The following is a 71,382-nucleotide window of genomic DNA, read 5'->3' as shown; positions in this document are numbered from 1 at the left end:
TGTTTAGAGCGTTGAGCTCAAGGTTGTTCTGGCTGCACCAGTCCAACAGATGGTCCACCTCCCATCTGTACGCGGACTCGTCACCATCCGAGATGAGTCCGATCAGGGTGGTGTCGTCCGCAAACTTCAGAAGCTTGACAGACTGGTGACTGGAGGTGCAGCTGTTGGTGTACAGGGAGAAGAGCAGAGGAGAGAGAACACAGCCTTGGGGGGAACCGGTGCTGATGGTCAGGGAGTCAGAGACGTGCTTCCCCAGCCTCACGCGCTGCTTCCTGTCAGACAGGAAGTCAGTGATCCACCTACAGGTGGAGTCGGGCACACTCAGCTGGGAGTGTGCCCGACTCCACCTGGGACGATGGTGTTGAAGGCAGAGCTGAAATCCACAAACAGGATCCTGGCGTAGGTTCCTGTGGAGTCCAGGTGCCGGAGGATGAAGTGAAGGGCTAGGTTGACTGCATCATCTACAGACCTGTTGGCTCTGTAGGCAAACTGCAGGGGGTCCAGGAGGGGGTCAGTGATGTCTTTTAGGTGTGAGAGCACAAGGCGCTCAAAGGACTTCATCACCACAGAGGTCAGGGCGACGGGTCTGAAGTCATTAAGCCCTGTGGTCCTTGGCTTCTTGGGAACAGGGACGATGGTGGAGGACTTGAAGCAGGCTGGCACATGACATGTCTCCAGTGAGGTGTTAAAAATGTCTGTGAAGACTGGAGACAGCTGATCAGCGCAGTGCTTCAGGCTGGCTGGTGAGACAGAATCCGGACCAGCAGCTTTCCGGGGGTTCTGCCTCCTGAAGAGTTTGTTGACGTCCCTCTCCTGGATGGAAAGAGCCGTCCTCGGCGTGGGTAGGGGGCTGGTGGGGGGGAACTTCAGGGTGGGGGTTGGAGGTGCCAAGGCCCCTCTTGAGGTTGGGGAGGTGGGGGTGGTGGATTGTGGCTGTAGCTGTTGGGGGGCGTCGTGGGGGATGGTTACAGGACTGTCCCTTTGTCTTTCAAAGCGGCAGTAGAACTCGTTCAGGTCGTTGGCGAGGCGTCAGTCGTTGATGGAGTGGGGGGCTTTCGGCTTGTAGTTGGTGATTTGCTTGAGTCCTTTCCAGACAGATGCAGAGTCGTTGGCTGAGAACTGGTTTTGGAACTTCTCAGAGTACAGTCGTTTGGCCTCTTTCACTGCCTTGCCAAACTTGTACTTAGCCTCTCTGTATATGTCTTTGTCCCCACTCCTGAAGGCCTCTTCCTTATCCAGTCTTAACCTTCTGAGTTTAGCTGTGAACCAGGGTTTGTCGTTGTTGTAACTCACCCTGGTGCATGATGGTACACAGCTGTCCTCACAGAAGCTGATGTAGGAAGTCACAGCCTCTGTGTACTCGTCCAGACTGTTGGTAGTAGTCCTGAACACATCCCAGTCTGTACAGCCTAAACACGCCTGGAGATTCTCCACAGCCTCCCTGCTCCACTTCCTTGTCGTCCTCACAACAGGTTTGCAGAGCTTTAGTTTCTGCCTGTATGCAGGAATCAGGTGGACCATGATGTGGTCGGATTGGCCCAGTGCAGCACGTGGGACGGCGTGATAAGCGTCTCTGATGGTGGTGTAACAGTGATCCAGAATGTTGTCCTTTCTGGTCGGACATTTTATAAACTGTCTATATTTGGGGAGTTCGTGGGTCAGATTACCTTTGTTAAAGTCACCAGCGACGATAACTAAGGAGTCCGGGTTGGTCCGCTCCACACTCAGTATCTGGTCGGCGAGCATGCGCTGTGCGACCTGCACGTTAGCTTGCAGCGGGATGTAAACACCGACCAGGATGAACGAAGCGAACTCACGGGGGGAATAGAGAGGCTTACAGTTTATGATGAAGGCTTCCAGGTCTGGAGAACAGTGCTGCTGAATCACTGTCACGTCGTTGCACCAACCACTGTTGAGGTAAAAACAGATTCCTCCACCTTTCGCTTTGCCGGAGAGTTCCGTGTCTCTGTCCGCTCTGTAGAGCTGGAATCCTGCCAGCTGCAGCACAGAGTCCGGTATTAATCCACACAGCCACGTCTCCGTGAAGCACAAAACTGCCGATGAATAAAAGTCCCTGTTTTTCCCCAACAACAGTTGTAGTTCCTCCATTTTGTTGGGAAGTGAGCGCACGTTAGAGAGAAATATTCCAGGTAACGGTGTTCGTAGTCCAGTCTTCCGAGTGGTTCAGGTTCTGGTTCCAGTGCCACCTGTTGGTTCTCATATCTCTTCACAGCACTGGAGCTCCATCCAGCTTCATTTGCTCATGTTCACAGTGACATTGCAGGATGGTGACGTCAGAGCTTCACGCTACCTCCTGCTGGGTCCGTTTGAAACTGATTTTTAACGGAGAGCAGCAAACAGTCAGGACTGGACCTCAGGGATCCAAGATGGACCTTCTGCCGTTTATAGTATGAAACTTCTGCCATCAGAAACTGAATGGCAGAAGTTGCTCAGTATGAGGGATTGCTGCAAACTTCAGAAGCTTGACAGACTGGTGACTGGAGGTGCAGCTGTTGGTGTACAGGGTGAAGAGCAGAGGAGAGAGAACACAGCCTTGGGGGGAACCGGTGCATTATGGAAAATAATGAACTTTATCACAATATGCTAATATTTTGAGAAGGACCTGTATACCCACCAGAGCCCACTGCAACAAACCTCCGAAAGCCATACACCACCAGACGGGTCCCACCTTTCTGGGACGTGGATCGATCACCCACACAGACAACACCCCACCTAGGCCGGCAGCCCCCTGCTGCGCAGTCCTATGATGCTATCAGAGCACCCATGGCCATCCCCACACCCCCCTTTCCCACTGAATTGGCACAAGCTCTGTGGTGTTTGTGTGTGTGTCTCCGGTAATGTGAAGGGTTGTGATGAATACAGATGTGTATGTCTAAAGTGCATTAGAATTGGGGTTGCGGCTGGGGTGTACAAGACCCCACTGCTTTTCTTTTTTTTTTTTTGCTTGTTGAAAGCATAGTCTCTTCCAGCTCAAACCCAGCATCCTAAGTGTCTGTAGTGCATTACATTTGAAGTGCAGGATGGGGCCAAATATAGCAGAGGGAGGCTCTGCTCCCTTCATACCCACAAGGTCCATCGTCCCACACCCCAAGATCCTACTGCTGTGTGGTGTTACATATGTGAGGGAAGAGGTGGTGGGCACCAAGGCTTCCCAATTGGCCCCCTCTTGTCCCGCCAGCAACCACACCAGCCCACCGCCGACCGAGGCCAGGGACCCCCTCCCAGAGATCCCTAAAGAGGTGCAACAGAAATTAACTTTACTTATTTAACCAAGTATTTTACTTTTAAGCTGGTTCTTAACTGGGAGAAAATTTACAAACAGATCCCCAGAAACAGTAGCCTTAACATCATCTGTTTTGAACTACAGGTGGTGCTGGTGAACACTGTTTACAATCCTTGGCAGCTGACCTCCGCTCACTGTTTAGAAACAGGAGGTCCAATCAGGATTCATAAACACTGAAACTCCATGGCAGCATAAATACAAGGATATTTAAAATAAAACTCCCATGTCCTCGGCCATAAAACTGAAAATGGATCCACATTGGGTCATTCAGCAGAATAATGATCCAAAACAAACTGTATGTGCACATAAACACAGACAGACATAGGAATGGTTCAGCAGACACCTAATCAACCTTCTTCCAAGACTGGATGTGCCGGCCTAATGGTTGTGTAAAATGTGTTAGTTTCTTATTTTTAGTGTGAGGTTATGCTGCTACAGTAAAAAAACATCATTTACCATCGGGTCCAAAAAGCACTCAGGATGCTGTATGTGATCTGAGTTTGGGGCAGAACTGTTCCACATCCATCTGTTAGGCATTGACACTTTCAGTGTGTGACTCATTTCAAGAGCAAAAACCTGCTGCCAGTTAATCATGAATGAGGAAGCAAGAGTTCCTCTGGCTCACATGCACACAAAAAAAACCAGATCTGAAGACTCACCTTCAGAAAGTGGGAACCTTAGGAACAAAGGGAACCAATCCTGCTCCTGTCTCACCAATTAAAACAAACCAGCTCCCTGGAGGTTGCCTATGCTCTAAACCATTATAGGTTACAGGGAGTAAAACAAATGCCACATAGTGGAACAGTGTTAAAATAGAAACTGCTGTGGTTAAGTTTCACAAGTGCTTTCTTTAAACGTTAGTTCAACTCCATAAAGACCCACTTGAACCAAACATCAATTTCTCAATGATAGAACAGAATTATTACATGCCAGAATATTCTCCTTGAAATTTAGCTCCATCACAGACTCTACGGCACTCAGTTGGGATCAGGTCCCTGGGGCAACAGTTTTTCAGGATTAGGGTCCATGCTTTTATTAAGTGAACCATGAATTTTTCTGCATTCTATCTACAGCTGAAGCTTGGTCCAAACTGGGTCATCAACAGTGATCCTAAACGCAGCACCAGATCTACAGCAGAAGATGGCCCAGTCAAAGTTCACACCTCAATCTGTAGGACATGCTGTAGAGGACCTTAAGAAAGCTATAGACAAACTAATATCTGTAAAACTCAATCATCTGTAGCAACATTTAAAAGACAATTGGACCAAAGTCTCTCTAGAAAATGTGAATGACTGATAAAGTCAAATAAAAATCATTGCTATCAGCTGGTTCTGCAGGAATGGTCTACATCTCATGGTCCTTAGGGGCTTGCGTTTTCTTCTGTTTTCTTCTTTCCCTGTTGTTTATGTTCTCATAGGTTTTGCCTTCTTCTGTTCATTTCCATGTGATCATTATTGTTAGGCGTTTTCATATTAGTTCATTCTTTTGTGTTTACCTTTCTAGTGTTCCTTGAACATTTAGACTTACTTCCTGTTAGATACTTCCCTGGGTTTCTTTCCTGTGTTTCTGTTCAGCTCTGTTCTGGTTTGTCTTCCCCCCTCAGCTCCCTGCTTTCCCTCTGCCTCAGGTGTTCAACATTGTCCCCTGATTACTCACACCTGCAGTCTAGTCTTTCTCCACTTTTCTTCAGTATTTAAGCTCTCTGGTTCACATTGTTGCCTTGCCTGTTTGCTTCCCCACCTGGTTTTACATTCATACGCCATGTTCTGTTCCTCTGGTGCTGTGCGGTAAATTTTCTTTTTATTGTTAAATATTTTTCACGTCATCCCTCTGCCTCAGTTATGTTCTGTAATTGGGTCCTACTAGGAACCAGACACGACACTACATTTTACTGAGACTAATCAATTACAGATAGAAATGTTAATTGATGGTAATTTGCATGGTTTGCTACTTTATATTCAGATGTGACAAACAGAGGTGAGAGCAGAAGGATGGATATGTTAGTGAAACTTAAGAGACGTTGTTCTCAGTGTTGTTAAAACCACTACGTGTTTGTCGTGGTGCCATCTGCCTCTGTTAACGACTATCTAACCAATCTACAAGGTAAAGAAGTAAGAGTTTTCTTCCTCTGATTAGAGGATGTGGTGTCAGCAAATCATTTTGAAACCAAAAGCTACATTTGTCTAAAGATAGGAGACTAAAAGGTACTCAGCGCCGCTATTTCAGAATCTGTTGTCTATCTTTAGATGTTGTTTGACTTTAGCAGGCCGGTGGTTAAGACCTGAGAAGCAGTTACTGCCCCATGCCTCTCTGAAAGGCTTTACTGTTGTGCTCAAACATAAAACTCTCACTATTCACTAATTTAAAGTGATAACAGTAGCTCCGATAACCACTGGTTCCAGCCAAGTTCTGCAGAACAGCATCTCTGAAAGAACATGCAGAACCTTGAAACAGATGTTCTAAAGCAGCAGAAGACCACAACAGGAGCCAATTCTGAAAGCTAGGAACAGGAAACTGAGGCTGCAGTTCCCAAAGACTCACCAGAACTGGACCAGAACAGGTTGGACAACTGTTACCTTGTCTAGTGAATGTGGACTTTAGCTGCAACATTTAGATGGTCAGGTCAGAAATTGGTGGAAACAACGTGAAAGCCTGGATCCATCCTGCCTTGTATCAGTGGTCCAAGCTGCTGGTGGTGGTATCATGGTATGGGGGATATTTTCTTGGTACACTTTGGTTGTACTTTGAACTCCCAAAGGAGATGACAGAGCTCCTCACCTTAAGTTTAAGACAGAACCTGGCCGCCCTACAGAGAAAACTAATTTTAGCTCTTTGTAGCCTGGATTTCGTCCTTTCAGTTGTTGACCACATCTCAGGACCATAGGTGTAAGTTGGAACGCAGATGATGTAGTAAAACCAGAGCTTCACCTGTCAGCTCAGCTTCACCACCACAGACTGGAGCAAGCCTCTCATTACTGAGCTCCTTCTCTTGAGGCAGAGATTCACCACTGACCTTTGTTCGTCTATCAAATGTATGTGTTGTGTTTCTGCATTATGGCTGGACAGCTGTTAGTACTGTTGTCAGTAGAAAGAAGGTCTATGGTCCGAATCCTGGCTGAGACCTTTCTGTGTGGAGTATCTCCCTGTGCATGGGTTCTCTACAGGTTCTGATTTCTTCCACAGTCCACAAACATGCATGTTGGGTTAAAGGGTCCTTCTGAATGATCAATAGGTGTGAGCGTGAGCGCATGGTTGTCTGTCCTGTACATCTGTGATGGACTAGTGACCTGTCCAGGGTGTACTCTCCCTCTCACCCTCTGATCCTGTCCCTGCAGGGATTACTGTACAGAAAACGAGTAGAGAAATGTTTCTGCATCACATTCTAGATCTTTTCTTGACAATGAGGTTGGTCAGTTTTCAAACTGACCAACCTCATTCAGGCTCAAATAAATTATTACATTTTATCTCAGGTGCTTTTGTCCTTTAAAAAACATCCATGTGTTTCTGTAAATGTTGCTGGTAGACCAAAAATCCCAGGGAACCTAGAACAGTGCCTTGTGGAACCCCTAACCTGAAAGACTTCATTTGGAAACACTAAACAATTTATGAATATTCATTTGAAAATTGGATATAATTGATAAAAGGAAACATTGGTAAACAAAAATTTGCGTAAAGAAAAGGTCAAACTGAGTTTTTACATGTAAAAGTTGTGTTTAAGGTTTTCCTTTATTATGTCAGTGTTCCAGCTTTGAGTGACTCCTGCACTTTGGACAGAACAGAGATCAAACTCAGACACTGACTGGACGTTTGCATAGTTTACCCAAATGAACCTGACATCAGCTGCTTCGGAAGGTTTATGGTATTATTTACTCTTTTGAATAAACGACTCAGAGACTAAACCACAGACGGAAACACTGGCCGCTCCCCACAGAGGCCAACAGGATGGGAATAAAATGGGACTATAGCACCAGAAAACGTCTCTCTTGACATATACACATGAATTTTTTCCTTCCTATACAGATTTTGTTCGTTGAATGCTGTCGTGTTCAGTGAACAGTAAGAATGTTGTTTAAAAACAGTTGTAATGCTAAAATGGAAAAACGTTTCTAAATGAATCCGCGGGAATACCAGTGAAACATCCTGACAGCTATGGAGTTTTTCCCTTCATACTGAGAAATGAAAAGAGGCACTCACACTGTACTCCTGATCCACAGTACCAGGATCCATGGACTTCAGGGTGGACAGCAACGAGGGCAGCAGCTCCATGTTCAAGGAACCAAACACCTGAGCCGAGCTTCTGTCTGCAGCAGAGACGATGAAAACCTCTCCAGGCGTTTTAGTTCTGTTTACTTTCAAAGTGAGAGCGTCTCAGTTCTGCCACTAAATTTAACTGGGTTAGTTAATAATTCAATACTGAGCCTCTCTCACTCTGAACACAGAACAAGGAAGTGAGGGAAAACTGAATGACATTAAAGCGCAGGTCTGATTACCTCACTGAGTTTTATTGTGTCAGAGCATCACAGGAAGGCGCCCTTCCTCAAACACACCAACTACACTAACTGTGGTTCACAATCAAACTGTGGACCCACAAGTTCACTCGCAGAGGACCGAGGTCAGCAGGTCAGAACCAAGACCAACTTTTAGAATGGTAACCCTCCTTTTTAACTGCCAAGTGATAAAAAACTAATTCAAGCAGACAAAAAAACTACTGTAAATTAGTCAGATGGCAAGAAAAAGAAGAAGCTCAAAGCTGAACTGAGGTGGTGAAAGACCGGACTCCAGATTCACTGACATCTATATAGAGAGATTCCACAGATACAACTTAACACTGAACAACGTGAGGGAATCTTTATCTGAGACTATCAACAAAAACTGTAAAAATGCTTGTCTTGTTTGTTACGGTCAAAAGTTAACAAACCCTCCTGTGTAACAATTCACACAAAGGGGCCAGAAATTCAGCCACAACACAGGAATGAGCGTCATAATAAAATTAGCTTATTGAAATTGTATCAATAAAGCAGCTCCTCACTCAAACCTCTGTGGGAGTAGAGAACAGGCTGGTGGCTGTAACTCCTTGGTGATCTTGTGACATCAGAGAAGGAGGGAGATTGGGAGCACAGAGACAGTCCAGCCAAGTGCAGCATGAGTGTTACACTGGCAAATCAAATCAAACAGATTCTCCTATTCTGTTTGTGGGACTTGATGCTAAAGGCTAAGGCCTTTATCCAGCATCCAAAAACGAGGTCAGTAATCAGCCAAAGGTCATTCACAGAGAGACAGATAATGCAGTACTAATCAGAGGGTCCAACCGAGAATCGGAGGTCGAGAGGCAGAGAGAGGCTGGGGTCCAGATATCTGACTGACAGCGGTGGGCACAGTCTAATCTGCTAACAGCTAAACAGCTCTCATTTAACTGATTAGCATGTTTGTTAATTTTGGAAACTGGACGCAACTTCCGTTACATTGGGTTTTGCTAACTTTAAAAGGGACATATCATGGACATATTATTTTTAAATCCTTCCTTTCCCCCTTAAATCATCCAGCTGTGGTCTATATAAAGTGGAACCTCAACGCTTTGGTCTCAACTCCTTGTTCTTGTAGCTCCTCAGGCTCCTCTTTTACCTGTTCTGAGGAACGTCTGAGAGCAACTCGTTTTGGTGCCCTCTGCTGGTGAGTCACTACACAACCCGACCCCCTCCAGGTCAAAGAGTGCTGCACTTAGCCATTTCTGTAGTTTAACAATCATCTAGTGGCACAGAAACAAGAGAAAAACGTCAAAACTATGCAAAACTGTTAATGTAATAATAATATTAAAACCTGCAGAACGGTTCTGTCTTCAAGGAGCTAAAAGCAGCACACAGCACTAACATCAGCAGAAGGTGCAATGCTACTGCTATCAGAACAATGGCCAGGACGTCACATCAACACAATAAATTCATGTCTGAAATAAAGTTTGTTGTCATTTTAGCGTATTTGCAGCTTACTGCTTTGCTGCATCTGTCGTTTCCATAAACAGAAGGAACTGATTCCTTAATCATACCTCTCTATCTTTCTGAGCTTCTGTCTGGCCACATTCCAGTTCAATCAACAAGATCAGCAAATCAAGTAAGTTTGATTGTGCCGAGATCACAGCGGAAAACTAGAGGGGACCGAGCATTTGCTGTGGCTACTCCAAGACTCTGGAATAGTCTTCCCTTGAATATTAACAGCTCAGTCTCTGTGCATTTTTAGGTCGGGGTCAAAAACTCGCCTGTTTGCACTGGCCTTTAACTCAAGCTAAGCAGTCTGTTTTATTATCTTTTTATTATTTTGGTTATTATTTTTGTGTATTTGATATTTCTTATATTTATGTTGTATGCTGTGTACAGCACATTGGACAGAGGGTTAGGGTCTTCAATGACATCCTCATGAATGCATACTGGAAGAACCACAGTGCTGGTATTATTGGACCTCAGCTCATCATTCGACATTATTGACCACGGTTTATTACTGGAGCGCCTGGGGAACTGGGTCGGGCTTTCTGGTACAGCACTTTGCTAGTTTGAGGCTCACCTGAAGGACAGGGACTTTTTGTGTCAGCAGGTAATTTTACATCACAGTAGATAAAGGTCATATGTGGGGTTCCCCAAGGTTCCATCCTGGAACCCCTTCCTATTCAATGTGGACATGCTCCCCCCTAGTTCAGGTCCAGATAAGTTACTCTGACTATGCAGATGATACGCAGCTCTACAATAAATGTCTCCAGGTGACTATGGACCTATTCAGACATCGGGTCGAACCATAGAACAAATCAATGCGTGGATAAATTATAATTTTCTTTAGTTAAATAAAAACAAAACTAAAGTCATTATTTCTGGACCAAAGGAGGAGCAATCAAGAGTCAGAACACAGCTTCAGTTTCTACAGCTAGAAACTACTGATCAGGCCTGAAATGTGGTGTAGTGATGGACCTGAACCTCCAGAACCACATAAAGACAGTCAGTTAGTCAGCCTTCTATCACCTGAAGAACATCTCCAGGATTAAAGGACTAATGTCCAGCAGGACCTGGAGAAACTCCTCCATGTGTTTATCTTTAGTGGAATTGATCACTGCAACGGTGTCTTCACGGGTCTGTCTAAAAGGTCCATCAGACAGCTGCAGTTGATCCAGAACGCTGCTGCCTGGTCATCACTAGAACCTAGAAGGAAGAGAACATCAGCCCAGTTCTAAAGTCCTTCCACTGGCTTCCTGGAACTCAGAGAATAGACTCTAAAATACTTCAGTTAGTTTATAAGACACTGAATGGCTTAGCACTAAAATAGATTAAAGATCTATTGCTGTTGTATCAACCTTCCAGACCACTCAGGTCTTCTGGTTTTAGTCTACTCTGCATCCACAGAACCAGAACCAACGTGGAGAAGCAGCATTCAGTTCTTTTAAATTAAGGTTAAAACTCAGTTTAGAGTAGCTTTGATTCTTCTATTTCTACTATGAACTGAAATATTAATCTCAGTCTGTAGTCCTGGTTTACTTTACCTGCCTTTATTCTACCACTGCTGTGGACCTTTTTTAGGTGTTTAGATGTTTTCATCATGCAAAGCAGCTTGAATGTCTTGTTGCTGAAATGCCTAAACCGGCTCAGTTATGGTTGAGGTGCAAACACACCCTCCATTTCTGCTACCTGTATGACCTCTTCTCTTTTCCAATGGTTATAATCAGTCTGACAGAGAGAGGTATCCCAATCATTGTGGTTTTTAGTAGAACAATGACCATCAGTGGGACCCTTTGTGAGGTTCCTTGAGACGACATTGTTGTAAATAAGCGCAGTTTAACTAAATAATCTGAACTGAAACTATCTCTGTAGTTATGCTGCTATAGGCTTAGGCTGCTGGAGGACATAATGACCACTTTCACCCTCTTCGCTACATTCTCATACTACTCTCCAATTCTGCATTATTTGCTGTTATTTCAGCTTTTAACTTTATGTTCTCTCTCTTTTCTCTTCCTAGAAGCTACACCTGGCCTGGCTCTCTGTCTACCTGTGACACCTTTCTGGAGAGGGGCATCGTCTGAGCTTCTGCTGGCAACAACTTAATGCTCACCTTCTACCGATGACCCACATGGCCCTGTCTTTCAGTGTTTAACCCTTTCTCTCTCCTAGACATGGTGATTGACTGAGCTTCTACTGTGACTAATGTTGAAGTATCCCTTTAAAGGGGTCTTCTGCGCGTTCGTTTATTCACCGTAACCTAGAGGAATTCACAACACATTAGAATAAATCACACTCAGACACCGTTGTATTCAATTTAAATACCTGGGCCCAGGGGAAGAGAGAACTCACTTGGTCAGGACACACCGAGATGTCTTCTGGCTCTCTCTCACTGGGCTCATTTCTTTTATTAAAACACACACGAAACTGGGCAGCGCCCTTGTTTACAATATTTTCTACACATAGTCACGTACACACTTTTCCGGCTGACCATATTTAGACAGGTATTGTCCCACAGCTGCATCCCGTATCTACTGATATAAGCAGGGAGTAACTCAGTCTGTTGTACTATCTCTAATTTTCACACACATGCAGTTCTCAGTAATTTTCCACTTCACCATACCCCTGAGAGAAATACTTCTGCAGGCCACACAATGTCTTATACTAACACATGTTACACATTTTATTTCCCACACTGGTTATAAACATAGTAATAATGCACACACATAATATATCTCCACAATTTCCCCCTTTTGAAGTCACCTATGTGACTTCACCACTACTTGGAGATGCTAAAGAAAAGATTTTAACAATCATTACAACTTGTGGAGCAGAAGGAAATGTTTGTCATCATGCTTTTTGACCCTGCCTCCAATGCCACGCCATGTGCCCAGGGACTATTGCCTGTCGGGTCTTTGTAGTCCCAAGGATGCTTACAACCTTCTAAGTCTTGACAGGGAGTATTGACCCCTCTAACTGGAGGGTGTCTATCCGTGCTTTATTCCATAGTCTGTCCAAATATGCCAATATAATATTCTACCATCCTTCTGTTCCCTAGACAGTAATACATATCAGACGCCCTGTCAATTTCAAAGGTACCTGCAAAGGAAGATAAGGATTAACAATATGGTGAAACACAAAAGACCTTCTTTTTTTAAAGTTCAGAGTGTTCAGTTCAGTTCTTCGGTGGGAGAGCAGCTATGACCACCAGTGAAAGAGAGGAAAGCTCAATCACATCCGCCTCTTCTGTGTGATGTCCTGGTCTTCACTCACAGGTGTAGACTGACCTGGAGCTAAGTGGTCTCACCAGGAGATTATTCTGCCCCTGTTGGTGGGACCACTGATCTGATAGTGCACCTAAGGTGTAGACTAACCTTTAGGTGTAAATGAACGTTTTCTCACCCCAGGGGATTATTCTGCCCCTTGAATTGGGTGAGAAAGGTCTTCTGGTGTGCTGGTGTTGTCCCTCAGGTTCTGCTGGACCTCTGGCAGCGATCTCTGTGGTGCCTCTGCTGCTGCACACTGGCTCCAATGATACCACGTGTCTCCTTTGCCCTTGACCCTCACCGCATGTGACCTGGTGCCATGAGGGTGCCACTAGGTGCCACGAAGGTGCCACAGGTTGCCTTTAATCCAAGATGGCGCCGCAGATGGCCGCCTCGGCGTGTTGGTGCGCATTGTTTTATTTTGTTTTTTGCTTTAAAACGGTCTTCTGTGATGGTACCCGGAGCTCTCTCACCAGAGAAGAACTCATGAACATCAGGGCTGCTACACCAGAGGAGTTATTTCCAACTTTTCTGCCTACTGCTCTGGAAGAGAGGGAAACGGGCTGGGGTGCTGGTACGTCTTCGCCAGCGTGGACTACGAACACCGTTACCTGGAATATTTCTCTCTAACGTGCGCTCACTTCCCAACAAAATGGAGGAACTACAACTGTTGTTGGGGAAAAACAGGGACTTTTATTCATCGGCAGTTTTGTGCTTCACGGAGACGTGGCTGTGTGGATTAATACCGGACTCTGCGCTGCAGCTGGCAGGATTCCAGCTCTACAGAGCAGACAGAGGTGTGGAATGAGGGTGCTGCTAGGTGCCATAAGGGTGCCACAGGGTGCCATGAGGGTGCCACAGGGTGTTGTGAGGATGCCGGCCACTAGGTGCCATGAAGGTGCCCCAGGGTGCCATGAGGATGCCATGAAGGTGCCACAGGGTGCCATGAGGATGCCACTAAGTGCCATGAAGGTGCCACAGGGTGCCATGAGGATGCCACGACGGTGTCACAGGGTACCATGAAGGTGCCACAGGGTGTCATAAGGATGCCACTAGGTTCCATGAAGGTTTCACAGGGTACCATGAGGGTGCCACAGGGTGTTATGAGGATGCCTGCCACAGGGTGCCATGAAGGTGCTACAGGGTGCCATAAAGGTGCTACAGGGTGCCATGAGGGTGCCACTAGGTGCCATGGAGGTGCTACAGGGTGCCATAAAGGTGGTAAAGGGTGCCATGCGGATGCCACTAGGTGCCGAGAGCGTGCCAGACCAGCTGTTAGGGCTTCTAAGAAACTGCCATGGCAGCGGCCGCTGTTTTACTGCGGTCAAATAAACCCTCATCTGGTTTTGCTGTGCGCGAAAACATTATTTAACATTATGTTTAATATGAACTGACTCCAGGTAGTTGATGTCATTCTTGTTGTTATTTATATTAGATATTTGAAAGTCCACCCTGTGATTATGTCACTGTTTTATGTGGTCATTTGTGTGTTCGTTATTTAAAAATGTCCATTTACATTCCCTAAGCATGGCTGCATGGTGGTGCAGTTGGTAGCACTGTTGCCTTGCAGCAAGAAGGTCCTGGGTTCAACTCCTGGCCAGGGGTCTTTCTGAATGGAGTTTGCATGTTCTCCCCGTGCATGCGTGGGTTCTTATCAGGTACTCCAGCTTCCTCCCACAGCCCAAAGACATACCTGTTAGGTTAATTGGTCTCTCTAAATTGCCCTTAGGTGTGTGCTTGGTTGGTTGTTTGTGTGTTGCCCTGTGATGGCTTGGCGACCTTGGTAAACCCTGGACAGGTCGCCAGGCCATCACAGCCATCAGAAGCCATCCAGGTCACCTGTCCAGGATCGACAGGGTCCAGGGTCGCCTGTGATGGCTAGGCGACCTGTCCAGGGTGTACCCTGCCTCCTGCTTGTAGACTGACTGACATTCCCTAAGCCTCCACACTTAAAAATAGTTTCCAGAGACCAGTCGAAGAAAACCTCCAGATGTCACTCCTCAAATTTCATCTTCTGATGTGGAATTTAAGATTAATCCCATCAATGTTAGGCTGTTTGCATTTATATTTTACTAAGTTGCTGAATATAATCATATATAGTAATACCCTGTTTTATAGTGCGATCATTTGTGATCTATTAGCAGTAAATTTGTCCCAAGCTTTGTATAAGTCTTTCAGATGTTGAAATGTCGGTTTGCACCTCCCAGCCAATGTAGGTAATGTTCATTACACCAATTTTAAACACAACCCAGGTTTCATTAGGTTGACCTAACAGAATAATTTTAAAAGTACTGTTAAAGTTTGAACCATATATTTATATACTTAAAAAAGATGATGATTTGAATGAATAGAGTTCAGTGGTCTAACTACTGGGGACTAATAACACCACAGTTCAATAAAAGTAAAAAGAAAATGGCAAAAAGTAAATGAATATTTATTAATGTGACAATTTAAATAATACTGCAAAATATTACAAATTTATCTAAAATTAATGAAATATTTAAAGAATTTCCACAATTAATCTATTGAACTTTAAATGTTATTGTAATTTGAATTCATTACCTTTTATATAATAATTAATTGAATTAGTATTATTTTAATTATAGCACACTGAATTTCTTTCTTCTGTCAGAGTATCCGTTAAAGTAGTAGGCGGGGCTAACACTGATCAGAGGCGAGGTGATTGGTCGGCAGTTAGGCAGCTTTTAATGTTTCTTGAGTTTCATCATGAACTGTTGCACTTGGAAATTTAAATATTTCAATAAAAACTGAAAAAAAAATTAGATGATTTATAGATAAAATTAATTGCAGTTTGTGATTTACACATTTAATAATGTAATTGTGTGTTTGGCACATTTATATAAATAGACTAAATGTTTTTATTTATTGAAACGTATCCATCTATGAATGGATGACTGGATTATGGCTGGTTTTGGCTTTCTTACAAACAGAAGGATTGCTCTGATGATAGTCAGAAAGAAAGAAAACTGAAACTGGGAGGAAAAAACTCTGAAAGACCTCCAGAAAACGCGTTGATTCAACTTGAACAGACTACAGAAAGCCTGGCTGCTTGGAAGGAGCTCAGAAACAGATCCAGAACTTTGAACGGTTCTGGCTCTGTGCTCGGTCATGGATTCAGTGTCAGAGTGAGACCTCTGTCTTTCCTGACTGTCCTCGCAGCTCTCCTCCCTGTTAGACGCTTGTAGCCTGCTAGCTGGCAGCACTCCGGGAACATGGCCATGTCGCAGGCTCTGTCTGAGGAGGAGTTCCACCGGATGCAGGTGAGAAGGACCAGCTGGACGGGTTGGTTTTAGTCCACAGGGTGGCTTTTAGGTAGAGCGAACACCTGAGGGCAGAGGCAGCCAGGTCGAGCATCACTGCTGGAGTCGTTAGCGCTCCGTGCTAACCGTTAGCCGCTCAGGTGGAGCTGGTGAAGGGAGCTAGCTGATTGGGGATGGAGCTGCGGGGCTGGAGATGTTTATCTGAAGCTGCCAGGACCGGAGGATTCCGTGTGAGCCTTTACATCTGTCAGAATGATGAACACTCTGTTTTCATTAGCTGTCAGCTAGTTAGCCTCTGCTGCTAACCGTTATTTTGCTGCCGGGCATGCGGCTAAAGTGCCAGTCTGCTGAGAGTCACGGGGTCTGAGTGAGGCAGCTATCCGTGTTTTGGTTCAGCTGCGGCGGTCACTGGTTGAGCACAGGCCCCTGGTGTTAGCAGGAATATGACCGAGAAAACAAATAGTGATTAGCTTATTTAGTTCCAGGATAAAACTGACTCATCAGTCAGGTGATGCTGGAGGAAGGAAGCTGGAATAACACACCAGGACATCCGTGTACAAACACTGCCGTTGTTCTAATGTAAGTCAGGAGATAAGGAGCGTTGTTCACTTTCAGACGTTTTCATAAGTTCTCCACATGTTGGACGTCTGAAGACAAGGGAGATAAAAGGCAGTAGAAGCTGCTGCTCCTGTCTGTCTCACTGTGAGACAGACAGGAGCAGCAGCAGCAACGCTCCAAGAGCAGAGCTACTGAAGGTGATGAGTTCAAGTACCTGGAGTCCAAAGCAACACCAAGAGCACAAGAGACCTGGCAGAGTGGAGGGGATGGACACCATGAGGGGTCATCAGTTACAGAACAAGATCTGCTGGTGAGAAAGGAAAAGTAGAGTCCTGCTGTGGTTGATGGTCTGGAGACATGGCTTCTAACACAAAGATGGCAGCTGTAGATGTTCAGGTTTTCTTTGTTGGACGCAAAATGGACAAAATTGGACATGTGTTTATCAGAGGGACAGCTCAAGTTGGAGACCAAATTAAGACCGGTGGGACTGAGGTGATTTAGACGTGCAGGGGTGGGAGAGTGGACATATTACCAAGGAGGAGGGACAGAGGAAGACTACAGAGAAGTTTCATGGAGACACAAAGACAACATGAACTCAACAATATTTGAAATATTGTCAAGAAAATTTCAGCAAACCTAATATGAAGTTCAATCAACCTCGAGTTTGTTAACCTTGAGTTACGCTCGTTCACAGGCGCAGTGAAAAGACATCATCAGTAGAGCACTGATCCACTAATTCACCATGGCAACCAGTGAGGAGAAGCCCTCATGATGATGCTGCTGCAGCAGGAAATCCTTTAAGCTTTCAAACCACAGGTTTCTGAAAAAAACACCTGCTAGCTCCCAGGTCATTTTCACATAGTCCGTTACCATGGTGATAGACTCAGACTCAGCTCTCCATCTGGAACGGAGGATAATACTTTGTTAAAAGTGTCTTACAGTAACGTCCTGACCTTCCTAACATGGTCAAGATGGACACGGTGGACTAAAAGTTACACAAAACGTTTTTCAGTAAAAATGGAAAATTCACATCATCAATATATTCAGAAATAAAATCCTTAACTGCTGTTCAATCTCCCAAGTTGTTACTTGAGTAGTGAGAGTAGGACAGCCTGAAGCACCTTCCTGAAGTTGATAAGAGGCGTTCCTCAGGCAGAACATTAGAAAAGTCTGTTGCAGAAAACCCAGACTTTCCCTCAATCCAGGGTTAACTTACTCTGAGTTTTCACATAACCCACTTCCTGGAATACCCCCCAGGTCTGGAAAAGTGTAGAAACAGACGATGGGGTTTTAGAACAAATCTGTGTTTCCAGATGTTTTTAAGATAAAAAGCTAAAATGAAACCAGAGCAATTTTGGCCTCTGATAATAATTTCACCTTCTGTCTCCTGAGTCATCTGGTTTACAAACTGACGCTCCTACAACTTCAGATGTTCGATGTGTCTCAGCTGATGAGAAGCTGATAAGGACGGTGAACCCGGTCACTTTTTACACCATAAACTTGTTACGACGGTTCTCTGCCGTCAGTCTTCTCTCGGTCCTCAGATTCTGTCCGTTGTCTCTAATGTCATTTAAGGCTGTGCCTTGAATGAAGAGGAACTACATGGGAACAAGGCTGGTAGTTGAACACTTTGAGATGTTTATAATGAAGGTTAAAGAGAAACAGTTGAAGCCGTTGGTCCTCTCAGTGTTTTTCACCCCTCTGTAGATAAATGTTGGTCGTGTGACCCAGTTTGCCTCGGTGGTTTGTTCCTATTGGGTGGCTCACCTGTGCAGGTAGTCACTCACGGCAGGCCGAACATTTCCTGGTCCAGAGGTGTGGGTTAATGTTTAACAATGAAAACAACCCGGCTTCTCGGGTCAGCGGGTGTTGTGCTGATATGGTCGCCGTCACGTTGCAGCCTAGATTGAACTAATGAATTTATCTGTGATCAGTTATTCTGTTGATCATTTTATTAGTTATTCTATCAATCATTGGACTTTGACCTCAGAGAAGTTTCCAGCTCACAATTCATGCTACAGCAGCTCCATCATCAATGAAGATCAGCTATATGAGACCCAACCATGACACTCCCACCACCATGTTTAACAGATGAACTGCTTTGCTTTGGATCTTGACCACTTATCTTCTGATCCAGGTTCTTCCTGATCTTTCCTATGGAGAACACCCTGTTCCAGACCTCCATAGCCTCCTCTGAAGACGTTTTCTCACACTGCTTCTCAGTTCCTTGTGGTGGAGGAATAAAGTCTTTCATCTTTGTTCGTGGAATCACAGCTCCTGGGTTCAGAGCAGAGGGAAACATTTTAACGCTGCTGATTCTTGTGTCCTGTGGTTATTAAAGAGCTGCTGCTGTTGTGTCACTAAGGTTATCTAGGTTATAATGGCCACCTCTGTGTCCCTCTGTTCAGCAGGTACGTTGGTTCCAGTAAGGAAACCTCTTTTGTGCGCTCATCCTGTGCTTGTTTGTGTTCAGGCTCAACTGTTGGAGCTGCGGACTCAGAACTACCAGCTGTCTGATGATCTCAGGAAGAACTCTGCAGGTAAAACGTAGCTCATAATATTTTGACTGAATGACAACACGATCCAAGTCCTGTAACTGCAGAACCAGCCCACATCCTCAGCTCTCCACTACCATGCTTTACAGCTGTTATGGGGTGTTTGTGCTAATCTGCTGTGTTTGGTTTCCTCCATCATGGTTCTGTCCATTATGGTCAGTTGTTTCTGCTGTGGTCTCATCAGTCCAGAGGACATTGTCCCAGAAGTCTTGTCCTTCATCCAGATGCTGCTTTGCTAACTCAAGTCCTAAGTCTTTTTTTAGAGAGAAGATGGTTTCTCCTTAACCCTTCCAAGCACCCAGGCTGGTTCAGTGTCTTGACCTTTAACCTGCTAACCGAAGCCTGTAGAGTCTCAGATGGATTTTGGGTTTTTGATCATTTGTCTGTTTTTTCAGCAGACCCTGACTGTTTGTGGCGTAAATGCTACAGAAGCAGGGATGATGGATCTTTTCAAACTATTTTGGCTTCCTTGCCGACACAATCTGAAATTTCACTTTGGAAATGATTTAAAATGAGTTTACCTTCAAGCAGCTGTTTTTGTTGTGTGATAATCTTTCACTGCAGTGGGAGTTCTCTCCTGAGGCGGTTCTAGGACTGTCATTATTTGGTTCTCATTTCTGTTGTCAGTGTGTGGGACCTACAAGCCTCCTAGTAGATCCTCTGACCTTGAGGATATCGAAGCAGAATATGCAGTCATTGTTAGGAGCTTTGAGACCTTACTCAGAGCCAAACCCTGATAATCAGACATCTGGGTCAGAGCTTCTCTGCACCTGCAGCTTCCTGGGACCGTTCTGCAGCTCACAGACTGGTTCCAAAATGCTGGAAAACTGGAGACAGGAGCAAGGGCGGTGTGAAGGATGGCCTGTGTGTTCTGGTCCAAGAGGGGAACTGCTGCACTGCTTATAAGAACACTTCTTTGCTTCATGCAGGAGCAGGTTTAGTTCTTCTACATTCACTTTGTTCTGTGTGGTAACTTGTGGTCACGTGTTTCAGAGCTGAACGCCGTCCGTCAGAAGCACGGAGTTCTGGAGAGAGATTTCATCAAAGCTCAGAAGGTGATTATTATGGATTGATTCGTGATCATTTATCGGTCTGACTCATATGATTCATCCAGATGTTTGTGTTTATTTCATCCTAGGCTTTAAATAAAAGCAAAAAAGCTCAGGTAAGTTAATCTTCTGGTTACTATGGTTACTTCAGCTAGTTTAATTTTAATAAAGCATCACCGGTGTCGTTTAATAATGCAGATTATATGTTGCTTTCCTGCTACAGGAAGTAGATGCTCTGCTGAGTGAGAATGAGATGCTGCAGGGGAAGCTGCACAGTCAGGAGGAGGACTTCAGGCTGCAGAACACCACCCTAATGACCGAACTCTCCAAGGTACATCTTCAGGGGATGGCGGGTCAAAACTGCTTTCAAATTCTAGTGTGTTTCCTGACATCGCTGTTCCTGCAGCTGTGCACGCAGATTGAGCAGCTGGAACAGGAGAACCAGCGTCTAAAAGAAGGTGGAGGAGCCTCGGTTCTCAACCCAGCTCCTAACTCCACCTCTGGCCCTCTAGATGGAGAGCTGCTTCGCCTCCAGGCTGAGAACTTCGCCCTGCAGAAGAAACTGAAAGGTGAGTTGTCAGAGCTACGGGTTCATTTAGGGACCAGATGCTGCTGATTTGAGCTGCAGACAGCTTCAGTCTGAGCACATTGTCCTGAAGCTCTCTGTCGCATTGAGAGAATTACCTTAAAAACAAGAAACCAACTGATAAGAGTGAAGCTGCTAACTGTCATGTTCTCAGTCCAGATTTAAAGGAACTGACAGTTTCTGAACGTCTCAGGTTTTCAGGAAGTTTGTTCCAGAGCTGAGGAGCATAGAAGCTAAATGCTGCCTGACCTTGTTTAGTTCTGGTTCTGGGAACATTGAGTAAGCAGGTCTCTGAAGACCTGAGGTGGTCTACAAGGTTCCTACCTGACTGTTGTCTTTACAACATCATGGCTTCTCACACTTAACAAAGAAAGGACTTGCCAAACTCAAGATTTCACTCTTTCTTCTTTTGCGTTATTTCAAACAGTCTTCAGGAAGGTTGTGAATTAGAGGAAAGGTGAAACACGGGTAGCCTTTCTTTCCCTTTGAATTCACTGATGCTGATTAGCTCAGATTGCACTGACCTGCTGAGGTGCACCACAGAGCAGGACACTGACAGCCACACCCTGAAGCAGACCACCACAACACTGACCAGCAACTCAAAGATCATTCAGAGATCTTTGTGGACCAATAGCAGAATTTTAAAATCTATTCTTTAACAAAGAGGGATTAAAATAAACTGTTATGATATGATCCAGTTGATGGTTCTGGTCAGGTTTATTTTTTGCAGAGACCCATAAAGACATCAATATACAATAATCTAACCTGTGGTGAAATAAAAGCATGCAGGAGTTCGTACTCGTACTCGTCGTCTTCCGCTTATCCAGGACCGGGTCGCGGGGGCAGCAGACTCAGCAGAGACGCCCAGACGTCCCTCTCTCCAGACACCTCCTCCAGCTCCTCCAGGGGGAGCCCAAGGCGTTCCCAGGCCAGCCGAGAGACATAGTCCCTCCAGCGTGTCCTGGGCCGTCCCCTGGGCCTCCTCCCGGTGGGACGTACCTGGAACACCTCCCGAGGAAGGCGTCCAGGAGGCATCCGGTATAGATGCCCGAGCCACCTCAACTGGCTCCTCTCGATGTGGAGGAGCAGCAGCTCTACTCCGAGCTCCTCCAGGATGGCCGAGCTCCTCACCCTATCTCTAAGGGAGTGCCCGGCCACCCTACGGAGGAAGCTCATTTCAGCCGCTTGTATCCAGGATCTCGTTCTTTCAGTCATGACCCAAAGTTCATGGCCATAGGTGAGAGTAGGAACGTAGACCGATCAGTAAATTGAGAGCTTCGCTTTTCAGCTCAGCTCTCTCTTCACCACAACGGACCGGCACAGTGCCCCCATTACTGTGGCAGCCGCACCGATCCGTCTGTCGATCTCCCGCTCCATTCTTCCCTCACTCGTGAACAAGACCCCGAGATACTTAAACTCCTCCACTTGAGGCAGGAACTCCCCTCCAACCTGAAGAGGACAAGCCACCCTTTTCCGGTCGAGAACCATGGCCTCGGACTTGGAGGAGCTGATCTTCATCCCAGTCTCTTCACACTCAGCTGTGAACCGCCCCAGTGCATGGTGTAGGTCTTGGCTAGAGGAGGCCAGCAGGACCACGTCATCTGCAAAAAGAAGAGACGAAATCCACTGGTCCCCAAACCAGACCCCCTCCGGCCCTTGGCTGCACCTAGAAATCCTGTCCATAAAAGTTATGAACAGGACCGGTGACAAAGGGCAGCCCTGCTGGAGTCCAACATGCACCGGGAACAGGTCCGACTTAGTGCCGGCAATGCGGACCAAACTCCTGCTCCGCTTGTACAGGGACCGGATGGCCCCTAATAAAGGGCCCCCGATTCCATACTCCTGGAGCACCCCCCACAGGGCATCATGAGGGACACAGTCAAATGCTTTCTCCAGGTCCACAAAACACATGTGAACTGGTTGGGCAAACTCCCATGAACCCTCGAGTACCCTGTAGAGGGTATAGAGCTGGTCCAGTGTTCTAAAACCACACTGTTCCTCCTGAAACCGAGGTTCGACTACCGGTCGGACTCTCGTCTCCAATACCCTGGCGTAGGCCTTACCAGGGAGGTTGAGGAGTGTGATCCCCCTGTAGTTGGAACACACCCTCCGGTCACCTTTCTTATGAAGAGGGACCACCACCCCAGTCTGCCAGTCCAGAGGCACTATCCCCGACCGCCACACAATGTTGAAGAGGCGTGTCAACCATGACAGCCCAACAACATGCAGAGACTTGAGGTACTCAGGGCAGATCTCATCCACCCCCGACGCCCTGCCACCGTGGAGCTTTTTAACCACCTCGGTGACTTCAGCCTGGGTGATGAAAGAGTCCAACCCCGAGTCCCCAGCCTCTGTTTCCACCAGGGAATGCGTGATGGCAGGATTGAGGAGATCCTCGAAGTACTCCTTCCACCACCCGATAATGTCCCCAGTCGAGGTCAGCAGCCTCCCACCCCCACTATAAACAGTGTTGACGAAGCACTGCTTCCCCCTCCTGAGGCGCCGGACGGTTTGTCAGAATTACTTCGAGGCCAACCGGTAGTCCTTCTCCATGGCCTCACCGAACTCCTCCCAGGCCCGAGTTTTTGCCTCTGCCACAGCCCGGGCCGCAGCACGCTTGGCCTCACGATACCCGTCAGCTGCCTCAGGAGTCCCACAAGTTAGAACACTGTAAACAGAACCTCTGGACATGGTGACACACTATGAACCTGCCTAACTTTTTATCTAAAAAAACTGAGCAGCGTAGGATGATCATCCAGTGTGGTTAGAGAAGCAGCAGGAAATGTGAATGTCCAAGGAGGAGTTAATGAACCTCTGCAGGTAAATTCTCCTTTGGCAGAAGCAGGTAGAAGCTCCTGCAGATGTTCCAGTTTGATCAACGTGGTTCAGAGCTCTTCTTCACCTGCAGCTCTTCAGGAGCGCTTTGACAGGGAGCTGGAGAGACAGACCATTGCCCATGGCAACCAGAGCGCCACCACCGGGACAGATGAGTCAGCTGACACCAATGGACTCTCTGATGTCGCAGCAGGCATGGAGGAGGCAGCACCACTAGAAGGAATCAATCAGAGACAGGGACAGGTGAGTCACCCGCAGCAAAGCTGGATCAGATGGTTCTGTTTAATTCAGCTGATGGTCCTTCGGACTGATTCTGTTTAACGACTGATTTTCCTTCCAGGAATCGGTCCAATGAATTCTTTTTAATTCTGCAAAATGTTTCTTTTGGTTCAAAGAACTGAACTATCTGAGAAATGTCCAAGTTTAACACTAGAACTCCCAAGCCCGTCAATTTGACGTCGAGCATTCTTGATGCGTGGTGGTGATGACGCTATAAAATTATGGTTTTGACAAGAATTAATAATAATTCAATGTGATGTAAAATTGAACTATTATTAGACATCATAGGTTTTGGGAGAGGCGGGTTCACCCTGGACAGGTCACTGGTCCATCGCAGGGCAACACAGAGACACACAGGACAAACAACCAGGCACACCTAAGGGCAATTTAGAGAGACCCATTAACCTAACAGTCATGTTTTTGGACCGTGGGAGGAAACCGGAGTACCCGGTAAGAACCCATGATGGTTTGTTATTTATGAACAGTACTGAAAAATAACAGACTAGCGGGTAAATAAAAAAACAAAAAGCTTTCCTAATCTGACCAAAAGCTGGACAGCTCCATGTTGCGCCCCCTCTCACTCCGCAGACATAAACCAGTTCTAAAAACACCTTCAGCTCATCCACACTCGTCCCAGAAGGAATCATCTCCTAAAACTCTGCAGACCTGATCAGGATGAGCATTTTGGCGTCCGACAAGCAGAAGAATAAACCAGAGTTATGGCTATCAAACCTGAAGGCCCTGGGAGTTCTAGTGTTTACGTACAAATAATGACATATTCTGTGAACCTGACTAGAACCTTTGTAGAACATCTCTAGAACCTGACTAGAACCTGTCTAGAACCTGACATACAGACCACTCAAATACTAGAGCGCAGATCGGTAGGCAACTTGAGGTTAAGTGCCTTGCCCAGGGGCACATCGACATATGGAATCGAACCCACAACCTTTTGATTGCAAGACGACTACTCTTCCACAGTCGCCCCGACTAGAACTTGTCTAGAATGTGTTTAAAACCCGACTAGTACATGTTTAGAATTGATCCAGAACCCATCTAGAACCTGCAGCTGTGTGTTGGTGACGTGTCGATCTGTGAGTGAATCAGTTTGTGTTTGTGTCTGTCAGACAGAGACTTGGCTCCAGCAAACAGAGAAGCAGCTTCACGGTGAGTTTCTCACTTTATTTTATGAGGGAGAATCACTGGACCAACCATGAACTACAACAAATTGGGTTCAAATCTATGGAAGCAAATCGTTACCATATTTCAAATGAAAAAGCATTTCTGGAATTGCTTTTTCATTTGAAATATGGTAACGATTTGCTTCCATAAAAATCAACCTGAAAATGTTCCTGTTTGGAAATGAGTAAAAAGAAATCAGGATGTTTGTTTTCACTTCACAAAACAACAGCTGCAACAACAGGGAGTTTTGGTCCAGAAATATGATCGCTGAGAATAAACAACTCAAACATAATTATGTCAAATTATTCTTCCACATTTAAATTTCCTTTCAAACTGGTTGATTTTTATTCATGGCGCTCCTGTTGTTTTCAGCTGGAATCATTCTTCTTTTTATTAAAAAGTCTAAAAAACCTGCTTTATTCTATTAAAGAACATAGAGCTGGTTCTGTTTGGTTCTGTTCTTTAACAGAAACATTGATTTTTACATGAAACAGAACTCTTTGGTTCTGAGAAAACCAAACATCCAGTCAGAACCTTTTCTGTCTTCCATGTGAGCTGAATTTCAGTGTGTTCTGAATGAATGTCTGGTTGACCCAGAACCAAAGTGAGAGGTTCTGATGGTCTGAACTTGCTGCACAAACATGATGATAAACATGATGCTGAGGCTGCAGCTGAGAGCAGAGAAGGTTGGAGGCTTCATCACCAGATGTTTCCATGGCAACAGATACCATGAGCTACAATAAACAGAAGGGTTCTGTTGAGCAGTTCTGATGGCATAGCAGACTGTGGGGGAGGGGCCTCAAAGTGCAAGAAGAAGGTGTTCCTCTGCCAGCATGATGTGAGGTTCATGATTGTGCTGGTCGTGTTCCTGAAGTTGGTAAAATGCTGGAAGTTCTGCTGCCACATCTGCTGCAGAACTTTATGGAACAAATGATTATGTATTTTATTTTGTAGCCCAGTTTTGCCTTCCTGACCCCCTGTTCAGGTCAGTGGTAGCATCGCTGAATGGTTCCCTGGTACCAGACCAGAAGGTGCAGTTGGCCTGAGGAGGGCTTCTGAGCTGTGCTTCTCAGAGGCAGACTCCATAGTTGATGAAGGACCACTTGGGGCCACGCCACATCGGTCTATGTGGTGCTCAGACTGGCCTAAGTGAGGGAAGGGTATGGTTCTGATATGGTTCTGATTCCTCGTCTGGTTGTACATCTTAGCTGCTGGTAGAATCTGGGCGGAACAGCGATAGTATGAAGACCATCAGGGTTCCTTAAAGGATTAAAGAGGATTTCTAAAAACTCTTTAGGTTTTGGCCTGGTAAAGTTGATGATGTTCTGATCTTCTGAGCTGCTGTGCTGCTCTCAGCACCTCAGTGGGTCATCTTTGTGCTGCAAGATTCATGAAGAATGAAGATGAGCAGAACCCTCACCTATTAAGGTTCACACCCCGTCTCTGCTGTAACACCTGATCTTTGGTTCCTGCTTCTGTCTGAGTTGATGTGGAGAGAGTTTAGCTTTCTGAGTGTAGAGCAGAGAGCTGGATCAGGGCGGACACACACTACCAGGTTTAAACCTCAGAACCCAAACTAAAGCTCAGCACCAATCAGAACCAACTTATCCAGGTAAACCTGGTAGGTATCCACCCAGTGATCATCTGAGATGTTCTCTGACTATAATTAGTCCAACGTGTCTCCATCTGCTGAGTACCTTCAGTGCAGATTAGAGAGATTCTTATGGACCTCCTGGTCACAGGAACTCACCCTGAGCACTTAAGTCTCTTTACACTAGAACCATACTCACACGTTCATCCAGAGATGCACAGTTCCGTGGGGAACTTGGGGTTAAGTGCCTTGCCCAGGGGCAAGAGGAAGCTGGAATCCATCCCACAACCTTCAAATTGCCAGACGACTATTCACTGATCCAAGCTTCGTATTGCTATAATTCAACCAAAGCTGTCAGAAGAACAGAAAATGATCACTTCTAGTTCTGGTTCTGTGTGAATCCAGTGAGTTCACCTGAGTCCAGAGGCTGACTGTTGCTTCAGTGGCACAGAACTCAGCCCGCCTCCTGCCAGAGACTTCTAAAGGCTAAGAGTTTAAATTCTGAGAGTCAGAACCATAAATCAACAAAAGGTCCAGTTTTCCTCCAGATGACCAGGTTTAAAGACATCACTGATGGGCTGACCTCAACAAGAAGGGAACCTGCTTTGATACAGAACCTCATTGTCATTGGAGTAGAACATGTCAGGTCCGTTTTTTAAAATTCACAAACATTCCAGAACCAGGACCAGTTAATAAACTGGCTTCTCTGACAACATGAACTTGGAGAGTTCTACTGGACTTCATTCAGCTGCACCAGTCTGTAGGAAGCAGCATGATTCTGACAGTCAAACTGGTTTTTAGGTTCTGCTTGACCCACACTTTGTTCATGGATGTGCATCACTGTGGCGCCAGAACAAAGTTGTTATTTACAAGTCTTGTAAATTCCGGTCTGGATGGATGAACATATTTTAATCAGCATGAACATTTTATGTTTAAAATCAGAAGAGGACCCGTCTGGACCTGCCTCAACCCGCCTCCTTCTGGGGAATGTTCTGATGCATGCAAACTCAGACATAACAACCTTGTAATTGTACAAGTAATGATGTGATCCAGTGAAGAGGAACTGGGAATTGTGTCCAGGCTGTTCATTGGTTCTGTTACCCCCATGAAGCTGCTCAGATGTCAGCATTAGAGTTCTGAAGAACCCGTCCCAGCGGCTGGAGTTCAGATAGATGTACCATCAGTACACGATGCAGGGGATGCTGTCTAAAGGTGTGGTGTAGTGTGTGTCCGTCCTAATGAACTGCCCCTGCTGTGTGTAGCGCCCCCTTTAGGCTGCATAGAGAAGATTGTAGCTAAGCAGGCAGCTGTAGACTGGTCGGCTGCTCTCTGTCCAATAACTCACTGCTTTGGACCAGAGCTGGAGATGGCCCTGAACACGGAGCAGGAAGAGAAGAGGCTGCTGAGGGAGCAGGTCCACACACTGGAGGTAACCCTACACACACACACTGTACATCTGTCTGTGTAAGGGAGTCATTGCAGAGGTAGAGAGCAGCTGTTGAAACATAAAAATGTTCCTCCAGATGTTCCTGACAGATGCTGTAAGGAACATCATTCAGTTCTATTCAGTTTTATTTATATAGCACCAATTCACAACACATGTTGTCTCAAGGTTCTTCATAAAGTCAGGTTCATACATTCCAATTAATCGTAACCATTGAACAGTTCAGTCAGATTCAGTTATTTATTCAAATTGGATAAAAAGTTTTTCTATCTAAGGAAACCCAGCAGATTCCATCCAGTCAGTGACTTGCAGCATTCACTCCTCCTGGATGAGCATGTAGAGACAGTGGACAGTCACTGGTGTTGACTTTGCAGCAATCCCTCATACTGAGCATGCATGTAGCGACAGTGGAGAGGAAAAACTCCCTTTTAACAGGAAGAAACCTCCAGCAGAACCAGAACCAGGCTCAGTGTGAGCGGCCATCTGCCACGACCGACTGGAGGTTAGAGAGAACAGAGCAGAGACACAAAGAGAACAAAGAAGCACTGATCCAGGAGTACTTTCTATGGGAAGGAAAAGTAAATGTTAATGGATGTAGCTCCTTTAGTCGTTTCATCTAGAAAGAAAGAACAGATAAACTCTGATCCAGTTTTCAAGGTTAGAGTCTGAAAGAGAGAACATAGAGTTAGTTACAGTAGAAGCTCAGTCAGTAGCCATGTCTAGGAGAGAGAAAGGGTTAAACACTGAAAGACAGGGCTATGTGGATCATCTGTAGAAGGTGAGCATTAAGTTGTTGCCAGCAGAAGCTTGGACGATTCCCCTCTCCAGAAAGGTGTCACAGGTAGACACAGAGTCAGGCCAGGTGTAGCTTCTAGGAAGAGAAAAGAGAGAACAAAGTTAAAAGCTGAAATAACAGCAAATAATGCAAAATTAGAGAGTAGTATGAGAATGTAGCGAAGAGGGTGAAAGTGGTCATTATGTCCTCCAGCAGCCTAAACCTATAGCAGCATAACTACACAGATAGTTTCAGTTCAGATTATTTAGTTAAACAGCGCTTATTTACAACAATGTCGTCTCAAGGAACCTCACAAAGGGTCCCACTGATGGTCATTGTTATACTAAAAACCACAAGGATCAGGATACCTCTCTCTGTCAGACTGATTATAACCATTGGAAAAGAGAAGGGGTCATACAGGTAGCAGAAATGGAGGGTGTGTTTGCACCTCAACCATAACTGAGCCGGTTTAGGCTAAACCTGATTCCCCCTTACTCCAACCAACAGGGAGGGAAGAAGACTCCCTCCCTGGTAAACTAAGCCACTCTAACTATAAGCTTTATCAAAAAGGAAAGTTTTAAGCCTAGCCTTAAAAGTAGACAGGGTGTCTGCCTCACGGACTAAAACTGGTTAATCATATCTAAAATGGGGCTGGTAATCAGAGGGAACACTTCCTTAAATAATTTGGTTGAGATTGGATCTAACATACAAGTTGAAGGTTTAGATGAAGCTAATATTTCTGATAACTCAGGAAGCTCCACAGGATCAGAACAGTCCAAACACAAATCAGGTACTACAGTTATTTCCAATGTTGTCTCACTTGCTGAGGATGAAGTAATCATCTTCAGGAGTATGTCAAAGATTTTATTTTTAATAGAATCAATTTTATTTAAGAAGAATCCCATAAAGTCATGACTGCTAAGAGCTAAGGGAATGGATGGCTCAACAGAGCTATGACTCTGTGTAAGTTTAGCAACTGTACTAAAGAGAAACCTAGGATTATTCTTGTTCTCTTCTATTAATGATGAGAAATAAGCTGTTCTAACTTGGTGAAGTGTCTTTTTATACAACAGTAGGCTATTTTTCCAGATTAAGTAGGAATCCTCTAGGTGTTTAGAGCGCCATTTTCTCTCCAATTTTCTAACATTGTGCTTTAAAGTACGCAGCTCTGAATTAAACCAAGGAGCTAGCCTGCTATGAATAATTACCTTCTTTTTCAAGGGGGCTGCATTGTCTAATGCATCACGCAATGATGAAGAAACACTATGAACAAAAGAATCAATTTGTGAAGGGGCAGAAACAAAATTATTGCCCTCCACTGTGTTTTTCAGTGATAATGAGGAAATTAAAAGTGGAACAGATTCTTTAAAGGTTGTTACAGCATCACCTGATAATGATCTACTATAATGAAATTTTCTTTCAGGTGTGGAGTACTCGGTTAAATTAAACTCAATGGTTATTAAGAAATGGTCAGACAGGACAGGGTTATGAGAAAATATTGTAATGTCTTTACACTCAATGCCATATGTCAGCACAAGGTCCAGAGAATGAAGACAAAGGTGGGTAGGTTTGTTAATGTTTTGATCAAAGCCAATTTAGTCTAAGATAGCATTAAAGGCTATATTTAGGCTATCACTTTCAGCGTCTACATGAATGTTAAAATCCCCCACTATAATAACTTTATCTGTATTTAACACTAAATCAGATAAAAGGTCTAAAAACTGATCTAAAAATTGAGAGTAAGGGCCTGGTGGACGGTACAAAACAACAAACAGAAGTGGTTTTAGTGCTTTGCAATTTGGATGAGGAAAACTAAGGATTAAATATTCAAAAGAGTTGTAGCTATTGATTGGTCTGGGACTAATCAATAAATCAGACTGAAAGATGGTTGCTACTCCTCCTCCTCGCCCAGTAATTTGAGGAATGTGAAAATTTTAATAATTAGTAGGAGTTGACTCATTTATAGTAACATAATCCTCTTGCTGCAGCCAGGTTTCTGTGAGGCAAAATAAATCAATCTGATTGTCACAAATCAGGTCACTAACTAACAAAGTCTTTGAAGAGAGAGATCTTATGTTCAGTAAGCCACATTTAATTGTTTTATTTTTCTTTTTAGTCTAAGTTGTGTTTATTTTTATTAGATTTTCCTGATTTCCTCCTTTTAGATTATTTTTTAATCTATTCAATTTTGGTCATGGGCGAGACACTGTCTTAATAGGGTAATGGGTGGGCAGCAGTACAGAAGCTGCAGAGAGGAGTGTTAAACTACGACCCTGATTCCTGGTCTGAACCCTGAACCATTCAATGGGTTTTTGTTTCTTTGAATAATTTTAACCAGAATTTAATTTTTTGTTCTGTTTTTAGTTATTTTTATTTTGACAATTTGGATTTTTCCTCTAATCTTTAAAAATGTTAACAATCTCCTGATTTCTGAGTTCATCCTGAAAAGGATCACATGGTTCCTGACCTGCAGCAGAAGATGCTCGGAGCAGAACTTCTCTACTACAGCGTAAACTCAGCTGTTTGCTGTAGTAACTCAGATGCCGATAAAGTCTAGTTTAATTCCCACATCATTGATGATAACGGAATAGGAATCCCAGGGAATTCTGTACGTTCTTTTTCCATTGCCTAGAAAGGCCAGGACCATTTATTTAAATCAGCTGAATGACGTCTGGGGAAGAAAACTGCAATACACCTCAAGCCCAGCAGATGGCATTACTCCTTTACTCCGTTTAAAAGACAGTTGGCTAATAGGTATTTTTTTGTTTCAGCTGATAACTAATAGATGATGAGCAGCTTTAGAATTATACAGTTGATTAATTCCTTTCTTTATTTCTTAAGTTGCTCTGGATCCATAAGCAGTAGATACTGCATGATTCATTCACAATAACTACTAAACACTGATTGACACACTTATTTTTCTTTTATTATCATCAGGTAAACTCATATCAGATAACTGCAGAACATGTTTTTAAGTAAACCTTTTATTAGAATTAAAAACTGATAATCAGTCCAGAATTAAAAAGAATTACTACCTTGACTGTCTAATCATAAGCAAATATTTAAATAAAGTAGGAGACATTTAGAGAGTAAAGGATGACAGGATTATGGAGCTTCTAGGAGACTGCATGCAAACCTGGAACTGCGGTCTCTCCTCCTGCAGAGCTGTCTGCCTTAAACTATGAAAAATTAAAAATATTAAACAGTTCATACTCTACTAAGTCAGGTTAATATGAAAAGACAGTCATAGGAAAATGTTTTTTTTTTTTTTATGTACGTGGAAAATTACACTGATCTTTAAAACATTTGTCTTACAATACTGTGTTAAAGTTAATAATTAATGCCAACAATAACTTAAAATGTTACAAATTTCTGCCGAGTTTATATGGATTAAACTTTGAAAACGATTCCTGTTGGATGTAGATGTGGCATTTTGTTGGTTTCAACCCAAATGGTGGCAGATGAAGGAGCCACATGTTGTGTGAGAACAAACTAATCAATTCATGACAGGAACAGCAGCTGCAGAGCCGCCGTGAAGCAGAACAATGTTTTCTTCTCCTATTCAGTGTAATCAGTGTAATGTTTAAAGAACGAAGAAAAAGTTCTGATTCTTACTGTCCTGGAAGTTTGTTGGAAAGCTGCATGTTCAGCTCTTGTGCATTTTCAGAATGTAAATCTGATGCTCCCTCTAAACACCCATCACTCAGCCAAACCCAAGGGTTGAGATGCAGCTCTTCTCCATCCCTCTGGAAAATAAAAGCTGTGAAGGTGAAACCCTCTCCCTGATCTTCTGTCCCTCTTCTCCAGGCATCCAAACAGGCTGACGTCTCCAGACTGCAGGAGGAGATCGCGAAAGTAAGTCCACAGATCCAAACACTAGATCTGAAAATTCCCAGAGAAGATGGGTGTTCAAAGATCTCTGCTCCGTTTGTTTTTCAGCTGTCGGACAAGTTAAAGAAAAAACAGGAGAGGTGAGAGCAGTTTTCTACCTCTGGATCCCATCAATAAAGCTCCTAGATGTTTTCAAGCAGTGCAGATGCATCAAAGTTTAGGGGGATTACCAGGGCTGCTCATAGTTTCAGCTTTACTGTTTGCTGATGGAACCTAGTCTGACGTTTGTTTTGTTTCTGCAGTTTTCAGCGTCTGCAGACTGAGAAGGAGGCTCTGTACAACGACAGCAGGTCAGAAGCAAATGTTGTCACTTCCTCCCTGTTGACCCAACTCTGGCTGACCTGAACCTCACTTCCAGAAACCTCAGAGCAAATTAATGCTGAAATTACCAAAGCAGTGGCTGATGGGAGATGAATCCTCTGGATGCAAATAGCTGATCTTTTTTGTGTCATTTTATAGAAAGTCTCCCAATAAATTAGATGTCATTAAAGTATCTCTAATAATATCATAGTTCAATTTGTCTTAAAGCTGAGAGTTGAGTTTGGATACAGCCCTAAATATTGATCATTTTTAACAAACTTGCATCTATTTTGGATGAAATATTGTTTGTTTGTTTGTAATAATACTTTTTTACATTTTTAGAGAAGAGCATTCAAACTGATCAGAACACATAAATTATTCTCTAAAAACACATCACACTGAATTAAAACGGGCCCATTTCACTGCCCCGCGGGACAAATGTTGACTTTGATTCAAAACTATTGTCAGCAGCCGAGCAACAGAACATTGAATGGACTGTTGTGTCCATCATGTTGACCTGTTGTGTGTCCCTCTTCAGGACAAAGATTGATGAGATCAACCAGAGGAAAGAAGAAGAACTGAAGGCTGTGAACATCCGCCTGCACAAGCTGCAGTCAGACCTGACAGCAGCCAATCAGGTAAGAGCTCAGCAACAGGTTATGTGACATCATCACAATAATGTGTTAGAAATCAACTTTAGTTTCCACCCAAGCTGTAAAAATGGTAAGAAACCCAAACCTCAAGGTCAGTTGGTTAAAACTGAGTCACAATTTTATTTTAAGCGAAAACAAACCTAGTTTTAACGTTGGCTTTGCTTGTAGTTTCGGATCAGAACCCACCTTGCAGAACTCCTCCATCCTTAGTGACTGAGCTGTGACTGTGTTTGTGTTCAGGTGGCAGCAGAGCTGAGAGAGCAGCTGCAGAGCAAAGACAAGGAGCACGAACTGGCTCGGCACACCTTGAAGGACCAGGTAACAACAGCAGCTGCCTGGGAACACAAGGTTCACCCAACAGAGGGGCACTCAGTCAGGGACCAGTAGGCCACAGGAAATACCTGTCAGTCTGGGCACAGGGCAAAATGATTCAGCTTCCTTCTTGTCTGTCTGACTGCAGCTAAGAGCTGCTTTTCTCTGTCTCCTCAAACTTACTGATAAGCTGTGAATGATTGTAGAAGAGGAACAACAGCAGCTTTCAGGGTCTGCTGATGTTCTGCTGGTTCGGTTCCATCTTTTTCTGTCTACTTGTATGTTTTGTTTGCTCTGTTCTCTCTCTGCATTCACTCTTCTCTTTTCCTTGCTGTTGTCACTGGCTTCTCTCCCTCTGCTACCCCCTGCCTTTGGTGTGGTGGTACTGCAGGCGGCCTGTCAGGAGCAGGTGGACAGCATCCTGCGGGAGAACGATGCTCTGAGGACAAACCTGGCTGCTCTGGAACAGGTAACTAATGTATGCAGAGCGCCACCCTGAGGAAAGGTTGTGTCACTGCAAGGAACATCCTGTTGAACCAGAACATCCCACCATCTCTGATGTCTGACCCTTGTCCATGTATTCATTGACCCAAAAAACGGTTACGTAACTTAGCTGCCGACAGTCTCAAAACATTAAGTGGAAACCAAACTCAACAGGAAAAACATTCAGAGAACTGAGCTGCCTGATGAAATAATCCTAGAACATCTAGAACCAGTGTTTCATACGCTGACCTTTACCAGAACAACCCGTTTCCCCTTTAGAACCCTCTTTAAACCACGTAAAACTCACCAGTGTTCTCAGCATAAACCCAAGAACTTAGTACCAGAGATTTAAAGTGAAAGGCATGATTCATGCTCTGGACCAGAAGTGGACCAGTCCCATAAAATATGTCTCATACCTGCAGAACATTTTCCAGAAAAACGATGTTTTGAGACGTAGTTTGATTCATTTTAATATGTACTAGCTTAGAATATGTTCTACTGTAGAACGAGGAGCAACTGGACCTCCCATCCACCAAAGGAAACTGTTTTATCCACTGTTGGTCCGATACTTTTCCAATTGATCTTTGGACATTGGTTTCTTTGTTGCTCTAGAGCAAATAAAGTACCGTATAAATGGTTCTTTGAGAACTAATCGGCAGGTGTTGTTTGGCTTGGGAACTTCAGAGAACTTAAACCTGACCTGCCTGCAGCTCAGGAGATGGTTCCCATCATGGAGAACATGTGAGAACTGTTCTGCCACCTATGACTGGTGGAAAGTCAGCAGCAGCCAGAACCTGGAGCATCTTAACACCATGGCTTCAAGGATTCACCAGATCAATCTGTGTTGAACTCAGAACCATCATGTAGAACCCTAAGCTTAGATTTAGTGCTCTGGCTTCCTCAGAACAGGGCAGGAAGAGGGTTTTAATCTCTGACTTGAACACGGCTAATAGAACAGTTCTGTAGGGCAGTGTAAGAATCTCCTCTACCTGTACCGGGTAGAACCTGTGTTCTGTATGAGGAACCAGAATGTTGATGTTGGACCCATCTTACTCATCTGTGTTCTCTGGCGCAGGTAACTGGTTTGTAGTTTAGAACCTCCCTGTTAAAAAGATATTTTTTACACATTGTACCTCAGATGTTCTGATGCGAAGACAGCATCCGGCCCAATCAACACCTGATTAACAACAACCAGAACCGAAACCTCTTCGTAACCCTCTCATCCATATTATCCTGAAGTTCCCTGCGCTCCAATCTCCCATCAGGAGAAGTCTGGAAAAGTATGAAAAACTGAAAGTTATGTAAGGAAAAAAGTTTCTAGACGTTATGTCTGAAATACCGGTTTATGTTTAGATGCCCACCTTTAGTTTGGGTTTACCGCATCAGAATATTTTCAGAGGGAGTTCCTGTGTTCTGGAGTTCTGTTAACTCTAGGATCAGGATCTAATCCAGGACAACCCAGTCCGAACTTTTCTAAGTAGTTTTAGATTGCAACTGGTTTGTTTGTCCAGAACCACTTCTGAGTCAGAACAATTCACCAGTGTATTTGTTGGGAACTCGGTGATGATAAAATCCGGTTCTGACCCATAATGTTAAATGAAAACCGAGGAAAATGTACGAACCCTGTTCCACGTTCCCAGATCAAAGTCCAGCAGCTGTTCATAAACATCCCCATATTTTCTTTCATCAGTCCGGTTTCCATGGAACCATTCCTGATCCGATCATTTCAGAATCTAATCAGCATTCTCGGGTGGTGATTGGCTCCTGCCATGAGGTGTCCAATCAGAGTCCATTCCTTTCTAGGAGGAATGAACAATTCCTGCTTGTGGGGTTTCTGTGCCACCGTTTCCGGATCTGGGCCAGAACTGGGTCAGACATCAGGCTGTGGTCTGACTTCGGCCGTCTCCAGAAATCTCTTTGTGGAAAACATTCAGAGTTCTAAGGATGTTCTGGGGCTCAGTCTAAGGAACCTTTAGAGCCCTTCTGACTGGAGGAAAATGTAGAGAGTTGGGTTTGAGACCCAGAACCAGGTAGACATTTACTGCAGATGGTTCTGTTGTCACCTTAGTTTGGATATGACATGAGGTGGGTTTTTACCACAGCTTCAACATTCCTGAAGCCCATGTGGAATTATTCACTCCAAACTTGTTCCCAAAAGAAGAACATTTTGGAATTGTCCTCTGAGCTTTGAATGATCCAGAATAAATGAACCGAACCAGGACTGGAGCTCTGCTGTGGTCTGGTGCAAACCAGATGTAAATGAAGATCTGAAGCTGTTGCTGCTTCATGGAGAAACACTTCAGAATCTTGAGCTCATTTGGAGTGAATAACATGTATTTACTTCAAATGAGTCCATGGTGTGGTCAGTAGATGGCGCTACAGATCACCTTCCACGTTTCAGTCCTAATTGCACAGTGACGGGCCAGACCTCCAGCCTGTTCTTCTCCATTAAGCTTGAACTCTCGATTGTTAAAAATGTCTTTAAATCTCCCTTTGCTCCTCCAGAAATTGAAGGACACTTTAAACTCAATCCTTCTTGGTCATCAAGTTGTCTTCGTTCATCATATTTCTGGTTCTGATATGCAGCTTTGTTGTTCTGAGCTGTACTGGAGAGCTGCCAGAACCTTTAGGGTAACTGAAAGCTGAAAAACTGTGTTCAGATCCAGACTGCCAAGACGCAGGAGATGAACCTGCTGAGGGACCAGCAGGAGGCGCTGATGGCTGACCTGCAGATGAGACGGTCTGAACAGGAGAGTCTGCTAGCCCAGAGAGACGACCTGAACTCTCAGCTGCAGGTACGACAAATATAACCCGTTTCATACAAGTGGGCAGGGACGACGAGAAGCAGGAAAGCTATCAACGGCCATAATAAAACAATAAAACACACAGAGTAAAATAAAAACAGGAGGGAGTCAGGAGGTTTTCCAAACCTAAAAACATGAGGAAGGGAATTCCAGAGACCAGGACCATAATGACTAAAGATGCTACTAGAAGACCTTAACGGTCATCTGAGGTATAATCAGTGAGGCTCTCAGAGATATCAGGAGGGCCCAGAACATGTCAGTCTGATGATAATTTGGTCATGAAGGCACAGAGTAATTGGGAAAACAATCTGAAGATAAATTAGAAACAAGGAAAGTTGGAATAATAGGACTTATGGTCGGAAATTTGGAATATCTTCATCTGAATTCACTTCATCTGACACTTTGTGTCCAGGAGGATTCCAACTTCAATACTGAAAATAGGAAAAACGATCAGGAAGAGCAACATGGAGGAAACACCCAGATTATGAGTTGGCCTGGCAACATGCTGGATGAGGTCAAAGGTTGATAAACTGAGTGTCGGAGATTATCCGTGTGTGTTAAACTCACCAGAAATCAAGACAGAATCAAACTCAACAGCAATCCTGGATAAAAATTCAGTAAAGAAACCAGATTTAAGGATTAGAGGACGACAAGCAGAAATACTCAAACAAGAGGAGGAACCAAGTGACCCGTTTGTGGGATTAAAGTCAGTCCAATCCAGACAGATTTAAAGTCAGGTTCATACATTCCAATTAATCGTAATCATTGAACAGTTCAGTCAGATTCAGTTATTTATTCAAATTGGATAAAAAGTTTTTCTATCTAAGGAAACCCAGCAGATTGCATCCAGTCAGTGACTTGCAGCATTCACTCCTCCTGGATGAGCATGTAGAGACAGTGGACAGTCACTGGTGTTGACTTTGCAGCAATCCCTCATACTGAGCATGCATGTAGCGACAGTGGAGAGGAAAAACTCCCTTTTAACAGGAAGAAACCTCCAGCAGAACCAGAACCAGGCTCAGTGTGAGCGGCCATCTGCCACGACCGACTGGAGGTTAGAGAGAACAGAGCAGAGACACAAAGAGAACAAAGAAGCACTGATCCAGGAGTACTTTCTATGGGAAGGAAAAGTAAATGTTAATGGATGTAGCTCCTTTAGTCGTTTCATCTAGAAAGAAAGAACAGATAAACTCTGATCCAGTTTTCAAGGTTAGAGTCTGAAAGAGAGAACATAGAGTTAGTCACAGTAGAAGCTCAGTCAGTAGCCATGTCTAGGAGAGAGAAAGGGTTAAACACTGAAAGACAGGGCCATGTGGATCATCTGTAGAAGGTGAGCATTAAGTTGTTGCCAGCAGAAGCTTGGATGATGTCTCCATCCTGGAAGTGAAAGAAGAAAATCCTTGAAACTTGTTAAATATGGGAATTAAATGGCACGTCCTAGTCAAAGTTAACACTTAACGTCTTTTACTTTATTACCAGAGGTCAGTTTAATGCCGTCCATATTAACTGACTGACTAAGCAGTTTCTTCTGTATCGCTTGAATTTAGAAGCAGAAATTTTAAAGTCATTAATGGCAGCAACACCATCGTCTGGCCTTTGGCAAAGTTCAGATGCTTCAGTTAATTCAGTGTTGCCAGGATGCAGTCAAGCTTATGAAATGTTAGAATTTCATTAATGATGAATGTTTTATTTCTTTGGGATCTAACAGAAAAAAAGCAAAGTTGAGAAGACTCGAAGACTCTCATGCATTAGCCATGGATGACTGTGACTTACAGCATATAAAATTATCCAGAAATGACGTTTCATGACCAGAAGACACTGGCAGGGCCCTCATGGTTAGGCTTATTGTTAGAGAACTGTATTGGGCCGTGCTTTTGTAAACATCCCATATCCGAGTGACCGTGGCAACTGTGGTAGGGGTTCGTCCTGAAACCAGTGGGTTACCGGTTTGAACCTCTCCTCCATTTGTCTCAGTCCTTGTGTCCTTGGGCAAGACATTTGAACCTCCTTGCCTGCTCTGAACCCTCTGACCACTATCAGTGGTGGTGGTCAGAGGGTGGCACCTATTGTATGGCAGCCTCACTTCTGTCTGCCCCAGGGCAGCTGTGGCTACAGTGTAGCTCACCACAGTGTATGAACGGGTGAATGACTGACTGTAGTGTGAAGGTCTTTAGGGTCTCAGGGGACTTTATAACGCACTGTACAAGTACAGGGCATGTACCATTTACCATCCAGATAAGTTAAATGCAATTAACTTGCATCTAAACAGCATCCCAGTTCCTCATCAACGCAGCCCAGTTCGACCCAGTTCCTCATCAATGACTGGAAACGTTCCTGTTCTCCATGCAGGAGTCAAGTTTTGCCAACAGGAAACTATTGGAGCAGCTGACAGAAGAAAGTCAGGAGAAGGAGCGGCTGCTACAGGAGCTGGACGACGCCAAGAAGGTAAACGACAACATAAACACACCCACCCCAGAGGTCATTACTGGCAGCAGCCTCCGCTCTATCCAGGACATCCACCGCAGTCTGTGTCATGCTTAAAACATGCAGCAGCATCAAGGACCACACTCACACAGCAGAAGGACTTCTCAGTCTGCTACCTTCTAGCAGGCGGTTCTGGTGCCTGCCAGCACGCACAAAAGACTTAAAGACAGTTATTATCCACAAGCTGTCAGACTACTGAACTTTGGACAATGATACTGCACCAAACCACATTTGTGACACTTAATTAGCTTATTGCTGCTGCATGATGTGTACTTTTTTATCATACGCCTTTATCTCAACCATTTGATTGGATTTTTGACCCTGTGTTAACCTGCATTTGAAAATAAACCAATACAATAGAATTTTGTAGGTTTTCCCACTTGCAAAGCAAGTCTTCAATTTTTATTAGAATCAGTTTTACTGCCAAGTTTGTTCAGACAAACAAGGAATTTGACTCCAGTCCACTTTGCTTTGAATAATAAAGAATATCTTTTTAAATGTACATATAAACATAACTGCCTTTATAATAGAATATAATGTGGGATCAGTCCAATGATGGTGGTGTCATCTGCAACCTTCAGGAGTTTCATAGATGGGTCCATTGAGGTCCAGTCATTAGTGTAGAGGGAGAAGAGGAGTGGGGTGAGAACACACCCCAGGGGGGCACCGGTTCTGATGGTTCTTGTGTGGGAGAAAATGATCCCCAGCCTCACCTGCTGCTACCGGTCCTTCAGGAAGCTGGTGATCCGCTGACAGGTGGAGGCTGGTACCTTTAGTTGGATGAGCTTCTGGTGGAGGATGTCTGGAAGTGAGAGATGGAATCTAAAACAAAAATCCAGAAAATCACTTTGTGTGATTTTTAAGTAATTAATCAGCATTTTATTGCATGACATCAGTATTTGATACATTAGAAAAGAAAACTTAATGTTTGGTGCAGAAACCCTTGTTTGCAGTTCCAGATATCAGACTTTTCCTGTAGTTCTTGACGAGGTTTGCTTTCACTGCAGCAGGGATTTTGGACCACTCCTCCATACAGATCTTCTCCAAATCCTTCAGGTTTCTGGTCTGTCACTGGGCAATACGGACTTTCAGCTCCTTCCAAAGGTTTTCTATTGGGTTCAGGTCTGGAGACTGGCTAGGCTACTCCAGGACCTTGAGATGCTTCTTGTGGAGCCACCCCTTAGCTGCCCTGGCTGTGTACTTCGGGTCGTTGTCCTGCTGGAAGACCCAGCTACGACCCATCTTCAATGCCCTTTTTTGGGGGTTGTCCTCATCCTTCGTCTTCCTCCAAACACGGCGAGTGGAGTTTAGACCAAAAAGCTCTATTTTGGTCTCCTCAGACCACATGATCTTCTCCCATTCCTCCTCTGGATCATCCAGATGGTCCTTGGCTAACTTCAAATGGGCCTGGACCTGCGCTGCCTTGAACAGGGGGACCTTGTGGCGCTGCAGGATTTTAATCCATGGAGGCGTAGGGTGTTACTGATGGTCTTCTTTGAGACTGTGGTTCCAGCTCTCTTCACGTCATTGACTAGGTCCTGCCGTGTAGTTCTGGACTGATCCCTCACCTTCCTCATGATCATTGATGCCCCATGAGGTGAGATCTTGCATGGAGCCCCAGACTGAGGGAGACTCACCTTCATCTTGAACTTCTTCCATTTTCTTATCATTGCTCCAACAGTTGTTGACTTCTCACCAAGCTGCTTGGCTATTTTCCTGTAGTCCATCCCAGCCTGGTGCCGGTCCACTATTTTATCCCTGATGTCCTCACACAGCTCTCTGGTCTTGGTCATGGTGGAGACGTTGGAGTTTGATTGAGTGTGTGGACAGGTGTCTTTTATCCAGATAACGAGTTCAGACAGGTGGAGTTAATACAGATAATGAGTGGAGACCAGGAGGACTTCTTAAAGAAGAACCAACAGGTCTAAGAGAGCCGGGATTCTTACTGGTTGGTAGGGGATCAAATACTGATGTCATGAAATAAAATGCTGATTAATTACTTAAAAATCACCCAACATCATTTTCTGGATGTTTGTTTTAGATTCTGTTTCAGTTGAAGAGAAGCTCTGATAAAACTTAAAGGCTTCTTACAAGCTTTGGAGGTGAGAAAACCTGCAGAATCAGCAGCGTGTCAAATACTTGTTCTCCCCACTGTATGTCTAGGAGAGAGAAAGGGTTAAACACTGAAAGACAGGGCCATGTGGATCATCGGTAGAAGGTGAACATTAAGTTGTTGCCAGCAGAAGCTCGGACGATGCCCCCCTTCAGGAAGGTTTCACAGGTAGACACAGAGTCAGGCCAGGTGTAGCTTCTAGGAAGAGAAAAGAGAGAACATAAAGTTAAAAACTGAAATAACAGCAAATAATGCAGAATTGGAGAGTAGTGTGAGAATGTAGCGAAGAAGGTGAAAGTGGTCATTATGTCCTCCAGCAGCCTAAGCCTATAGCAGCATAACTACAGAGATAGCTCAGGATAAACTAAGCCACTCTAACTATAAGCTTTATCAAAAAGGAAAGTTTTAAGCCTAGCCTTAAAAGTAGACAGGGTGTCTGCCTCACGGACTAAAACTGGGAGCTGGTTCCACAGGAGAGGAGCCTGATAACTAAAGGATCTGCCTCCCATTCTACTTCTAGAGACTCTAGGAACCACCAGTAAACCTGCAGTCTGAGAACAAAGTGCTCTGTTAGGAACATATGGACCAATCAGATCTCTGATGTATGATGGAGCTAGATCATTAAGGGCTTTATATGTGAGGAGGAGAATTTTAAATTATATTCTGGATTTAACAGGGAGCCAATGAAGGGAAGCTAAAATAGGAGAAATATGATCTCTCTTTTTAATTTTCATCAGAACTCTTGCTGCAGCATTTTGAATCAGCTGAAGGCTTTTAACTGCATTTTGTGGACATCCTGATAGTAAAGAATTACAATAATCCAGCCTTGAAGTAACAAATGCATGGACTAGTTTTTCAGCGTCACTCCTGGACAGGATATTTCTAATTTTGGCAATGTTCTGGAGGTGAAAGAAGGAAATCCTAGAAACCTGTTTAATATGGGATTTAAATGACATGTCCTAGTCAAAGTTAACACCAAGGTTTTTTACTTTATTATCAGAGGTCAATTTAATGCCATCCATGTTAAGTGATTGACTAAGCAGTTTCTTTTTTAAAGACTCCGGTCCAAAGACCAAAGATGACAACTTCTGTCTTGTCTGAATTTAGAAGCAGAAAATTTAAAGTCATCCAAGTTTTTATATCTTCAAGACATGCTTGTAGTCTATCTAACTGGTTGGGTTCATCAGGATTTATGGATAAGTAAAGCTGAGTATCATCAGCGTAACAGTGAAAATTTATCCTATGCTGCCTGATAATTTGACCTATTCTAAATTGGCCCAAGTACTGAACCCTGTGGTACTCCACAATTAGCCCTGGAGTTTAAAGATGATTTTTCATTTACATGAACAAACTGGAATCTGTCAGGAAATTCAGATTTAAACCAGCCTAGCGCTGTTCCCCTGATCCCCAATCTGTTTGTATGTGTGTGAGCAGACAGCAGAGAAGAGGAAGGCCATGCTGGATGAGATGGCCACACAGCTGAACCAGGTGAAGTCTGACCACAAGGAGGTGCTGTCAGATCTTAAACTGCAGCACGAGAAGGAGGTTAGTCTCAGCAGAGATGCAGGGTTAGATTAACTGTGTTTTTGTTCCTCTTAAACTCATGTTTGTTTTTCCTTGTTCCTCTTTTAATTAAATAAAAAAAGATTCCTCCATCTTCAGGCAATAAGAGGCCTTAAGGGCCCAGTGAGGGCCTCAGTCTACATCTGGCCCTCAATGACCCCTAATCAAGAAATGCTAAAGATGTTCTGATGATGATGATGTCAAAATATAACCGTTAAACTGAATTGTTGAGTCTAATTTAGCTTCTGTAAATGAAATCTGAATAATTCAGTAGACATTTTAGTTTACAGACAGATGGCAAACGTTTCGTCTTCATCTGGAACAAAGCAAAAATCCCTGAGACTCCTACTGCCATCTCCATGACTAGATAATTTTACACATTAACATGCAGCCTTCCTCTTACTTTAACTGAGCCACTCTCTGGGAGCTGAATCTTTTAATGTGTCTCCTCTTCCCTCAGGTTCTCAGTGTGAGAGCTCGTTATGAGAAGGAGTTGCGAGTACTCCACGAGGAAAAGAATCGCTCTGAGGAGGAGATCAGACAGCAGCTCAGGGAGGAGAAGGTAAAAACTCCCAGGGCTGAGAACCTGGATGCGGTTAGTGTTAGGGTTTGCGAACGGGAGCAGCAGAGTCCACCCAGCTGGTTGTAATCGTAAGTAAACATCTCGTTTTGGTTTCCAGGGCCGAACAAAGGAGCTGGAGGGTTTGCAGCAGCAGGTGGAGGAGCTGCAGGCTCAGGTTCAGGCCATGGAGGGTACCAAAGGATGGTTTGAGAGACGACTTAAGGAAACTGAGGTCAGTTCATCAAAATGAACCTCTTAGTAGGGCTGGGCAATATCAAGAAATTCCAATATCCCAATATGTTTGGGCTATATCACGACACACGTAATATATCACAATAAGTTTACATAATCTCCAAGAACAAATGTTATTTTCAGCCATATAGTGCCTGAAATTGCACTAGTATACTCATTCAAATCAGGGCTGGGTATTGTTAAGAACCTCACAATTTGATTCAACATAGATTCAGTTCGATACTGATTTAGTCATAAGTAGAAGTAGACACATAGTACCTGTTGATAATATTCAGATTGATTTATTTTCCTACTCAGACGAGCATTCATTGTAGACATCAGTGTAACGTTGTATACATGAACATTTTAAATGTAAATGGAGCACATTAGCAAAGAATAGCTTTATAGTTGAATGGTTATACAGTTATTTTCAGGTCCATTGTAGGGGTTGTTATAGGAGCACAATTATAAAAATGAGCCGAAGATCTTTTGATCAGATGTTCAGGATGGCTTTGGTGAAGAAGTCGCCAGCGTCATCTGCTTTACGGCGGGTTTACTTAACGTTTCCTTTGGTGTGAGGAGACGCCATTCTTCATTTAGCAGTAAAGGACCTTTCAGATGGTGGAATAAATTTGTGGTTCTGCTACCTTTTGCGGCAATGGTTTTACGGTATCTTTTGCAAATTACCACACTTTGTTTGACATCCTTATTCTGAGATCCAAATCACTGCCAGATTATTTATCCAGTGGTGTTTCTATGAAACCAGCGCATCTGAATTTTCCTCAGCAGTCTTATTCACTTGCGAAACTCCGCTGTCAGCATATTTTCGCTGTCTCGTAGTATATAAGCAGGCCGGCAGCAAACAAAACTTAATGAATCAGAGCCAGAAGGCTTAATCTTCACATCATAATTTGTACTCAGTGGTCTCTATAGAGTCATTCTAACCACGGTACGTGGAAAAACCTTTTACATACATCGAGTACATTTCATATATTGCCCACACCCACCTGTTAGTACCAGCAGGTCCGTTTCAGTCCCTCAGACTACAGAGGTTCAGCTAGAAGCAATTTGAATCATTTAAAAGTCAAATTGTTTCCATAGCCTGACTGCTGTTTTTCTGTTTGAGCAGGAAAACCTGGAGAAGAATGCTCTGCAGCATCAGGAGGACATTCAGAGGCTTCAGGAAGAACACACACATCAGCTGGAGGTACACTAAGAGATGGAGGAGCTCAGGATAATATCCACCCTGGTTAGGTTGCTCTTGTCACTGGATGGCCTGTGTTTGTAGGTCAGTCCAGTCCATGCACAACAGAAAGACTCATTGTGACTAATAGCATGAAGATCAGAATGCAAACTCTGGCAACAGTAGAGGTCAGCTGTAAGCAACACTAAAGGTCAGAGGTACAGATTAGTAGAAATATATCTAGAGAAGAAAAAGCTGATATTGGCAGGTCCATATGTATTAAAAGTTCTGCTGCAACCAGTTACCTTGTAAAGTCCCCTAAGTATTGAAACAAAGTCCACCTGTGTGCATTCTAAGAGTCACATGATCTGTCAGTATAAACACACCTTCTCTGAAAGGCCCCAGAGGCTGCAGCTCCACCAAGCAGGAGGCATCACACCATGAAGACCAAGGAGCTCTCCTAACAAGTCAGGGACAAAGTTGTTGAGAAGGACCAAGTCATGGTGGGGTTATAAAAAACAGCCAGATCTTTGAAGTTCCTCTGCAGCTCCATCATCTTCAGATGGGAAGCACATGAAACCACAACAAACCTGCCAAGAGAGGGTCGCCCACCAGAACTCTCAGGCTGGGCATTAATCAGAGAAGCAGGTAAACCTGGGGGAGCTGCAGAGTTACACAGCAGAAACTGGAGTATCTGTCCAGAGGACCACAAGAAGCCTCCATAGAGCTGGGCTTTATGGAAGAGTGGCCAGAAAAAAGCTATTACTTTGTCATGTTCTGAGTTTGCCAATAGGCATGTGGGCACTTCCCTAGATGTATGGAGGAAGGAGCTCTGGTCATATGGGACTAAAATTCAACTTTCAGTCACCAAGGACATCACCATGTCTGGTGTGTAACAGATTGGATGACTGATTGGTGTGTTAAGAGTTTTGGGGTCCTCAGACTTGATACAGCGCTATATGATAAGCCCAAGATGGCGCCGCTGATGGCAGCCTCTGAGCTTTGCTCTCTCCTTTTCTGCGTGTTTTTGTGGAGCTTTCTGCCACCATTCGGTGGTCTCTTTCAGCAGAGAGGAACTTGTAAACATCAGACAGTCTTCTCTTGACATTCTTTCACCATCATTCATTGACGCCAGCGGAGATCCTGGCTAGTGGAGCGGCGTCTCTCTATGGGCTATACGGAAAAAGAAAAGACCCGGCGTGCTCGTGAAGCTCTGAAAGCGGGGAATACGCTCACCCTTGCCTTCAATCCACCTGGCAAATATGCATTCCCTGACCAACAAGATGGATGAACTGCTTCTCCTGACCTGTAAAAACTCAGACCTTCACAGATCTGCTGCCCTCTGCTTTACTGAAACCTGGCTGAGTGAGAACACCCCGGACTGTGCCCTTCTGATACCGGGCTTTCAGCTGTTCAGAGCGGATCACAACGTTGACTTATTGGGGAAAAAGAGAGGAGGCAGAATCTGCTTTTATATAAACGAAGGTTGGTGCAGAGATATCAAAGTGTTGAAGAAGACATGGAGTCCTGACCTGGAGTCATTTCTCATTAACTGTAAACTGTTTTATTCACCGAGGGAGTTCTCCTTGTCTGTACTGGTTGGACCGTACATACCACCTCAAGGCTCCACTTCAGATGCTGAAAAACAACTGGCTGAGCTGATAACAGACGTGGAGAAAAGACGTCCAGACTCTCTCATCATTGTTCTTCGGGATTTAACAGAGCAAACCTCTCCAATGAACTTCCCAAAAACATCCATCACATTGAGTGTCCCACCAGGGATAAAAAAACATTCTGCACTACTGCTACACAACTTTAAAGGATGCATATCATGGTGTCAGCAGGGCTGCTTTGGGACTTTCTGACCACTCTCTGCTCCATCTCATCCCAACCTACAGGCAGAAATTAAAAGCTTCCAAACCTGTGGTTCGGACTGTTAAGACGTGGACTGATGAGTCAAAGCAGATGTTACAGGCCTGCTTTGACTGCACAGATTGGACTGTTTTTGAAACTTCAGCCACTGATTTAAATCAACTTACTGAGGTGGTGACATCATACATCAGTTTCTGTGAGGACATGTGTGTAGACCAAGACCTTCTGCAATACAGTAACAATAAACCTTGGTTCACTTCTCATCTGAGGCAGCTATGCAGAGATAAAAAGAGGCTCACAGCAGTGTGGACCGGGCCCTGTATTAGCAGGCCAGACACAAATTGACCAAGGAGATCAAAGCAGCGAAGAGAAGCTACAATGAGAAGCTAAAGAAAAGCTCAGATGAAGACGCTTCTGCTGTTTGGAAAGGTTTGAAAAACCTGATTGCCTACAGGAGACCTTCCCCCAATCCTGAGCAGAATCCTCACCTGGCAAATTAGTTGAATGGCTTCTACTGCAGGTATGAAAAGCAGCAGTTCATACCTCAACCCAACTCCTCCACATTCAGACACTAATTCTTGCTGTACACCAACCACCCCGCTACCTTCAGACCCCCTGCCTGCACTTAGGATCTCAGAGGAAGATGTGAACAGGCTCTTTCAGCACCTAAAAACAAGGAAGGCCTCAGGACCTGATGATGTCTCCCCATCATGCCTGAGAGCCTGCGCCAACCAACTGGCCCCATCTTCACCGAGATCTTCAACAAGTCACTGGAGCTGTGTGAGGTTCCCTCCTGCTTCAAACACTCCATCATCATCGCCGTACTCAAGAAACCCACCATCACAGGACTAAATGACTACAGGCCTGTAGCCCTGACGTCTGTGGTCATGAAATCCTTTGAGCGACTGGTGTTGAAGGACATGAAGGACAGAACAGGCCTCCTGATGGACCCCCTGCAGTTGGTGGGCAAACAGGTCAGCAGATGATGCTGTTAACTTAGGTCTACACTTCATCCTGCAACACCTCGACCACCCAGGGACGTACGCCAGGATCCTGTTTGTTCACTACAGCTCCACCTTCAACACCATCAACCTGGCCCTGCTGCAGAATCAGAATCAGCTTTATTGCTATGTTCGTACATACAAACAAGGAATTTGACTCCGGTCCACTTTGCTCTTTGGTTTTGTTTTTGTATTACAGAATAAACATATTTACAATTTACAATATATAATAAAAAGGTACATTTGCAACATCTGTATGCTGTTGTTCTGTACTCTATTAAATGTTCATCAGAGAAACAGCCTGGTGGAAGAAACTGTCTCTGTGGGAAGAACTTGTTCCTGAATGGGATGTAGAGGAGATGATTTGAGGTGTGAACAGCTTCTTGTCATGTCTGCAGTAGAAGCCATTCAGACGGTTGGCCAGGAGACGACTCTGTTCAGGATGGGTGGAGGGGCTCTTGTAGGCAGTCAGGTTTCTCAGACCAGTCCATACAGCTGAAGTGTCACCAGTAGAAAGGTTGTTCTTCAGCTTCTCACTGTAGCTTCTCTTAGCTGCTTGATCTCCTTTGTTAGTTTGTTCCTGGCCTGCCTGTACCACGCCCAATCTCCACTGCTGTGAGCTTCTTCCTTTTACCTGCGCAGATTCCTGAGGTGTGGAGTAAATCATGGCTTGTTGTTCCCAAAGGTGCAGAAGGTCTTGGTCTGCACACACATGTCCTCACAGAAACTGATGTATGATGTCACCACATCAGTTAGTTGGTTTAAGTCAGTGGCTGAAGTTTCAAAAACAGTCCAGTCTGTGCATTCAAAGCAGGCCTGTAGCGTCTGCTTTGATTCCTCAGTCCACTTCTTAACAGTGTGAACCTTGGGTTTGGAAGCTCTTAGTCTCTGTCTGTAGGTTGGGATGAGGTGGATTAGATAATGATCTGAAAAACCCAGAGCAGCCCTGGTAACAGCATGATATGAGTCCTTTAAAGCTGTGTAACAATGGTCCAGTGTGTTTTTATCTCTGGTGGGACTTAATATGCTGTCTGTATTTGGGGAGTTCATTTGAGAGGTTTGTTCTGTTAAAATCTCCCAGTATTATGATGAAAGAGTCCGTGTATTTTTTCTCCAGGTCTGTAATCATCTCAGCAAGATGTTTTTCAGCAGCAGAAGTTCAGCCATGCGGTGGAAAATATGAGCCGATTATTATAAACGAGGAAAACTCTCTCAGTGAATAAAACGGTTTACAGATTATGGAAAATGACTCCAGATCAGGACTACATGTTTTCTCCAGCACTTTTACGTCTCTGCACCAACCTTCATTTATATAAAAGCAGATTCTGCCTCCTCGTCTCTTCCCTGATAGCTCCACGCTGCGATCCGCTCTGAGCAGCTGGAAATCCGGCATCAGCAGTGCTCTGCTTCATGTCTCGGTGAAGCAGAGAACCGCTGATTCACGGAGGTCTGAGTTTTTACCGGTGAGGAGAAGCAGCTCGTCCATCTTGTTGTTTAGAGAGCAGACATTTGCCAGGTGGATTGAAGGCATTGGTGTACGAAGTCCTGTTTTGCGGAGCTTTACCAGCACGCTTTCCCCTTAGACACTTTCGCCCCAGTATCACATAGAGTGCCGCAGCTCCGCTTGTCAGGAACTCAGTGAACCTCGGATTGATGAAAGATGGTGAAAAAATCCCAAGAGAGGACTCTCTGATGTTGAGAAGTTCTTCTCTACTGAACGAGACCACAGGATTGTAGCTCGAAAAACATAAAAACACACAAAATACACAAATAAAGAGAGCGAAGCTCCGAGGCAGCCATCATCGGCGCCATCTTGGTGCTGCAGGACAAACTTTCCCAGTTGAGCGTGCTTTACTCCACCTGCAGGTGGATCACAAACTTTCTGATAGACAGGAAGCGCCACCTGAAGCTGGGAAAACAAATAAATCTCTAATCTCAGGACCATCAGTATCGGTTCCCCTCAAGGCTCTGCTCTTCTACTTAAACACCAACAGCTGCACCTCCAGTCACCAGTCCGTCAAGCTCCTGAGGTTTGCGTATGACACCCCCCTCATTTAACTTATCTCTGGGGATGAGGAGTCTGCAGGAGGGAGGTCGACCATCTGGTGACCTGGTGGAGCCAGAACATTCTGTAGCTCACCGCTGTGAAAGGAGTGGAGAAGATCATGTGCTTCAGGAAGAGCACAGCCCCACCCACCCCCATCATCCTGTGTGACTCTTCACTCTCCATTGTTGGCTCCTTTCATTTCCTGGGCACCATCATTACTCAGGATCTCAACATCAGCTCCCTCACCAAGAAGAATTGGCACAGAAGGTTCATGCTGCAACTGAAGATGTTCAGCCTGCCAAAGACTATGATGGTGCACTTCTACTCCACCATCATTGAGTCCATCCTCACCTCCTCCATCACCATCTGGTATGCTGCTGCCACCATCCGGGACAAGGGCAGGCTGCAGCGTACCATTCGCTCTAAAGAGAGGGCTGCATGCCTCCAGGACTCCGAGGCCAGCAGGAAACATTACAGGTGACCCCTCCCACTCTGGACACAAACTGTTTCAGACCTCCACTTGAGGCAGGAACTCCCCTCCAACCTGAAGAGGACAAGCCACCCTTTTCCGGTCGAGAACCATGGCCTCGGACTTGGAGGAGCTGATCTTCATCCCAGCCGCTTCACACTCGGCTGCGAACCGCCCCAGTGCATGCTGTAGGTCTTGGCTAGAGGGGGCCAGCAGGACCACGTCATCTGCAAAAAGAAGAGACGAAATCCTCTGGTCCCCAAACCAGACCCCCTCCGGCCCCTGGCTGCGTCTAGAAATCCTGTCCATAAAAGTTATGAACAGGACCGGTGACAAAGGGCAGCCCTGTCGGAGTCCAACATGCACTGGGAACAGGTCCGACTTAGTGCCGGCAATGTGGACCAAACTCCTGCTCCGCTCGTACAGGGACCGGATGGCCCCTAATAAAGGGCCCCCGATTCCATACTCCTGGAGCACCCCCCACAGGGCATCACGAGGGACACAGTCGAATGCCTTCTCCAGGTCCACAAAACACATGTGGACTGGTTGGGCAAACTCCCACGAACCCTCGAGTACCTTGTAGAGGGTATAGAGCTGGTCCAGTGTTCCACGGCCGGGACGAAAACCACACTGCTCCTCCTGAAGCCGAGGTTCGACTATCGGCCGGACTCTCCTCTCCAATACCCTGGCGTAGGCCTTACCAGGCAGACTGAGGAGTGTGATGCCCCTGTAGTTGGAACACACCCTCCTGTCACCCTTCTTATGAAGGGGGACCACCACCCCAGTCTGCCAATCCAGAGGCACTGTCCCCGACTGCCACACAACGTTGAAGAGGCGTGTCAACCATGACAGCCCTACAACATCCAGAGACTTGAGGTACTCAGGGCGGATCTCATTCAACCCCGAAGCCCTGCCACCGCGGAGCTTTTTAACAAACCTCGGTGACTTCAGCCTGGGTGATGAAAGAGTCCAACCCCGAGTCCCCAGCCTCTGTTTCCACCAGGGAATGCGTGATGGCAGGATTGAGGAGATCCTTGAAGTACTCCTTCCACCGCCCGATAATGTCCTCAGTCGAGGTCAGCAGTCTCCCACCCACACTGTACTTCTCCATGGCCTCACCGAACTCCTCCCAGGCCCGAGTTTTTGCCTCTCCCACAGCTCGGGCCGCAGCACGCTTGGCCTCACGGTACCCGTCAGCCGCCTCAGGAGTCCCACAAGCCAACCACAGCCGATAGGACTCCTTCTTCAGCTTGACAGCGTCCCTTACTGACGGTATCCACCACCAGGTTTGGGGATTGCCGCTGTGACAGGCACTGCAGACCCTACGGCCGCAGCTATGGGCAGCAGGATTGACAATAGATGCGGAGAACATGGTCCACTCTGACCCTATGTCTCCAACATCCCCCGGGATCTGGTCAAAGCTTTCCTGGAGGTGGGAACTGACTGACAGCTTAACAGTTTGGTTCTTGTTTGAAACATTTGAAAACGTCCTTACCGCTAATAGTGATTAGAACAAATCTGCGCGGATTTGATGTCTTGTGTTTCTTCTGGATATTAGCCAGACACACTCGTTGAAGCTCGATGCTTAGTTGCAAAGTTTGCTCACCTTCACTTTGTCTGATTCTCGGTATGTAATGAAAACCTCTCGCTTTTGTTTTTACACCCTTGAACCCAACAATACACAACCGTCGAGGTTTACTTACGTGCGACCAGATGAAGTGAAAAGCTGCTTCAGGGTTTTTTGAATTATCACAATGGCGGCAGAACCCCCCGGATGTAGACGTGCTACGTCGTGTGGAAACTATCTACTGAGAATCTGTGGTTAGACTTGAAGATCACCGTTTACAAGTGAAAACCATCCAATATGAAGGAGCTGGAGCAGCTTAGCCTTGAGGAATGGGCAGAAATCCCAGTGGGAAGAGGAGGCGAGCTCATAGACTGATCCAAAGCCACTTGCAACTGGAATTACTGCAAAAGGTGGTTCTACAAAGTACTGACTTTAGGGGGGGTGAACTGTTATGAACGCTGAATTTTTCTGGTATTTTGACTTAATTGTTGTTCACAATAAAAACTAATTCATCTTCAGAGTTGTAGGAATGTTCTGTAAATGAGAAGGTGACGACTCTCAGAAATCCACTTTAATTCCAGGCTGTGAGGCAAACAAAACATGAAAAAGACAGGGGGTGAATACTTTTCCCAGCTGTGTAGGTACTATATTTGTTAGTTTGTTACAGAAGTGGATGGCTGCCATTTACCACTAGGGGGAGCAGAAGACTGTCAAACTGTATTTATTGGAGCTGAATCCTGTTTCCTGTCTGTCGGACTGGTTTTGGGAATTTTTCTCCGATGTAACTAAAAGGACCAGAAGAAGTGAAGCCGCCCGGCTAAGCTGGTCTCAGAGCAGCTTGTTCTGCTCTGTAAATATAAATAAATCAGCGTAGGAGTGTATTGTTGGTGTGTGTGCTCTAGTCAAATGGGTTTCTAATTAGTGTTGTCGTCTCCATGGTAACACAGAGAGGTTACAACCATTTTAGCAGCAGATCAGAGTGGGGGCTTTTCACCATCTGTCAGCATGTTGCAGTCTGAAGCCCAGAGAAGATCATCCTTAACACCTGCTGGTGCTTCCCAGTGGTTCCAGTTTAAATTGGCACCATCACAGATGTATCTGAGTCAGAGTAAGGCATGGAGGCTGCATAGCCACCAGGGGGCGATGCACATGGTTCCAGCCTCTGGATTTCAGTATAACACAGGAAGGATAAAGCCCTGAAGCAGCGGGACATGATACCTTTAAAAGCTTTCTAATTGAGCTCAGTGAGCTCATCTGTGAGCTTCTGTTTCCTGTATTTGGGCTTTTTCTGGTACATCAACTGTTAAAGATGGAGGGATACTTCCAGACAACCTGGAAATAACTGCAGCTCTTCGCTGCCTTCAGCAGTGTGGTTGTTGAGGTCACAGCTCAGGCGGTGGGAGTGTAATGAGTTGGCTGCGTGTCCCTGTGACATCCTGCAGGGAGCAACGTTCTCCTGAGACGCAGGGCTGATTACGGGCTGTTATCGGAATGCTAACAGTCTGCAGAACAACCAGGAAACTTAATGGGAAAAGTTAATTAACGATGGAGGAAGTGTGATTAGTGACCAAGCTGGAGCTCTGTGGGTTGGCTTTCAGGTGTTTTCTGTTGGAGCTGTAGTGACTGTTTGCTTCAGACTGGACTTGGTTTCAGGGATGTTCAGAATGAGGCCTGTGAGTTCTGATGAACCAAACTGAGCTCAGAGCTGCTCACAGAACCATCACATAGTCCAGCAGAACATCTCCAAATCTAGCAGGAAGTCTTTTTTTTCTCCCACACGTTGGTTAAGATGTTTACACCTGGAGAAATTAGAGCTAAGAGGGTCCGTCCGTCCAGGCTTTCTTACAGCCTTATATATACCTTAGCGCCACCTGCAGACTACTTTACACAACCCATACAGGCTGTCCGAGGCTGTAAAACCTCAGAAAATGAACTCTGATCCGATCCTGTTCAGTTTTTGGTTTCAGAGTTTTGAAATGTTCGGGATTGTTCTGTGTCTGTGGTTAAATAATTATCATCTTTATTGGTCATTGCACATGTACATTACAACAAAATGTGTCCTCTGCATTTAACCCATCCCTTACAGGGAGCAGTGTGCTGCCACTGTGAAGCGCCCGGGGAGCATTGTGGGGCTAAGGGTCTTTCTCAGGGACCCAGAGTGGTAATCTGTGGGATACGAACCTGGCCCCTTGTGTCCCCTCCAGAACACAAACTTCCTGTTCTAACCACTAGGCCACCACTCCCCCGTAAAGTGTGTGACGTTGCTGAGAATTAGCAGCTGTTTCCTCCAGAAGCTCCTGTTCCTCTCTGAGCTGCAGCTAGCGCCTCTCTATCTGACAACGTTTGTCTAATTCATTAGCAGCAAAAGATTAGAGGGAATTAAATCCAGTTTCTTCCTCTGAGCGGGTCTCTGGGTCAGATGGATTATGAGTGTGGGTGCATCATGGGAAGTAGAGATGTTCTTTCCTTAATTCTGAACTTTTCTTCTGGGAGACAGGCTGTCCTGTTGCCTGTCCTGCAGATGTGAGATGTTCTTGTTTTCTGCAGGAGAAACAAGCAGAGGTGGAGGGATGGAAGCAGCAGCTGGAAGAGGTGGGAAAAGAGAGGGATGAACACAGTGAAACCATCAGAAAACTCAAACAGGTGAGAAGTCTGGAATCATCGCTGAGGGGTTTGGGTCAGACCTCTGCAGGTATTCAGTTAAACCAGAAGCTTCGACGTCTTTTAATAGAACTTTATGTGAGAGACAAGCAGAGAGTTGTGGAGAAGTGAAGAGGAGAAACATGAATCATTGGTTTCAACATGTTTACAAATAAAAATATGAAAAGTGGCGTTGATCTGAATTCATCATCTTTTAGTCAAGCTGCGTTAATTTATAAATGTTTGACAGGAACAACGGAGATGAAGAAACACCCGAAACATCGAAAACACAACCTTTCCCTCTGACACCCGGAAATAAAGTCCAGGGCGGCCACCTGCCTTCAAAACGTACCTTCTGTTCCTGGCCTCAGAGGTTCTTTAGAGAACAACCAGCACCACAAAGACCAAGGAACACAGCAGACCGGTCAGGGAGAAGTTTAAAGCAGGGTTAGGTTCTCCAACGATATCCCAAGCTTTGGACATCTGCCACAGCTCTGTTCAATCATCATCTGAACATATCCTTTGTCTTACCCACGTAAAAATGTCTCATTGGTTGGAGTTGATGGGAAGATGGATGGAGCTAAATCCAGGACAATCCTGAAAGAAACCCTGTTAGAGGCTGCAGAAGACTCACCTTCCAGCAGGAGAACCACCCTGAACATACAGCCAGAGATACAATGGATGTTTAGATCAAAGCAGATTCAAGTGTTATAATGGCCTAGTCAATGTCCAGACCTAAATATGAATGAGAATTTGCGGCAAGACTTAACAAACCAAGATCACAGAAGTTCTCCATCCAGTCTGACTGAGCTGGAGCTGATTTAAAAAGAAGAAACAGTCTGTAGATGTTCAAAGCTGATGGAGACAAACCCCAGAACACAGAGGTGGTCCTACAGAGTTTGATTCGGAGGGGTTGAATATAAATGCATGCTACACTTTTCAGATTTTTATGAGTATAAAAGTTGAAACCATGAATCATTTTTGCTTCCTTGCGCTACTTTATATTGTTCTGTCACAGAAAGTACTGTGGACCCGTTAGAGCTCTGAAGCTCTACGGTCCACGGATATGGGCTCCCGTCACTATCTTCTCAGCCACTGAAACCAACAATCCATGCTGTGTTTTTATCCTGCAGGAGATAAAGGACACTGTGGATGGTCAGAGGATTCTGGAAAAGAAGGGCAGCTCAGCGGTGAGTTTACTGGCTGCGGTCAAACTGTTTCAGGCCACATTAAAGCTACAGAACATAATATGAAGATTAAATTACGAGCAGCCGTGCATGTCAAATAATAATTAAAATGTGACTGTCGATGCAGCTGAAGGATCTGAAGCGGCAGCTGCAGTTGGAGAGGAAACGAGCAGACAAGCTGCAGGAGAGACTGCAGGAGATCCTGACCAACAGTAAAACCAGGACAGGTACACACACCTGAGACTGTCACAGCCTGCGGGTCTAACTGGGTTCAGTGCAGGGTGTGAGCGGGTTTCAGTGTTGTAACGCTGTCTCAGCATGAGTGTAGCTGCAGGTCTTCAGAAGTCACATCAGTAACTGCTGTGGAATCAGAAGAAAGCTGGAGAATTGTGGTCCAGGTCTAGCTACACCTGGACTTTAAAGATGTCAAGAGGCAGGGGTCAGCGTGGTTCTGGTGGAGGGAAGGAACCAGAGGTTGACCGACCGAACTCACAGCAGAACTACATGATTTCACCGCACAGTCAGAGCAGCTTTGTCAGAATGAGGCAGAAAGACTCTGTTGATGTTGGTCAGCAGCTTCATGGTGGCTGCTTGCATTGATGGTCATGAAGTCTCAGCAGAGTCGCAGTGATGAAGACATGGATTCATTAGGAACACTGCAATCCTTCATACAGGAAGAACACAATGAGGCCTGCATCTGTTTCAATATTCAGTGATTTAGTTTCAGATCAAATATTCAAATTTGTTTCTGGGAAGGGAAAAATGTCCAAAAAAGTAATTACTCCCATTTCTAAATCTTTTTTTTGGTTCAGCTTTAGCAGTTAGACTCTACCAGACACTACCAGATCTGTAGAGTCAAGAAAACACTTAACTGGAACCTGTCTGATGACATGAAGTAGGTGAACTGATCTCACAAAGCAGCACATCGTGTCCTAATCTAAAAAAAAAATCAAGAGCAGATAAGAACCTTCCCAGGATTGACCAACCTTTTAAATTACTCCCAAGATCTCATCAAGGACTCATCCTGGAGGCCACAGTGGAACCCAGAACAACATCTAAAGCTCTACAGGCCTCATTGCCTCAGTTAAGGTCATAGGTCATAAAGAAGAGAGTCTAGGTAGAAATGGCATCCATGGGAGGCCCACAGCCAGGAGGAAGAGGCAGAGGGAGCATCAGCATCTTCTGATTTGGTTGAAGGTGTGACAGGAGAGCTGTGGGGTGTCTATGTAAAGTGCTGTGGCCTTGTGTCGCTGCAGCCCACTAGTTCAAAGGTCAGCTTTATGACATTTTGTATTTGGGGAAACATTTGAACACAAATTTGAATTGTTTGAACTTAAAACTGCAATGGAAACAATCTTCCCCATTAAAAATGAAACAGAGGAATAAAAACCATTCGTCCTAATCTCAGCACCACCAGAACATGAACAGAACTCCTAATCGTACTCAGTTTAGCATGAGAGAAACATTTAGGCTATTAAATAACAACCCTAGAAGCGTTTTATAATCATCTTTATTTGTCATGGCTACTTGTAAATTCTGGTGAAATGAGTCCTCTGCATTTAACCAGGGGAGCATTCAGGGTCTTCCTCAGGGATCCAGAGTGGCAGTCTGTGTGTCACCTAGAGGAGAAGCAGAGAAACCGCATGTACCTGACTGGAGCAGATTCTGACCAAACTATGCAGGCTAGCATGCAGAGGGTTCCTCTCAGATTGGTGCAGATGTAGCTGCATGTAGAGGAGGCTCTGTATGTCTTCCAGCTGGTGAGATGGGTGGGTCGTTTTTATTTCAGCTGCCATGAGGGTCTTTCCACAGGGTTTAGAAGAGGGTATGGAGGTAAAGTTGGTTTTTATTCCCTGAGAACCCGTCGATGGCCTGAAAGGTCCTCCTCAACTTCCTTTTACTTTTAACAGTAACTCTTCCTTCAGTAAATTGTCTCCATACTCTTTCCTGACCCTGACCCACACCCACTCAGCCGCACCTCCTGCTGACCACTTTGGACCTCAAGTCTCTGTTGGCCTCAACCTGCCATGGGTGCAGTCCTCAGCGTCATGTTTAATCCATGAGCCTTGCTGAATGTTTCAGAGCTCAAATTCAGACATGCTAAAGTATTCTGCTGCTTGGATGGCACTGCCTTAAAGAGACAGGTCTCCTCACGTGGGGCTTTATTGGACCCTTATAGAGGACTTCTGAAGGGAGAGTGTGCTGCTCCAATGGTTTATTACGTCATTCTCCTGCAGACAGTCTGTAAGGAGACATTTCAAGGATTACTCGATATCCTGATAGGAGTCTGGGGCATTTTTATTTCTTTGCCATATTCTATATTTCACTGCCTTCTCTGGAACATTTTTGGCCTTGCAAGGCACCACGATTGCAGAACCAAAGCCCTAAAAAAACAGGTGGTCTTTAGAACCCGTTTGTTTACAGCTAGTGAGACATTTGACTCTTCTCCAGGCTCCTCTCGTCTACTCAGACAGTTTACAGCAACAAACAGGAGATGTCTCGTGGTTTCTTGTCCATGGCTCTTCTGTAGATCACCACTTTGGTAGACAGCTGTTGTCTTTAGATGTGCTTCATGAATTAACTTGACTTGACACTGAGTGCTGTGTGGAACTGCTGATGAATGGATTTTGGAGCAAAGCAAACTTTGAATGTTTTCCTCATGATGGATTCATGATTCCTCTCTGCTGGTTCTGAGACATAGAAAACATCCTGGAGGTATCTACAGCGCTTCACTTTTCTTGCAGCGTTGTTCTGAAATGGATTCAGTTCAGATTTTTTCCTGAAAATCCCACACACAGCATCCCATAATGACAACGTTGAAACGTCTTTTATTTTTGCAGATAAATAATAACTGAGAAACTGTGACATCACAGCTCTGCTCAGTGATTTGTTGTTGCACCTTTGGCACAGGTTTGGCCCACCTATGTCTGGGCCGTTTGACCCATTGCTCTTTTCAGAACCTCTCAAGCTCCATCATGTTGGAGCAGATATATCGTGCACAGCCAATTTCAGATCTCCAAAAAATGTTCTGTGTTCAGCTGGACCACTGAAGGACCTTCAGAGAGTTGTCCTGAAGCCCTTCCTGTGATAGCTTGGCTGGATGTTTGAGGGTCATTGTCCCCCTGAAAGACAAACTGTCGGCCCAGTCTGGAATCCAGAGTTCTGGAGCGGATTTTCACCCAATATGTATCTGTACATGGCTGCATTCATCTTTCCATCTAACCTGACAAGTCCCCTGTCTCTAAAAACACCCCACAGCATGATGCTGCCACCACCCTACTTCAATGTAGGGATGGTATTGCCTGGCTTCTGTACCAAAGTGTTCCAACTTTGTCTCATCAGACCAAGGGATTTTGATTCTCATGGTCCAATAGTCCTTCAGGAACCTTTTGGCAAACTACAGCAAGGCATCCATCTGGCTGCTCTATCAGACAGAAGATGGAACGTTCTCCTTTCTCTACAGAGCAACACTGGAGCACTGACAGTCACAGTGAGGTTCTTGGTCACTTCCTTGACTAAGGCCAGTGTTATGGCCGCAGTCGTAGCACCAGCCAGCTCTAGGAAGAGTCCTGGTGGTTCCAGTCTTCTTCCATTGAGCTCATTAAGAAGCAGAACGTTTTCTGTAGCCTTCCCCAGATTTATAGCTTGAGACAATCCTGTCTGAGAGGTCTACAGATATTTCCTTTGACTCCATGCTTGGTTGGTGCTCTGCCATGCACTGTCAGCTGTGGGACCTACAGACAGTTGTGACCTTTTCCCGATCCTGTCCAGTCAACTAAAGTTAACAGAGGTGGGCTCCAATGAAGATGTAGAAACATCTAAAGGATCATCAGTGGAAAGAAGATAAACCTGACCTTAATTCTGAGCTTCATGGCAGAGGGTGTGAATATTTATATACATGTGTTTTCTTGTGTTTGTGTTTTTAATATATTTACAAAAATTCAAAAAGGAGGAGAAACATTTTATCAAAGAAACTTTGCAACAAGTCTGTAATTTTCCAGGTGCTCTGTAACAGAACCCTGTGGACTGGACCGGATGCTTAGATGCAGTGAAAGCGTTAGGTTCTGGTGAAGGTTTCCACATCTGTGCTATGTTTCATGCGTTCCCTTTGAAGGATGGAGAGACAACAGAGCTTCAGACTTGGTCCAGCTGTAGAAAAGATTGTTAGATACATATTAAGACTATCAGAGACCTACATGTACTTTAACCCACACAGTTCTGTTCAACAGTTTCATCACCCTTCACCTTTCAGGTCTGGAGGAGCTGGTTCTCTCTGAGATCAACAGTCCCAGTCGGACCCAGCAGACCGGAGACTCGTCCTCCATCTCCTCGTTCTCCTATAAGGATATGATGAAGGAGGCTCAGCCGGCCAATCAGAACAGGGTGGGTAAAACGTCTTCAGCTACAATGGATTCATTTCAGTGTAATGCAGAAGTACTTTATTAATCCCAAAGGGAAATTAAATGTTGTTGTAGCTCATATTATGAAGGTTTCTTCAAAGAGACGTTGTAGATGCTGATGCAGATGTTCTCAAGGTCTTTCATAGTTTTTCTTTGAATCAACAAACTTCTGATGTTGGAGTTTATCTGCAGCGTCACAAAACTGAGATTTTAAAGAGTTTAACATTATGAGGTGTTTGGAAACGTTTGGTCACACAGTTTAGTGTGTAAACACCTGAGATCATGCTGATGAGGTGACCTCTGACATCTTTGTCGTCAGTCCGGAGGAGGCAGTCCTCAGTCCCAGCGTCCTGCTGAGCTCTCTGATGATGAGGTTGGGGAGCTGTTCCATCGGCTTGCTGAGGTCCAACAGGAGAAGTGGATGCTGGAGGAGAAGGTGAGGAGCTGCGTGTCGCCATGGAAACCACTGTTATGCATGTTGTTGCACATAAAACCTGAATGCTGCTAACTTCTTCCTGTTGAAGGTAAAACATCTGGAGGTGAGCTGCTCGTCCATGGCTGAAGACATCTGCAGGAAGAGCGCCATCATCGAGACCTACGTGATGGACAGTCGCAGAGGTGAGAGCTGAACGTCCTGACTGGTCTGATACAGAACCACCTGATGCAGGAGTTGGATCAGCTGCAGGGATGTTGGTCTGGCTGACCATTTTCAGCTGCTGTTCAGAGTTGCAGCCTGAGATACCAAGACTGTACGAGTTCTGGCTCGGTTCTGCATGTCATGATATTCATGATTGCCAGTTAAAAGTTTGTTCTTCCCCAAACAGTCAGTCAGGTGGATCCTGATGGGTCGGTTTGATCCCGGTCAGTCAGTCAGTCTGGTCGGAGTCTCTTCTCTCACAGATCAGGTTGTTGAGGTAACCTCTCTTCCTGCAGATGTTTTATCTTCACCAGCACAGATTACCTGCTGTCCTCCATCAGCTCCTCTTATTCAGAACACAAGGTCCAGTTAAGAAAAACATCCCGTCCTAAAAGGTTTTCTCTTTATTGACTCTAATAACCACTGCTGAAAATTATTTGAAGGTATCTGACAGATGATGGGAGCCCTTTAGGAACATTTTGCTAAATAAATGAGCAGCACCAGACTGCTGAGGATGAGCGTTTTTCCTGGACTGGAACATCGGGTTGATCCAGGTGGAAGCTGAGACCTCCTCATGGTGCCAGGCTTTTATTAACAGACCATCTTCTGCTGGTGGTCGTTTTTGAAAAGAAAAACACTTAGATCAGAACTTCGTTCAGAAATGGAGGACCTGTGTACACAGACAGACTGATTCTCCTTCAGACCTCAGAGGAGCGGAAAGTTCCCTGGTCTCTAGAAGTACCGAGTACTTTCTGTTCGATCACCATGAAGCTCAGTTCTCTGAGGAAAGGTGCTGAGTAAATGCTTCTGTTCTTCCTCTCATGCTGTCTTCAGTTGTATGTCTGACTGCTCTGACCCTCCTCTTCCTCTCCATCTCACTCCAATTAACACCCTGGTGCTACTGGCTGTAATGGGCGGTAAAACTGGGCGTGATGGTCTGCAGCTCCTGGTTTCATCAGGCCAAGATCAGGAATAAAAACGGGACTTTGTGATTCTGAGGTTCAGCTGTGCTGCAGCAGAAACCAACAGGAACCCTGTCAGGTACTAAGAAGCTGCGTCCTCCTCAGAACTTTAGAGATGTTCCCATTTGAAACTGTGATTCAAGTCCTGCAAGATTCCTAGTCTCATACAGACATCTTCCTACAACACAAAAGTGACCTCCGTAAGGAGCTCAAGAGGTGAAAATAGGTGTGTAGCAACACCTGTCCCAACCTTTAATCTGGTCTTCAGCTGCAGTTCTCCAGAGTTTCTGAAGGTCTTTCAGGGCTTCTCTTTGAGATTCGTTGGCTGGTTTTCTTCCACTCCTTGTAGCCCACTGTTCTCAGAGATCTTCCCCTGAAGAGCTCTGAATCTCTGACTGCTATCCACTTCTTCTCCTGACCTCCTCTTTATTTCAGCAGTGCTGCATCCTCATCATCAGGTGGTTCCAGCAAGCATTTTACTTCCTGCGACCAGCTGCACTTACTCACTCCACTTCTCTTTCCTTCCTCCTCAGACGTGTCGGGCAGCGCGGTTGGAGGTCACGCAGGCCCTCAGGGAGACAGAGGAGGTCTGGGCTCGGTCCTCAGGGATCTGGTGAAACCTGGAGACGAGAACCTGAGAGAGATGAACAAGAAACTGCAGAACATGTTGGAGGAGCAACTGACCAAGAACATGCACCTGCAGAAGGTAATCATGCACAGACACTCAGATGAACCAGATATTCCATCAGTTTGTGGTTCTGACTAAAGAAGAGGGTTCTTCATCAGCACTAGGAGTCACTCCTCAGAGTTCAGCAATGATTATAGATGATGATGATGATGTTCAAGGACTAACAGATAATCCGAACCACTGTCGTTTGTTACGTTTGATAACAGCAAGGACAGGATGGCCTGAGCTTTCGTGAATGCATCATGGTTACGGAAGGATTCTGTTCTGAGCTGCAGCAGAACCCTGCAGAACTGACTGACAGGAACAAACTGAAGGTTCTGTTTTTGCTTTGAAGATCAGCCGTGATGGATTCTGGGTAATGTGGTTGCCACAGAACTGCTGAGTGGGTAAGAGTTCCCATGGCAATGGGCTTGTGTAGGTGGGAGCTAAGATGAACATCTGTCTCCATGAGGAACCTCTGTAGTCTGTTTACAGAGAGTCCAACAGAGCCAGCCTGCAGAACCCTGACTGGTTCCGTTTAATCATCACAACCAAGGTTATTTACCTTTACTAGCGGCAGCGGTCCAATCCCTGCCCAGACAAACACGGGGGGAAGAGTTGGGAAATGTCAGCAGCAAAGCCTTGTAGAAGCATGCAGGTGAAACTACTAGACTGTAGTTATGAAAAATGACGTCATCAGATTAATGAAACTGAGAAGGTGATTTTAAAAAAGCTCTTTTGTAATTGTAGATGAGGAAACAAGAGAGTACTAGAAAATGGAAGAACTGTATTACCAGCAGGGGTGTGTATACTTATTGAGTGTGTTTGAAGCAGTGATGGTTATAAAGTCTTAACAGCTGCTGGCAGGAAGGACCTGTGATAATGCTCCTCTGTGCACCTCGGATGCAGCAGTCTGCCACTGAAGGAGCTCTGTAGTTCTGCAACATTTTCATGCATGGGGTGAGAGATGTTGTCCAGCGGTGATGTTATGGTTGCCCAGAGTTCTTCTGTCTCCCACCATCTGCACCGGGTTCAGAGGGCATCCTAGGACAGACCTTTATTTATTTTTTGTAGAATTGTTTCGGCACTAGAGGCCTTTATTTTTGACATTAGGCAGACAGGTAGGAGGGGCAAAGAGACATTGTGCAAAGGTCGCCGGGTCCGGGGACTCGAACCCGGGACGGCTGATTCGACGACTATAGCCTCTAAATGTGGTCGCGTGCTAACCCTTACACCACCAGCGCCGCGCCCAGAGCTGGCCTTCTTGGTGAACTTATCTATCTTAGCTAAGCTGCTGCTCCAACATACGACACCATAGAAGATGGCTGATGTCACCGCAGAGTCAAAAAGGTCTTCTGGAGCGCCCCCTGTACTCCAAAAGACCTTAGTCTCGTCAGCAGGTGGAGTCCGCTCTGACCCGTCCTGCAAAAAGCATCATGGTGTGGCTTCAGTCCAGTTTATTGTTCAGGTGAACAACCAGGTACTTATTAGAATGGATGTCCACCGCTGTGATGCCCATCGCAGGTGGGCATCACCTGCAGGCCTCCACCACCAGCCCCTTGTTGGTTTGGAGGTGGTTCTGCCAGTACCAGTTCACAAACTCCTGTGCCCTGAGTCATCCTTGCCTGAGATGAGGCTGACAATGGCAGAGTCCACAGAGAACTTCTGTAGATGATAGGCTGGGGAGTTGATGGAGAATGTAGAGGTTGAAGTAGAAGAAGAAATATGGTGGAGGAGCAGGAACCAACAGCTGCTATAAAACCTAACTTATACTTTATTCAAATTAATAAAAATTAAAGTCTAAACAAAACTACAGATATAATAAATTCTAAATAAATCAGAAATTCCAAAAGTCAGTTTCAGTCTCAGCTGATCTCAGATCTGCAGCAGGTGTGCTCTTCAGGTGGAAACGAAGGCTCTCTGTTGGGTTTTATCAGCAGACCTGAGGGACCATGAAGAAGATCGCACAGGTTGGACTACGACCAGTAATGACTTCAGAAGCAGCTTTAATGAGATGTTCAGGAAGCCCAAAGCAGACACTGTGGAGGATCTCCATCAGTGTGCATGCAGCTCAATGTTCAGTAGATGTGTGTCTTCAGCATGATGTGTCCTTGGAACAGCATCTGTAAAGTAAACTGATTGACCCAAACCTCCCTGTCTTCCTGCAGGACCTGGAGCTTCTGTCCCAGGAATTAGTCCGGCTCAGTAAGGAGAGCAGTCCAGGTGGCAGCAGTGCAGTTGGTTCTGGATGAGACTATAACCCGGATCTATCCTGCTCGCTTCTTTCCTTCTCACTTGCTGCATTCACATCCTGCTGTGGGCTCTGTCTACTGCCTGATGCCTGTACAAGCTCCTGGGTGGGACTAGATGCTGGATTGTTTTCCATCTGTCTGTTCATGAAGCAGAGGAACCAGAGGGTTACAGAGATGGAGAAGACTTGGACGAGCCAACAGGAGCACTGACGACCTAAACAGCTGCTCTCATTTCATTTGTCTCTGTTGAATGTACTGTAATTAGACTGCACCATTCCTATCTCTGGGTCCGGCTATGTCCTGGAAAACTCACATTACAACTGACTGTCAATCTTAGAGCATGCTTCAAACTGACCTCATTTGTTCCTGTGTGCATTAACTCTGGGACCTGACTATGTACTGGAATCATATCTGAAACAGTCACCATGACAACTGAGCAGAGATGGATTGGATTTACAGTTTTAACGCATTTATTGATCGATCAGCTTTGGTTGCCATGGTTACTGACACGTTCCTCCCACGTTCACCTGAAAACACGACGCTCCTCACTACAACATGTTTCAACGATGGAACCCAAAATGTCCAACCTCAGTACAGATCGAAGCACCACAGAAGCCCAGGAAGACAAACCAGGCTAGTTTCTGCCACTAGATGGCGCTAGAACCTTCTGTTTACCAGTTAACCACCAGCAGCAGATGGTTCAACTGGTTCCATCCAAATATCTGCTCCAGTCTAGGTTTAGTTTCATCACCGAGAGGCAGAAACGTTCTGAATCACTCTGTCCTCTGGGTTTATAAAGCTACACATTTGGTTCTAAAAGATTTTGCCTGGATTCTGTCTGTAACCACAAACAGAACCACACAGTCCACTGATGCATCGTCCGTCCTGGGTGTGTCACAAAGAAGATCTGTTTTATTTGATGTCTTGGTTCTGAAACTGTATCAGGAACCGAAACTGAGCAGACCGGATTCTGCAGAACAGCTGAGGTGTTGAACAGGTCCACTGTAAATAGTGATCCATTCAGCAGGTTCAGGGTAGGTTTCTGAGCACCAGATCAGGTTTTGGTTTGTGTTAAACGTGGTCACACTGGGTCAGTCTCCAGCGTTCCAGACATTTATAAATGTCTGGAAAAGATTGAATGGATCCATTTTAAGTTTGTAGGTTCTATGGGTCCTGAACTGTAGAACCTAGAACTATGTGTGAAGTCCACAGAACCATCACCCTCCTGTAGATGTTGGTGTAAAACAAGAGGTTCCACTGAATCTTTTAGGCGCAAACAGATGGTCTTCTAAGTTGGATCTGTTGACCCCTACTAAAGCAGAACCCATTGAAATGGATCAGTGAGTCCTTGTTCTGCTGACGTTTGTTCTCTAGCATGCTGTGGTCCAGCTGTCTGACATGTTCTGGAACTCCTCTGATGCAGAACTAGAACCGCCTCAATCAGTTCAGACAAGTTATGAATGAAATTCAGAACAGAACACGATGTTTCCATTCTTCCTGGATCAGCTGCTTGAATGCTGGGATCATTGGTTTTAACTGGATTCAGAACTGCTGCTGATACTGGTTTTGGTTGGATTCCTCAGACAGCTCGGCTTTTTTCTGGGCTCTGTCTACATACGAGATTTACCTGGAAATGTTCAGCTTCTGTCCGGCTCAGTCTACTTTCAGCAGAACTTCCATTTTAACCACATTTTCACAGCAGGTTTTTAACTTTAGGGTTCTGACTACATCCTGGGATTCACTCTGCTCCTGGCCGGCTCTGGCTACATCCTGGACTCTGTGTTTTGGACTGGCATCGTCCCGGCCCACTCAGGAAGAAACTCTCCTGTTTTTTGTACAGCTTCAGGAACTTTGAACTTGTGATATTTTCTGAAACATCTGAACTCTGAAGAGGTTTGTGTGACGTTTGGCTGAACTGGGATCAGATCTATGTTTGTGTGTAACATCTGTAAATAGTTGCAGTGATATGAACAATGAACTGGTCTATTTATGTCTAATCGTCATGACGCTAATTATTGTATCTATGGAGAGATATAAAATACTGTCTGCAAACAACAGCATGCTTCTGGGTTTATTTCTGTTCGTAATTTAGATGAGAACCTTTCTCCAGAAACAGGAACGAGCCGGTTATGGTTCTGATGTCAGAACAAACAAACCAAAACAGAAAAGCTCTGGTGCTGACTCATCTTTTCCTGTTTCATCAGATCTACAAAGCAGAATTTTAAAAAAAGTTTTAATGTTCTCGTTCTGCTGATGGGTTCTGGTTCTGGGTTGTCAGGAGGAACAGACACATTTTGTTCTGGTTCTTCACGCCTCATTATTTCTGTTCAGTGTAGAACTGAAGGAAAACTGTTTTATCTCTAGGGCTCTGTCTATAACCTGGATATTCCAGGTATGAACTTTTTCAGGTCTGGAAAACCAGACATAAAAACCAAGTTTTTCTTCTATTTCCTTAAAAAACGGATTAAATGATCTGCAGCTTCTATCAGGTGATTAAAACATGATGGCATCTTCAGCATCATGATGGCACATGTGTTGACCAGGGATATCCACAAATCAGAAAACCAGTTTATTTCGTTTTGAAAGGTTTGGGGTTTAACTTTGGAAAAAGTCGGGAGGAGTCTGAGATGATGAGCAGCTTAGTCTGAAAGACGTTTCAAGAAAAATCTGAGATTTGCTTTTTAGGAAAGTCTCAGATTTTGACCAGAAAGTTTGTAAGAACCTGAAACATCCCCTGATGAATTTAAGGTGGAAATGGAGCAGCACAGAAACATTTCAACTTTGGCTTGGTCTATTTCCTGAAATTGCCACACAATCAGAAGGCAGGGTTCACAATAATTTGAGTTCCTGAAATGAGCTGAACGTCAGATGGAGTTTGGTTCATCATGTTTTCAGAAGAAAGGTTCAAGCTTTGTTATGAAGGTCATGTGACTGGAGACACCTTTAATTAGCCGTCCTGTACTTCCTGTCCCACAGCGGGAGGCAGATTAGAGAGGTGACGCTTGCTGCTGACGGGGTCCACCTTAACTAGATCGCAGCTGATTGGCTGAGGCTGAAGGTTAATTGAAGGGACGAACCTGGTCTGGTTTTAATTAATCGTCCAGCTGCTGTTTGAACTCTTTTATCTTCATCTATGAAACAATTAAAGAGGTGAGTTCTGATGGAGGAACTCCACCCAAAGTTTTCTTTAAACTTTATGGAACCCTGCTCAGCTGATTAATGATGGCCTCAACAACCAATCAGAGTCCAGAAAAAAGCTACATGAAGAAGATAAGATGTTCTTCTGCAGAAGAGAAATCAGGACAAACCAAAAACAGAATCGGATTGTTCTGAATAACTTGGTGAAACATTTTCTCTCCATCCACCGGTTGTCTTCTGCTTATCCAACATCATGTTATAGTTTCAGGGTTAACATCCAGACATCCGTCCCCTCTGTGACCATCTTGATGTGCCTCGGGGTCTTAGCCCTCAGTGGTTGTGCCTGTACATCTAGGACCATCTTGATCAGATGAGCCTTCTCAGCTGTATCTATTTGATGTGGAGAAGAAGCAGCTCTACTCCTGGATGATGGAGTTCCTCTCGTTATCTCCAAGCCAGAGTCCTACCTACAGAGGAAGTTCATCTGGGCTGCTCGGATCTAAGATCTCAGTTCCTCCTTCTCCACCACAGGCTGGATCAACACCCTTTTTGTTGCAGATGAAACTGAACCATCTCATGCACTATACTACCATCACTGAGGAACACTAGCATACTGGACCTGCTCTGAGAAAGATACTGACCTTCACACTTCAGCACTTCTCTTTCTGGTTGAGAACCATGATCTAAGACCTTCATCCCAGCAGACCTTATCTTCTTTGAAGGCTCTGCTGTGTCACTTTGAATCCAGTTTTCAGGTTTTCCATGAAAACATTGCTGCTTCCAAACTAAAAGAAGGATTTTATGGAATTTAACTGATTTCTGCTTGGATGAAATGAGTTGAAGGGCAGAAGGTGAGATCAATTCAATTCAGTTTATTTCTATAGCACCAATTCACAACACATGTCGTCTCAAGGTTCTTCACAAAAGTCAGGTTCATACATTCCAGTTAATCGTAACCATTGAACAGTTCAGTCAGATTCAGTTATTTATTCAAATTGGATAAAAAGTTTTTCTATCTAAGGAAACCCAGCAGATTGCATCCAGTCAGTGACTTGCAGCATTCACTCCTCCTGGATGAGCATGTAGAGACAGTGGACAGTCACTGGTGTTGACTTTGCAGCAATCCCTCATACTGAGCATGCATGTAGCGACAGTGGAGAGGATAAACTCTCTTTTAACAGGAAGAAACCTCCAGCAGAACCAGAACCAGGCTCAGTGTGAGCGGCCATCTGCCACGACCGACTGGGGGTTTGAGAGAACAGAGCAGAGACACAAAGAGAACAAAGAAGCACTGATCCAGGAGTACTTTCTATGGTGAGAAGGTGAGCATTAAGTTGTTGCCAGCAAAAGCTCGGACGATGCCCCTCTCCAGAAAGGTGTCACAGGTAGACACAGAGTCAGGCCAGGTGTAGCTTCTAGGAAGAGAAAAGAGAGAGAACATAAAGTTAAAAGCTGAAATAACAGCAAATAATGCAATATTGGAGAGTAGTATGAGAATGTAGTGAAGAGGGTGAAAGTGGTCATTATGTCCTCCAGTAGCCTGAGCCTATAGCAGCATAACTACACAGATAACTCAGGATAAACTAAGCCACTCTAACTATAAGCTTTATCAAAAAGGAAAGTTTTAAGCCTAGCCTTAAAAGTAGACAGGGTGTCTGCCTCACGGACTAAAACTGGGAGCTGGTTCCACAGGAGAGGAGCCTGATAACTAAAGGATCTGCCTCCCATTCTACTTCTAGAGACTCTAGGAACCACCAGTAAACCTGCAGTCTGAGAACAAAGTGCTCTGTTAGGAACATATGGACCAATCAGATCTCTGATGTATGATGGAGCTAGATCATTAAGGGCTTTATATGTGAGGAGGAGAATTTTAAATTATATTCTGGATTTAACAGGGAGCCAATGAAGGGAAGCTAAAATAGGAGAAATATGATCTCTCTTTTTAATTTTCATCAGAACTCTTGCTGCAGCATTTTGAATCAGCTGAAGGCTTTTAACTGCATTTTGTGGACATCCTGATAGTAAAGAATTACAATAGTCCAGCCTTGAAGTAACAAATGCATGGACTAGTTTTTCAGCATCACTCCTGGACAGGATATTTCTAATTTTGGCAATGTTCCGGAGGTGAAAGAAGGAAATCCTAGAAACCTGTTTAATATGGGATTTAAATGACATGTCCTAGTCAAAGTTAACACCAAGGTTTTTAGAAGCAGAAAATTCATCCAAGTTTTTACATCTTCAAGATATGCCTGTACTGTCTAACTGGTTGGGATCATCAGGCTTTATGGATAAATAAAGTATCATCAGCATAACAGTGGAAATACAGGTCTTCTCAAAATATTAGCATATTGTGATAAAGTTCATTATTTTCCATAATGTAATGATGAAAATTTAACATTCATATATTTTAGATTCATTGCACACTAACTGAAATATTTCAGGTCTTTTATTGTCTTAATACGGATGATTTTGGTATACAGCTCATGAAAACCCAAAATTCCTATCTCACAAAATTAGCATATTTCATCCGACCAATAAAAGAAAAGTGTTTTTAATACAAAAAACGTCAACCTTCAAATAATCATGTACAGTTATGCACTCAATACTTGGTCGGGAATCCTTTGGCAGAAATGACTGCTTCAATGCGGCGTGGCATGGAGGCAATCAGCCTGTGGCACTGCTGAGGTCTTATGGAGGCCCAGGATGCTTCGATAGCGGCCTTTAGCTCATCCAGAGTGTTGGGTCTTGAGTCTCTCAACGTTCTCTTCACAATATCCCACAGATTCTCTATGGGGTTCAGGTCAGGAGAGTTGGCAGGCCAATTGAGCACAGTGATACCATGGTCAGTAAACCATTTACCAGTGGTTTTGGCACTGTGAGCAGGTGCCAGGTCGTGCTGAAAAATGAAATCTTCATCTCCATAAAGCTTTTCAGCAGATGGAAGCATGAAGTGCTCCAAAATCTCCTGATAGCTAGCTGCATTGACCCTGCCCTTGATAAAACACAGTGGACCAACACCAGCAGCTGACACGGCACCCCAGACCATCACTGACTGTGGGTACTTGACACTGGACTTCTGGCATTTTGGCATTTCCTTCTCCACAGTCTTCCTCCAGACTCTGGCACCTTGATTTCCGAATGACATGCAGAATTTGCTTTCATCCGAAAAAAGTACTTTGGACCACTGAGCAACAGTCCAGTGCTGCTTCTCTGTAGCCCAGGTCAGGCGCTTCTGCCGCTGTTTCTGGTTCAAAAGTGGCTTGACCTGGGGAATGCGGCACCTGTAGCCCATT

General features: G+C 44.9%; 2 protein-coding genes across 8 annotated transcripts in view; one reads left to right on the top strand and one right to left on the bottom strand.

The window, feature by feature from the left end:
- ptpn18 (protein tyrosine phosphatase non-receptor type 18) overlaps nucleotides 1-7,721 on the bottom strand; it is a 32,780-nt gene extending 25,059 nt beyond the window's left edge. The window contains exon 1 of one of the 2 annotated variants that reach the window (XM_047375152.1): nucleotides 7,499-7,721. In XM_047375152.1, coding sequence (XP_047231108.1) covers nucleotides 7,499-7,570 — 72 coding nt within the window. In that variant the 5' untranslated portion in view covers nucleotides 7,571-7,721. The remainder of the gene's footprint in view (nucleotides 1-7,498) is intronic. The other variant, XM_047375233.1, reaches the window with a different exon arrangement.
- Nucleotides 7,722-15,451: 7,730 nt separating this feature from the next.
- On the top strand, nucleotides 15,452-67,008 carry gripap1 (GRIP1 associated protein 1). Of its 6 annotated transcripts, XR_007037969.1 has the most exons (30): nucleotides 15,453-15,820; nucleotides 18,852-18,918; nucleotides 19,927-19,988; nucleotides 20,072-20,098; nucleotides 20,206-20,313; nucleotides 20,389-20,551; nucleotides 23,477-23,646; nucleotides 24,807-24,846; nucleotides 27,715-27,881; nucleotides 32,479-32,526; nucleotides 32,611-32,642; nucleotides 32,805-32,852; nucleotides 33,401-33,500; nucleotides 33,756-33,833; nucleotides 34,219-34,296; nucleotides 36,971-37,105; nucleotides 39,464-39,559; nucleotides 43,146-43,256; nucleotides 43,735-43,836; nucleotides 43,955-44,068; nucleotides 45,197-45,274; nucleotides 54,754-54,849; nucleotides 55,980-56,036; nucleotides 56,161-56,260; nucleotides 60,286-60,416; nucleotides 60,753-60,869; nucleotides 60,958-61,051; nucleotides 62,566-62,738; nucleotides 62,927-63,106; nucleotides 63,184-64,850. XR_007037969.1 is itself a non-coding variant. In XM_047363154.1 (29 exons), exons 1-29 carry the CDS (start codon nucleotides 15,773-15,775, stop codon nucleotides 63,050-63,052), a joined length of 2,766 nt encoding a protein of 921 aa, XP_047219110.1. In that variant the 5' UTR covers nucleotides 15,453-15,772; the 3' UTR covers nucleotides 63,053-64,850. The 6 variants fall into 6 exon arrangements, 5 of the variants coding, with proteins under 5 accessions (XP_047219131.1, XP_047219110.1, XP_047219140.1 ...); XM_047363154.1 differs by having other exon boundaries at nucleotides 62,927-64,850; XM_047363184.1 differs by having other exon boundaries at nucleotides 15,462-15,820; nucleotides 27,811-27,881; nucleotides 62,927-64,849.
- The last annotated feature ends 4,374 nt before the right edge of the window (nucleotides 67,009-71,382 follow it).

The sequence above is a fragment of the Girardinichthys multiradiatus genome, chromosome 1, assembly GCF_021462225.1.
Source record: "Girardinichthys multiradiatus isolate DD_20200921_A chromosome 1, DD_fGirMul_XY1, whole genome shotgun sequence".
NCBI classification, from domain to species: Eukaryota; Metazoa; Chordata; class Actinopteri; order Cyprinodontiformes; family Goodeidae; genus Girardinichthys; species Girardinichthys multiradiatus.
This window is presented reverse-complemented; position numbering and strand designations above follow the sequence as displayed.

Bases quoted from the DNA above. Each gene is read 5' to 3' on its own strand.
- gripap1 (XM_047363154.1), top strand. From the start codon at position 15,773: ATGGCCATGTCGCAGGCTCTGTCTGAGGAGGAGTTCCACCGGATGCAG. The intron at 32,853-33,400 runs GTCAGAAGCAAA...GTCCCTCTTCAG, and splicing joins GCTCTGTACAACGACAGCAG to GACAAAGATTGATGAGATCA. The intron at 43,257-43,734 runs GTTAGTCTCAGC...CTCTTCCCTCAG, and splicing joins AACTGCAGCACGAGAAGGAG to GTTCTCAGTGTGAGAGCTCG.